The sequence below is a fragment of the Amia ocellicauda genome, chromosome 14 (assembly GCF_036373705.1).
Source record: "Amia ocellicauda isolate fAmiCal2 chromosome 14, fAmiCal2.hap1, whole genome shotgun sequence".
Taxonomy (NCBI): Eukaryota; Metazoa; Chordata; class Actinopteri; order Amiiformes; family Amiidae; genus Amia; species Amia ocellicauda.
Genome location: NC_089863.1, coordinates 21,120,316 through 21,181,263, shown reverse-complemented (window position 1 = coordinate 21,181,263; position 60,948 = coordinate 21,120,316). Strand labels below are relative to the sequence as shown.

At 44.2% G+C, this 60,948-nt stretch overlaps 6 protein-coding genes and 8 non-coding genes across 14 annotated transcripts; 10 read left to right on the top strand and 4 right to left on the bottom strand.

Annotated features, from left to right (window-relative positions):
• Window positions 1-5,090: 5,090 nt before the first annotated feature.
• trnag-ccc (transfer RNA glycine (anticodon CCC)) lies at window positions 5,091-5,161 on the bottom strand. The gene has a single exon. It is a non-coding gene; the product is annotated as a tRNA-Gly (tRNA).
• A 1,363-nt stretch (window positions 5,162-6,524) lies between these two features.
• Window positions 6,525-6,596, top strand: trnaa-ugc (transfer RNA alanine (anticodon UGC)). The gene has a single exon. It is a non-coding gene; the product is annotated as a tRNA-Ala (tRNA).
• Window positions 6,597-8,941: 2,345 nt separating this feature from the next.
• On the top strand, window positions 8,942-9,819 carry LOC136767342 (uncharacterized). The gene is made up of 2 exons (XM_066721110.1): window positions 8,942-9,520; window positions 9,667-9,819. The coding sequence occupies exons 1-2, from the start codon at window positions 9,059-9,061 to the stop codon at window positions 9,817-9,819; spliced, it is 615 nt and encodes a 204-aa protein (XP_066577207.1). The 5' UTR covers window positions 8,942-9,058.
• A 183-nt stretch (window positions 9,820-10,002) lies between these two features.
• LOC136767341 (zona pellucida sperm-binding protein 3-like) lies at window positions 10,003-11,678 on the top strand. Its single transcript, XM_066721109.1, has 7 exons — window positions 10,003-10,156; window positions 10,236-10,410; window positions 10,491-10,605; window positions 10,759-10,856; window positions 10,940-11,013; window positions 11,165-11,541; window positions 11,619-11,678. The coding sequence occupies exons 1-6, from the start codon at window positions 10,090-10,092 to the stop codon at window positions 11,524-11,526; spliced, it is 891 nt and encodes a 296-aa protein (XP_066577206.1). The 5' UTR covers window positions 10,003-10,089; the 3' UTR covers window positions 11,527-11,541; window positions 11,619-11,678.
• A 3,394-nt stretch (window positions 11,679-15,072) lies between these two features.
• trnag-ccc (transfer RNA glycine (anticodon CCC)) lies at window positions 15,073-15,143 on the bottom strand. The gene has a single exon. It is a non-coding gene; the product is annotated as a tRNA-Gly (tRNA).
• Window positions 15,144-16,513: 1,370 nt separating this feature from the next.
• trnaa-cgc (transfer RNA alanine (anticodon CGC)) lies at window positions 16,514-16,585 on the top strand. Its single transcript has one exon. It is a non-coding gene; the product is annotated as a tRNA-Ala (tRNA).
• Window positions 16,586-20,524: 3,939 nt separating this feature from the next.
• On the top strand, window positions 20,525-22,203 carry LOC136767910 (zona pellucida sperm-binding protein 3-like). The gene is made up of 7 exons (XM_066721984.1): window positions 20,525-20,680; window positions 20,760-20,934; window positions 21,015-21,129; window positions 21,283-21,380; window positions 21,465-21,538; window positions 21,690-22,066; window positions 22,144-22,203. The coding sequence occupies exons 1-6, from the start codon at window positions 20,614-20,616 to the stop codon at window positions 22,049-22,051; spliced, it is 891 nt and encodes a 296-aa protein (XP_066578081.1). The 5' UTR covers window positions 20,525-20,613; the 3' UTR covers window positions 22,052-22,066; window positions 22,144-22,203.
• Window positions 22,204-25,597: 3,394 nt separating this feature from the next.
• On the bottom strand, window positions 25,598-25,668 carry trnag-ccc (transfer RNA glycine (anticodon CCC)). Its single transcript has one exon. It is a non-coding gene; the product is annotated as a tRNA-Gly (tRNA).
• Window positions 25,669-29,377: 3,709 nt separating this feature from the next.
• On the top strand, window positions 29,378-32,031 carry LOC136767829 (zona pellucida sperm-binding protein 3). The gene is made up of 9 exons (XM_066721860.1): window positions 29,378-29,958; window positions 30,105-30,220; window positions 30,461-30,594; window positions 30,674-30,848; window positions 30,929-31,043; window positions 31,197-31,294; window positions 31,382-31,455; window positions 31,607-31,896; window positions 31,974-32,031. The coding sequence occupies exons 1-8, from the start codon at window positions 29,497-29,499 to the stop codon at window positions 31,879-31,881; spliced, it is 1,449 nt and encodes a 482-aa protein (XP_066577957.1). The 5' UTR covers window positions 29,378-29,496; the 3' UTR covers window positions 31,882-31,896; window positions 31,974-32,031.
• Window positions 32,032-34,201: 2,170 nt separating this feature from the next.
• Window positions 34,202-34,273, top strand: trnaa-cgc (transfer RNA alanine (anticodon CGC)). Its single transcript has one exon. It is a non-coding gene; the product is annotated as a tRNA-Ala (tRNA).
• Window positions 34,274-44,112: 9,839 nt separating this feature from the next.
• LOC136767915 (zona pellucida sperm-binding protein 3) lies at window positions 44,113-45,589 on the top strand. The gene is made up of 6 exons (XM_066721994.1): window positions 44,113-44,311; window positions 44,392-44,506; window positions 44,660-44,757; window positions 44,845-44,918; window positions 45,070-45,452; window positions 45,530-45,589. Exons 1-5 carry the CDS (start codon window positions 44,187-44,189, stop codon window positions 45,435-45,437), a joined length of 780 nt encoding a protein of 259 aa, XP_066578091.1. The 5' UTR covers window positions 44,113-44,186; the 3' UTR covers window positions 45,438-45,452; window positions 45,530-45,589.
• Window positions 45,590-48,985: 3,396 nt separating this feature from the next.
• trnag-ccc (transfer RNA glycine (anticodon CCC)) lies at window positions 48,986-49,056 on the bottom strand. The gene has a single exon. It is a non-coding gene; the product is annotated as a tRNA-Gly (tRNA).
• Window positions 49,057-50,427: 1,371 nt separating this feature from the next.
• On the top strand, window positions 50,428-50,499 carry trnaa-ugc (transfer RNA alanine (anticodon UGC)). Its single transcript has one exon. It is a non-coding gene; the product is annotated as a tRNA-Ala (tRNA).
• A 3,026-nt stretch (window positions 50,500-53,525) lies between these two features.
• Window positions 53,526-56,273, top strand: LOC136767339 (zona pellucida sperm-binding protein 3-like). Its single transcript, XM_066721108.1, has 9 exons — window positions 53,526-54,116; window positions 54,255-54,370; window positions 54,611-54,744; window positions 54,816-54,999; window positions 55,078-55,192; window positions 55,346-55,443; window positions 55,535-55,608; window positions 55,760-56,136; window positions 56,214-56,273. Exons 1-8 carry the CDS (start codon window positions 53,655-53,657, stop codon window positions 56,083-56,085), a joined length of 1,509 nt encoding a protein of 502 aa, XP_066577205.1. The 5' UTR covers window positions 53,526-53,654; the 3' UTR covers window positions 56,086-56,136; window positions 56,214-56,273.
• Window positions 56,274-60,948: the final 4,675 nt, after the last annotated feature.

The following is a 60,948-nucleotide window of genomic DNA, read 5'->3' as shown; positions in this document are numbered from 1 at the left end:
ATAGAATCCAAAATAACCTTTAGTGTGGAATATTGAAGCTGCAGTAACCATACATAGATTGTAACATGAAATACTACCAATAATGATACAAATTAAGGAGGAGCTGACAATACAGATAAATTGTTCATGAAACAGACTTCCTTTACTTCTGTAGCACGTATTGCAGTAAACATATCGTCCTCTGACAAAACAAACGCCCTGACAAGCTCATTGAGCAAGCGATGCTCACGAGGGGCATTTCATCCACGTTAAGTAAATCAACAGGGTTCCAGCAATTAACGCCTTTTCCAAATGAATTCCAGACAATGCAGCTGCCCTTAGCTTTAACAATGGCTTGATTAGGTGGAATTTGTGAAACAATGAATTTAAACTGCAATTTGAAAGCTAAAGGTGCTTCAACTTATGTGAACAACATAATACAAAAATGACAGACCTAGCCCTCTAATTCACTGGCTATAACAAACACATTAATAAATGTATCCAGGCATTACACACAACATACAAGCAGCAGATACCACTAGGGATGATTCAGCTGGATGTGTTAATTGAGAGATCGCAATAGCAGCTGTTTGTTATTTACGTCTAGCCCTATATAGAGCAGGAGCAGAGCCCTAGCGATTATCACTTTCTGGGCTAGTGTGTCTGTTAGTGAACTGGGGGTTTAGTGGGCATTGCAGAGGCATTGCAGAGGCATTGCAGAGGCATTGCAGAGGCATTGCAGAGGCATTGCAGAGGCATTGCAGAGGCATTGCAGAGGCATTGCAGAGGCATTGCAGAGGCATTGCAGAGGCATTGCAGAGGCATTGCAGAGGCATTGCAGAGGCATTGCAGAGGCATTGCAGAGGCATTGCAGAGGCATTGCAGAGGCATTGCAGAGGCATTGCAGAGGCATTGCAGAGGCATTGCAGAGGCATTGCAGAGGCATTGCAGAGGCATTGCAGAGGCATTGCACTCTGTGTAGGAGTATTATTCCCTACACCGATCTTTGCCGGCCGTGACAATGAGACTTCAAAGGAATCCTCCGACATCAATACGCTGTCCAAGCACTACCGCATTCTCCCCATGTTCATCCAGGCGTCGGCTCCTCTGGTAGACCCAAAGAAACTCCGGCCGGCCACTGGCAGCGAGCCCATGCCGGATGACCTGAGGCGCATCCTGTTCCCCGGTGACAACCTGCGGAAAGGCATGCATCCCAAGAAGGTCCAGAACCGAGGCGTTGCAGTGTGGGGAGACTACAGTAAGATGTATGTGGCAGTGCATAAGAACATCAACGGTTTCAGGTGCAGGACTTCGGAGCTCATGCTGGGGAGCTGTGCCGTCAGTAAGACCACTGAGCACTACTACTACTTCATCTACGGGCTGAACGAGTGTGGGAACAATCGATCGGTAAGTAGCCGGGTGGATTCAGAGCTTGCACTGTTCCATGCTATGTGTTTTCTGGGAAGTAATGATAGCTGTGATGCTGGTTCCTGTATCTTCATGATGGCTCCTCCCTCTTCCATGGTGTCCAACTTAATCCTGTAGATCATTAATGGCCGACTGGTGTACTCCAACACTCTGCGCTACTCCCCGCCAACTTCTTCACACCCAGTAATCCGGGGCGTGTCCTTCACTGTGCCCATCCAGCTTGTCTACAACCGGTATGGATTTGCTTCCAAAACTCTACATAGCATTTGACCCTTTTCTAACCTGGATCCCAACTGCACCAGACCTGGTGCACAAAACCATGCTGTGTGTATTCCGTGATCTCCCTCAGTCCAGCTGATGTCCACAACTTGCACGAAGAACTAGTGCCTATGAGGCTTCATCTGAGGTGTAGAGCAGTAATTGGAGGCAACTGGCTGCCTCCTTCCTGATCTGCTCTGCTGTACTGCCTTTGCAGGTTCCACTATTCCTACAAGATTGGCTACCAGCCCGCATTCCCCCAGCATGGCAGCACCCTTCCAGGCATGGACAAATCTGCCTTCTTTAGAGAGCTGAAGAACAGACATGGCTACATCCTGGTCACCACCAATGGTACGGTATCTGTAACTTTGCTGGCTGCTTGTGGAGGGGTGTGTGTGCATGGATGTATAACCCTGCCCTGCTTCCACAGAGCAGTGGATCAGACTCTCCCCAAAGAACATCTACTACCTGGGTCAGCCCATGTACTTCCAGGCCACAGGCTACTTTGCCACTGAAGGGCAGCGGCTGTTCATCCAGTCCTGCTATGCCACGGCCATTGCTGAGCCAAGATCGATAGGAAGCTTTTTCCCGAGGATGTGGGAGAACCTTTTTATAGTGATTTGAAGCCAATCCCTGTATGTTGTCTGCTCCCCTACAGCATGGGATGACTGAGCTGTACATGCACTGCACCATGACTGTGGCAGAACATGTGACTCCAGGTACCAAATCCTGCACCTACAACCGAAAAGCTAAAAGGTACCTCTATTGCAGCAGCCTGCTGCTCTGGGCAGCCTGTGAGGGGGAAAAACAGGCCCGTGACCCTCTCCTCTTGTGAACAGGTGGGAGGAGCTGTATGGGAACCATGCTGTGTGTGTGTGCTGTGACTCCAGGTGTTCTGGGGACCGGGCAGAAGGTGGGTATACTGGTGCTATGAATCTTGGCTCCGTTCTTTGACTTGCAAGTGCGTCGACTTGCAGTCCCTCTATACCCACGTGTCCTATAGACTAAGAACACGCACCATCCGTAACTCCTCAATCCTCTTTCCTTGTCTGTATTGACACCAGCTCAGAGGAGTGGCCTAGTGACCAGTCACCTGCTGCCCTTGGAGCATCCTGGTGCTAAAATGAACTCTGTGGAAGGATCCCATAGATCAGGGGAAGAAGGGAGCCCCATCCTGGAACCGCATGCTGAAGGAGAAGCTAGGCAAGTGGACTCTCACCCAGAGGAATCTGCAGCGGTAGAGGTGCATTCCTGGGATGTCTCTGGAGAGGGACCCGTGGCATCGGAAGACTATGCAGCTGAACTGTTTAAAGGTGAGGGGGAGTCTTGGGCGAGCTTTCAGGATGAGGATGAGGATGATGAGCGAGAGGAGTTCCATAGAGAGGAGATGGAGGAGGAGGATGAGGATGAACGATTCCCAGTGTAATGGGATGGCTGGCAGGTAAGGGTCTTCCTCTCCTAGTGCTCCACTGCTCTGTTGCCCAGGCTACAGTGCTCATCTGCTCCTTCTCTCCCCAGGTCCCGGAGGAATTCCAGTGTCTGCTTGTTGCAATGGAACCAATAAACCTTCAAAATGCATCTGGGTCTCCTCTCTTTATTCCAATCCACTGCTACCAGTAATTCTGACATGAGGTCCCTATTCTGAAGGCCCCGTCAAAGGGGTGCAGTGGCCTATGATGACATGAGCTGAATCCAGCTTATTGTAGACTGCATGCGTCATGGTTCCACCTGCATCTCTTGACGCCTGTTCTGGTATTCCAACTGATGGAGGGTCTACAAACCATGATGCTTGACTAATTGAAGTCCGCCTATCGCCAACCACTCTGAAGATCAAAATAATCCTGCAGCCCACAACCCCAGCCAGTACTTTAAGAGGGACAATATCACCCAGACAGCTTAGAAAGAAAGGAAGGCCGATTGCTGTCAGTATTTGTTTGTAGCTGCGTTCCTGGTGGCGGTTAGCATTCTTTACCTGCCCTGGATTCTTTCACATGATTCACTCTGCAGAGAGTGGCTGTCAAAATGGTGTCCAAACATTTAATGCTCTCTCTAGTTTGACCCTTAATAGACAAGGGGGATGAATTGGATTAAATGAAATCTAAACCCTGCTGTGTCAAATGAGAGAAATGCATCAGGCAAGCACAAATCTATAGGGTGCCAACTGTAACCCCTGAGTCCTTTTGCTTCAGAGTGTCCTTTTTCACAGCCTCCGTGTATTTTTTTTTTACCCACATTTCTATATAATGAACTGCTAAATCTCAATGTTTGGAGAAATAATTTTGACTGAATGCTTAGTTTGCAAAGCCCATATTTTGGATGTATCTACACTGTTCACTTTGAAATAAATATTTAACCTGATCGAGGAGACCCCCGAAATAAATCTATAGCTTTGCCCCATCGTGCCTGTTTTGGTGTCCATTTAATAACAAAGTTATCCAAGGATCCTATCCAGTGTGGTATTGAATGTTCCCACATTCTCAGCTTCATCCACATCACTGTGGAGTTTGTTCCAGATTTGTGCCAAAAATGTCGGGGTGGGAAATTCTTTCAACATTGATTTCTTTGTGTAGTGTTGTTTTCAGCACAGTCCTCAAATCCTGTTGTCCTTGTTGCCACAACAGGTAAGTGTGTGTTCCTGGGTGGTAAAAGATCCCTTGTCAGAAGTGGGATGCAAAGCCAAGCCTCCAGAAGAGACTGTGACCTGAACACAGTGCCCAAGACCACACGGCTATCCTGACTTGCTTTGCCGTTTTCAAATTGAGCCATTCCCCATGTCTTTGGAAAAATGAACTTTTCAATGACTGTGTTCTGCCAGGGCTTCTTTCACTTTGACATCTGGGATCATGATACCATTTCACAATTGGCCGAACTAGCTAATTTGGGACCGCATTAAACTGAAGAGCCAAAAGTCCCTGGTTTGATCCTTAGTGTTGGCATTTTACAAGGAATTTCATCAGAAAGCACAAACAACCCTTATATTGCACAGGTGTGCAGATCAGTGTGGTAGAATTCAAAAGGAAAGGAAATGTTGCTGTGCCTTAGGTAGCTCCCACTCGTGAATAGTTACAGGAATTGTCCCGTCCGCTCTTGATCTTGAAACGGCCACATATGAACTCCTGTGAAATAACAAGATATGGATTACTACCCCTTCTCTGCTGCAGCAGAATATGACTACATATTGTGCAGATGATTGTGTCAATCGTTTCCAAAAGAGGGCTTGCGTTTGTCACCAATGTGCCTCGATTTATTTCTGAAATATAACTCCCAGAAAGCATTGTCTTTGTGTTTTTGAAATTGAATAACTTCAAAAGAAAGAAATGATCCAGTCAATTGATAAAAAAAGTCTAGCCGCTGCATTCTGTAATGAAAACAAAAATTAGATGACAATTACAATCAAAGCAAGAAAGAGAGCGTGCTGTGTTAGATGCGCCAGCCGGGAATCCAACCCGAGTCACAAGAATGGGAATCTTGTATGATACCACTACACCACTGGCGCTGCCGGGGAGCTCTGGCTTGTGTCCTTGAAGCAAATTCACAAGACGTCTAGAAAGCGTCCCATGGGGCAAGATGATGTCTTAATGATTATCCTTATTAGTCTGTTGTCGATCTTCTTAATACGTACCTAGCCAATCACTACATCACAGGGGCATGGTTGGCATTTGTGGGAAATATGTCAAAACTGAAGGATAGTAATGGGATTGGTAGCAGCCGATATTATTCATATTTTATGAACAACTAGACGGTGTTGCAGGCTGTTGTTTTTGTGGATGGTTTGCTGGTCTGTTGTATAACTGCCCTGCAGAGACAATCAGTATGAAGGCGAACACGATTTCGTTACCGTGTGCCCATTTAGAAGTTCAATGAATGTATACATAAATATAGCAGATCTGGGTTTTCCTCTGATACATTAAGGACTGGTTTCATAAATGCGTCCATAAGTCCATAAACACCACGAGTGCAACGTGCACACTTTAGTTCAGTTATAACCTGCTCTATTGTAGCTGCTGTTACTGTACGATTCATCGTGAAATGTGTGTATTTTGTATCAACTGCAACTTGCCCTGGTTAAGGACGCCTACGGTGTATATTACAAATATTACAAAAATTGTTGTTTGCAGTTACAAATCTGTAGTAAGAGTAATAAGTTAAGGGAGTCAAGTTGAGCCATTTAAAATACTAATCTACTAATGATGATTACAATAACAACAACAATAATAATAAAATAGCAAATATTTATTTTAGTGTTGCACATGGAAACGTTTTCTTACGGTATTGTAATGCTTGTCTGAATATAATGTTTGCCTATAGACGTTAAGCTATTCCTAATATCTCTTAAGAGAAACATGTATTTATTACGCTGTCTCCAATCATCTAAAGCATACAGAATAAAACAGCAACAAAAGTCCTTTCCACACCAGGCTCTATCGCTCGTAGTGTTGCTTTCTGTCACTGTCTTTAAAACGAGACACAAACCAAACCCACAATCGCTCCGCTCCTCCCACATCAGGGCGTGGACTTCCGACACTGGCCTGGTTTTCGTGTGGCGCTTTATTAGAACAACAAGAGATAACAGTATGTTTCTGTCTTTATTCGACCGCATGTGTGGGTGTAACTTTGTAATTGTTTAGTGAGGTCCCGCAACGTTTGGGGTGAAATGCAAAGTAATCTAATAGTAAAGTAACGAATTACTTTGCCACAGGGAGTAATAAGTATTAAGTTACTGTTTATATGAGTAAAGAGTACAATGTAATATATTATTTTCTGTGAGTAATGACCAAACACTGCTATTTTCTGTTTCTTTTGGCTTGTTAGTTTGTTGTTGACAGAGATTCAAAGTGTGAGAGAAGCAGGCTGGCAGTGGGGATGTAGCTCAGTGGTAGAGCGTATGCTTTGCATGTATGAGGTCCCGAGTTCAATCCTCGGCATCTCCAGGCTGTCTTTTAATGGAGTCCGTGCACTATGTCATTGGATGCACATAGCAAGTACCGAACAAATCGGGAGCCCGTGATTCATCAGTCACACTAGCGTGGGCCTTTTCGGCACTCTCTCCCAGCATTCGTCCGAGAAACACCGTGTGTATGCATTTATTGTGAGAAGTGGAGCTACTAAGCTACTAAAAAAGAAGTGTTAACCAAGCACCCAACGATGCGTTTTCTCCCACTGAATTGTGCACCTCGAAAGTTTACCAAATGCAGACTCCTTAGCAATGCATTGCCCCCCACAGGACACCGACTTATATGTTGACCCTCCCTCTCTCCATAATCAATCCATCAGCTAGGAACGGACCTAAATTCATGATGAAATTACACGTGCAATCAAAGCAAGAGAGAGAGCATGCTGTGTCAGTTGCACAAGAAGAAGAAGACGAAGAAGAAGAAGAATACTTTCATCAGTATTCACCCGAGCCTTTCATCAACCGCCCTTAGGCCAGAGACCTCGTGTGGCAAGGGTAGCGCGTCTGACTCCAGATCAGAAGGCTGTGTGTTCAAATGATGATGCTGTGGGAAGCATCACCTGAAAGGGAACATGAGCCAGATAAGCAAATGCTCTAGGGGTGGGTTGTACTAACGGGATCCGATCTTGATCTTGATCTCAATTGTGTTGTACTAAACGGATCAGGACTCAATCTGAGCTCAGATCCGAGCTCAAAAATGATCGTGCTTTTGAGCAGGATCAGAGCTTTATCCGACTTTTTAACATGCAGGAAGTCTGTAGACTTCATCTAGTTCGCCGGCATCCAACACGCACACCGCAGCTATTTAAAGACAGGCAAAAGCCTTTAGAGGTTTCTTGGGAGGAAGACGTATGATTGCTGTATAGATTAGCAGCATGAAACATACTTAACCTCACAGACATAGTTGATCCTGTTTGAGGACCTACATCGAAGCGCAGTCATACCTTACCAAAACGTTTGGAGCTGCGTTCACCGTTGAGATATTTTGCAACTGGCAGGTTTCAGCAAATACTAGGTAACATTGTCGATGTAGTCAAGTCTGGTTCAGCACAGATAAACAATGAAGATGTGACTTACAGTTTTACAAAGATTTGCACTTTCAAATAAACAGTATCATGTTGAACTGTACATTCTTTTGTGTCTTCATGGTGAGGTGTAGTTTGTGTGCAATTAGGGATGTATTTATTTACATTTCTGTAAAAAAGTATGTTAAAGCTGCAGCAACCCCGTTGCGAACTACTGTAGCAACTCCACAGCTGTGCAACGCTTTGAGAAGCGCCCCTACACGCCATACCTGTAAGACATATCTTAAAACTCACCTTTATACAAAAGCTTTTAAGGATCTCTCTTACTCTTAGTTTGCAAATTTTATTAAATACTCTTGCATTGCTACTGTTGTGTTGCCTGTTTGATTTTGTATGTTCTGACTGTTTGACTTGTAGCGCTATTTGATATGAGAAAAGCGCGTTATGAATACAATTGATTGGCTAGTTATTATTATATAATTTGTGTAGCTAAAGAAACGCACAACAGTGCAAGAAACTGCAAAGGTTGTGTACTTTGTGAGGTTTGAACGGATCTAATGTGCCCTGTCCTTGACGGACAACTTTTCGGATGATGGAATACAAATGATCGTGTGGGATCCTGTGGCAATGATAAGCAGACTGACATTAACATGCATTGGGAAACGTAGTGAACAGCTAAGCTTATTTCATTTATAAAGTCATCAGCAATAGCACAGCATAGTTTTGTCAAAGGTTTATGATACTACCAATAATAATAATGATTAAGGAGGAGCTGACAATACAGATGAATTGCTCATGAAACAGACTTCCTTTACTTCTGTAGCACGTATTGCAGTAAACATATCGTCCTCTGACAAAACAAACGCCCTGACAAGCTCATTGAGCAAGCGATGCTCACGAGGGGCATTTCAACCACGTTAAGTAAATCAAGAGGGTTCCAGCAATTAACGCCTTTTCCAAATGAATTCCAGACAATGCAGCTGCCCTTAGCTTTAACAATGGCTTGATTAGGTGGAATTTGTGAAACAATGAATTTAAACTGCAATATGAAAGCTATAGGCACTTCAACTTATGTGAACAACATAATACAAAAATGACAGACCTAGCCCTCTAATTCACTGGATATAACAAACACATTAATAAATGTATCCAGGCATTACACACAACATACAAGCAGCAGATACCACTAGGGATGATTCAGCTGGAGGTGTTAATTGAGAGATCGCAATAGCAGCTGTTTGTTATTTACTTCTAGCCCTATATAGAGCAGGAGCCGTGCCCTAATGATTATCACTTTCTGGGCTAGTGTGTCTGTGAGTGAACTGGGGGTTTAGTGGTTATTGCAGAGGCATTGCAGATCTGTTGTTTAATCCTCTCTTTCCAGTGGCTTTGTCACGTGCTTGTTCTGTGTGAAATGAAGCTGTTCTGCATTGCTCTCTGCCTCTGTGTAGGAGTATTATTACCTACACCGATCTTTGCCGGCCGTGACAATGAGACTTCAAAGGAATCCTCCGACATCAATACGCTGTCCAAGCACTACCGCATTCTCCCCATGTTCATCCAGGCGTCGGCTCCTCTGGTAGACCCAAAGAAACTCCGGCCGGCCACTGGCAGCGAGCCCATGCCGGATGACCTGAGGCGCATCCTGTTCCCCGGTGACAACCTACGGAAAGGCGTGCATCCCAAGAAGGTCCAGAACCGAGGCGTTGCAGTGTGGGGAGACTACAGTAAGATGTACGTGGCAGTGCATAAGAACATCAACGGTTTCAGGTGCAGGCCTTCGGTGCTCATGCTGGGGAGCTGTGCCGTCAGTAAGACCACTGAGCACTACTACTACTTCATCTACGGGCTGAACGAGTGTGGGAACAATCGATCGGTAAGTAGCCGTGTGGATTCGCAGCTTGCACTGTTCCATGCTACGTGTTTTCTGGGAAGTAATGATAACTGGATAGCTGTGATGCTGGTTCCTGTATCTTCATAATGGCTCCTCCCTCTTCCATGGTGTCCAACTTAATCCTGTAGATCATTAATGGCCGACTGGTGTACTCCAACACTCTGCGCTACTCCCCGCCAACTTCTTCACACCCAGTAATCCGGGGCGTGTCCTTCACTGTGCCCATCCAGCTTGTCTACAACCGGTATGGATTTGCTTCCAGAACTCTACATAGCCTTTGACCCTCTTCTAACCTGGATCCCAACTGCACCAGACCTGGTGCACAAAACCATGCTGTGTGTTCTGTGATCTCCCTCAGTCCAGCTGATGTCCACAACTTGCACTAAGAACTAGTGCCTATGAGGCTTCATCTGAGGTGTAGAGCAGTAATTGGAGGCAACTGGCTGCCTCCTTCCTGATCTGCTCTGCTGTATTGCCTTTGCAGGTTCCACTATTCCTACAAGATTGGCTACCAGCCCACATTCCCCCAGCATGGCAGCACCCTTCCAGGCATGGACAAATCTGCCTTCTTCAGAGAGCTGAAGAACAGACATGGCTACATCCTGGTCACCACCAATGGTACGGTATCTGTAACTTTGCTGGCTGCTTGTGGAGGGGTGTGTGTGCATGGATGTATAACCCTGCCCTGCTTCCACAGAGCAGTGGATCAGACTCTCCCCAAAGAACATCTACTACCTGGGTCAGCCCATGTACTTCCAGGCCACAGGCTACTTTGCCACTGAAGGGCAGCGGCTGTTCATCCAGTCCTGCTATGCCACGGCCTCTCCAGATCGGCACTCCAAGCCCAGGTTCACCGTGATTGACAACTTTGGGTAAGGCCTTATTCTCGGTGGCTTAACTAGCTTTCACCCCGTCTTCCAGTCAAGATGCCAACGTCTCTGCTTGCCCACAGGTGCCTGGTAGACAGCAAGGCTGATGGGTGCCAGTCCAGGTTCGTGCCGTACACGAGGAAGGACGTTCTCCGCTTCACCATCGACGCCTTCCTGTTTCAGAAGACTCTGTCCGAGGTATCCAATGCATGCTGCTATGATGGAGCCCACTGTGTCACTTTTCCACCATTGCTGAGCCAAGATCGATAGGAAGCCTTTTCCCTAGGATGTGGGAGAACCTTTTTATAGTGATTTGAAGCCAATCCCTGTATGTTGTCTGCTCCCCTACAGCATGGGATGACTGAGCTGTACATGCACTGCACCATGACTGTGGCAGAACATGTGACTCCAGGTGCCAAATCCTGCACCTACAACCGAAAAGCTAAAAGGTACCTCTATTGCAGCAGCCTGCTGCTCTGGGCAGCCTGTGATGGGGAAAAACAGGCCTGTGACCCTCTCCTCTTGTGAACAGGTGGGAGGAGCTGTATGGGAATCATGCTGTGTGTGTGTGCTGTGACTCCAGGTGTTCTGGGGACCGGGCAGAAGGTGGGTATGCTGGTGCTATGAATCTTGGCTCCGTTCTTTGACTTGCAAGTGCGTCGACTTGCAGTCCCTCTATACCCACGTGTCCTATAGACTAAGAACACGCACCATCCGTAACTCCTCAATCCTCATTCCTTGTCTGTATTGACACCAGCTCCGAGGAGTGGCCTAGTGACCAGTCACCTGCTGCCCTTGGAGCATCCTGGTGCTAAAATGAACTCTGTGGAAGGATCCCATAGATCAGGGGAAGAAGGGAGCCCCATCCTGGAACCGCATGCTGAAGGAGAAGCTAGGCAAGTGGACTCTCACCCAGAGGAATCTGCAGCGGTAGAGGTGCATTCCTGGGATGTCTCTGAAGAGGGACCCGTGGCATCGGAAGACTATGCAGCTGAACTGTTTAAAGGTGAGGGGGAGTCTTGGGCGAGCTTTCACGATGAGGATGAGGATGATGAGCGAGAGGAGTTCCATAGGGAGGAGACGGAGGATGAGGATGAGGATGAACGATTCCCAGTGTAATGGGATGGCTGGCAGGTAAGGGTCTTCCTCTCCTAGTGCTCCACTGCTCTGTTGCCCAGGCTACAGTGCTCATCTGCTCCTTCTCTCCCCAGGTCCCGGAGGAATTCCAGTGTCTGCTTGTTGCAATGGAACCAATAAACCTTCAAAATGCATCTGGGTCTCCTCTCTTTATTCCAATCCACTGCTACCAGTACTTCTGACATGAGGTCCCTATTCTGAGGGCCCCGTCAAAGGGGTGCAGTGGCCTATGATGACATGGGCTGAATCCAGCTTATTGTAGACTGCATGCATCATGGTTCCACCTGCATCACTTGATGCCTGTAGCGTAAGGTACACTTATAAATTTCAATGAAAGAAGTGAATTTATAGTATCACCTTATCACGAATCCTGGAATCTTGTAGAACTCAATTTCTGTAATACTTGGACGCAGACACCAATTCCAAAGATATAAATTGTCAAATTTATTCAAAACAAAGACTAAATGTAGCACTACACTAATTATACAAAAGGGAAAAACTAATTAAAATTCAACTCTAGATCAACAAATCAAAGACAAATCGTTTCCGTGACCAAACCAAAGACCATGGCATCGCATATGATAACACACAAATCGTTAAACAAAAAAGGTTCTAAACACATTGACTACAATACCGGTTAGTAAGACGAAGGTGAGTCTCTCGTTAGTATTATTAGTCAGACATTAAATAACTACGCAGGTTAGTATTTATGTCCGGTAACTTCTCGTTATATATATATATGTCTCATTTACGTTTAGGTGCCGAGAAAGATCCTATCATTACTTGTTACCACAATTTCCCTTAACTGATTATTATTCAATGATTAAGGATAGGCAAGGCCACCAATAATCTAAGGTCTATTAACTTGTGTCAATTTCAGACTAAACGGTTAAACAGGAATGAGAAGATATTTCTCGGCGTTGACAGATTTTATTTCTAAAATTATCAACAAAACAGTTTAATGCAACACACATTTATATTTAAGAAAACTAAATGATATTACACATTCTAGGGTTATGAATCACAGATTAACATTTCTAATTGATTTCTCAAATGTCATGAATCATGAACGCCAAACTGTTAAACTTATCTGAACTTCGTCGCAGAGAGGCCTCTCTGGCTTCGGGCTCAGATAACAGCACACGGCACGAGGTCCGTGTGTTTTGGAACAAAGGCAGTCCGGTTCGGCTTTGTCCAAGAACTTCCACTCAGTCAATGCAAGTGGAAGTAGGGGTTTCGCGAAAGTAGAGTAGTTTCCAAACAGATTTTCCACTGGTTTGAAGGCTCCAAGGTTGTGCACAAAATCTTCTTGGCAAGCACGGTCTCTCACCATACTTATTTGAAGACAAAATCTTTGAGGAAAGCAGGGCCCTGTTTGTTCCAAGGGTCAAGTTTCTTAAGACTCAAATAGCTATTTAAATGACTGACACTTTCGTATACAGTCGACTTAGTCAATTGTCCAGCTGTAAAACTCCACTGATCAGGTGGGCACAGGCGGGCAGCGCAGTCTGTAAAGTTCTTTATTTAATAAAGTCCTTTAAAGAATTCTTCGTACGGCTCAATCTCCTTCTCCCAGTTTAACTCTTCTGTTGCCGGCAAAGACTTGGTTGGTTTCTGGTTCCGGTTCTGGCAACAGAGCTACAGGTTGAGCTGTGGCAGCGAGTTACTGGTTCAGGTGAGAGAGAGAGAGAGAGAGAGAGAGAAAGAATGTCCGCTGTTCCTTATAGTCTGTCAGATCAATAGGTGGTTGGTCCCTGAGTTCTTGAGATTGGATTTCAGTTTCAGCCCCCAGTGTCCTATTGGAGGGGGGCTTGATTTATGACTGATGTCAATCCATGCCATCTTTTGGAAATGCCGGTTGGCCCGGGTTCGTAGCTCTATGTCGGGATTTCGGCTCTCATCCACTTCAAAGAGTTTTTATCACCTACAGGCCCCTTTCTCCAGACATTTCACAGCAGGACTCTAAACCATTCGGCCCATTCTCGGTGCCATCCTCCCCAAAACTGTCACTTTGATGCAAACCAGTTCCAAGCTGATGAGCTAAGGAAATCTGATAACTTTGGGGGGGGAGAGGTCTTCTTTAGATCAGTGCTTCAGCTCAGAGCCCAAATGCTCTTATCCAAATACACCCAACATAACGCTACACACCTGTTCTGGTATTCCAACTGATGGAGGGTCTACAAACCATGATGCTTGACTAATTGAAGTCCGCCTATTGCCAACCACTCTGAAGATCAAAATAATCCAGCAGCCCACAACCCCAGCCAGTACTTTAAGAGGGACAATATCACCCAGACAGCTTAGAAAGAAAGGAAGGCCGATTGCTGTCAGTATTTGTTTGTAGCTGCTTTCCTGGTGGCGGTTAGCATTCTTTACCTGCCCTGGATTCATTCACATGATTCACTCTGCAGAGAGTGGCTGTCAAAATGGTGTCCAAACATTTAATGCTCTCTCTAGTTTGACCCTTAATAGACAAGGGGGATGAATTGGATTAAATGAAATCTAAACCCTGCTGTGTCAAGTGAGAGAAATGCATCAGGCAAGCGCAAATCTATAGGGTGCCAACTGTAACCCCTGAGTCCTTTTGCTTCAGAGTGTCCTTTTTCACAGCCTCCGTGTATTTTTTTTACCCACATTTCTATATAATGAAATGCTAAATCTCAATGTTTGGAGAAATAATTTTGACTGAATGCTTAGTTTGCAAAGCCCATATTTTGGATGTATCTACACTGTTCACTTTGAAATAAATATTTAACCTGATCGAGGAGACCCCCGAAATAAATCTATAGCTTTGCCCCATCGTGCCTGTTTTGGTGTCCATTTAATAACAAAGTGATCCAAGGATCCTATCCAGTGTGGTTTTGAATGTTCCCACATTTTCAGCTTCATCCACATCACTGGGGAGTTTGTTCCAGATTTGTGCCAAAAATGTCGGGGTGGGAAATTCTTTCAACATTGATTTCTTTGTGTAGTGTTGTTTTCAGCACAGTCCTCAAATCCTGTTGTCCTTGTTGCCACAACAGGTAAGTGTGTGTTCCTGGGTGGTAAAAGATCCCTTGTCAGAAGTGGGATGCAAAGCCAAGCCTCCAGAGGAATTTCATCAGAAAGCACAAACAACCCTTATATTGCACAGGTGTGCAGATCAGTGTGGTAGAATTCAAAAGGAAAGGTAGCTCCCACTCGTGAATAGTTACAGGAATTGTCCCGTCCGCTCTTGATCTTGAAACGGGCACATATGAACTCCTGTGAAATAACAAGAGATGGATTACTACCCCTTCTCTGCTGCAGCAGAATTTACTACCTATTGTGCAGATCAGGGCTTGCGTTTGTCACCAATGTGCCTCGATTTATTTCTGAAATATAACTCCCAGAAAGCATTGTCTTTGTGTTTTTGAAATTGAATAACCTCAAAAGAAAGAAATGATCGAGTCAATTGATAAAAAAAAGTCTAGCCGCTGCATTCTGTAATGAAAAAATAATTAGATGACAATTACAATCAAAGCAAGAAAGAGAGCGGGCTGTGTTAGATGCGCCAGCCGGGAATCGAACCCGAGTCACAAGAATGGGAATCTTGTATGATACCACTACACCACTGGCGCTGCTGGGGAAGCTCTGGCTTGTGTCCTTGAAGCAAATTCACAAGACGTCTAGAAAACGTCCCATGGGGCAAGATGATGTCTTAATGATTATCCTTATTAGTCTGTTGTCGATCTGCTTAATACGTACCTAGCTAATCACTACATCACAGGGGCATGGTTGGCATTTGTGGAAAATATATCTTCATGATAGTGCATCGGAATATTCAAAACTGAAGGATAGTAATGGGATTGGTAGCAGCCGATATTATTAATATTTTATGAACAACTAGGAGGTGTTGCAGGCTGTTGTTTTTGTGGATGGTTTGCTGGTCTGTTGTATAACTGCCCTGCAGAGACAATCAGTATGAAGGCGAACACGATTTCGTTAACGTGAGCCCATTTACAAGTTCAATGAATGAATACATAAATATAGCAGATCTGGGTTTTCCTCTGATACATTAAGGACTGGTTTCATAAATGCGTCCATAAGTCCATAAACACCACGAGTGCAACGTGCACACTTTAGTTCAGATATAACCTGCTCTATTGTAGCTGCTGTTACTGTACGATTCATCGTGAAATGTGTGTATTTTGTATCAGCTGTAACTTGCCCTGGTTAAGGACGCCTACGGTGTATATTACAAATATTACAAAAATTGTTGTTTGCAGTTACAAATCTGTAGTAAGAGTAATAAGTTAAGGGAGTCAAGTTGAGCCATTTAAAATAATAATCTACTAATGATGATTACAATAACAACAACAATAATAATAAAATAGCAAATATTTATTTTAGTGTTGCACATGGAAACGTTTTCTTACGGTAGTGTAATGCTTGTCTGAATATAATGTTGTCTATAGACGTTAAGCTATTCCTAATATCTCTTAAGAGAAACGTATTTATTACGCTGTCTCCAATCATCTGAAGCATACAGAATAAAATAGCAACAAAAGTCCTTTCCACACCAGGCTCTATCGCTCGTAGAGTTGCTTAAAACGAGACACAAACCAAACCCACAATAGCTCCGCTCCTCCCACATCAGGGCGTGGACTTCCGACACTGGCCTGGTTTTCGTGTGGCGCTTTATTAGATCAGCAAGAGATAACAGTATGTTTCTGTCTTCATTCGACCGCATGTGTGGGTGTAACTTTGTAATTGTTTAATGAGGTCCCGCAACGATTGGGGTGAAATGCAAAGTAATCTAATAGTAAAGTAACTACTTACTTTGCCCAGGGAGTAATAAGTATTAAGTTACTGTTTATATGAGTAAAGAGTACAATGTAATATATTATTTTCTGTGAGTAATGACCAAACACTGCTCTTTTCTTTCTCTTTTGGCTTGTTAGTTTGTTGTTGACAGAGATTCAAAGTGTGAGAGAAGCAGGCTGGCAGTGGGGATGTAGCTCAGTGGTAGAGCGTATGCTTCGCATGTATGAGGTCCTGAGTTCAATCCTCAGCATCTCCAGGCTGTCTTTTAATGGAGTCCGTGTACTATGTCATTGGATGCACATAGCAAATACCGAAGAAATCAGGATCCCGTGATTCATCGGTCACACTAGCGTGAACCTTTTCGGCACTCTCTCCCAGCATTCGTCCGAGAAACACTGTGTGTATGCATTTATTGTGAGAAGTGGAGCTACTATGCTACTAAAAAAGAAGTGTTAACCAAGCACCCAACGATGCGTTTTCTCCCACTGAATTGTGCACCTCGAAAGTCTACCAAATGCAGACTCCTTAGCAAAGCATTGTCCCCCACAGGACACCGACTTATATGTTGACCCTCCCTCTCTCCATAATCAATCCATCAGCTAGGAATGGACCTAAATTCATGATGAAATTACATGTGCAATCAAAGCAAGATAGAGAGCATGCTGTGTCAGTTGCACAAGAAGAAGAAGACGAAGAAGAAGAAGAATACTTTCACCAGTATTCACCCGAGCGTTTCATCAACCGCCCTTAGGCCAGAGACCTCGTGTGGCAAGGGTAGCGCGTCTGACTCCAGATCAGAAGGCTGTGTGTTCAAATGACGTCGGGGTCAGTGTTTTGTACACCAGCAGTCACCAGTAACACAAAGGTTGCATGAGTAATTGCACAGCTGGCACTGTAAAGTGAAAATGCACACTCTTGTTGATTTTGCAAAAAGCATTTAAAGTAGCATGAAATGGTACACTTGCCAGCTGAGAATAGACAGAGAAGCGAGTGTCTTTTGTATTGGCTGGGAATCAAACCGAGGTGAACTGATCAGAAGGCAGCTATGCTAACCACTATACCACAAACACTTATATATAAGGTCCACACAATATGTGATTCCAGTCGAACTTGATTCCAGCATGGCAAAGTGGCAGGCAATTTGTTGTCCATATTGCAATCAGTCAAACATTTGGGAAGGCCGATTTTGGGAATCTCCACTTTCCTGTTCATGAGTGCGGAATGAAATTGTCCATTAGCAGCTTTCCAGATCTTTTTCGAAAAGGATCAAAAAACAAAAGGGTTTCAATGCATCACCCTCTGGGTTATAAGCCCAGCTGGCTTGCACTGTGCCACTCTGCTCTTAACACACACATCCACCTGTTACCGTCACAGCCAGTCCTATATTGCAATCAATACAAGTTTGCAAAGCCCTGCGTTATTTCCACTTTCCTGTTCAAGACTGCACACCAAGCTTCTCCATGCACTGGAGCAGCTTTCCAGGTTTCAGTGCCTTCACATTTCACCCTGTATGTGCTGTGGGAAGCATCACCTGAAAGGGAACATGAGCCAGAGAAGCAAATGCTCTAGGGGTGGGTTGTACTAACGGGATCAGATCTTGATCTTGATCTCAATTGTGTTGTACTAAACGGATCAGGACGCAATCTGAGCTCAGATCCGAGCTCAAAAATGATCGTGCTTTTGAGCAGGATCAGAGCTTTATCTGACTTTTTAACATTCAGGAAGTCTGTAGACTTCATCTAGTTCGCCGGCATCCAAGACGCACACCGCAGCTATTTAAAGACAGGCAAAAGCCTTTAGAGGTTTCTTGGGAGGAAGACGTATGATTGCTGTATAGATTAGCAGCATGAAACATACTTAACCTCACAGACATAGTTGATCCTGTTTGAGGACCTACATCGAAGCGCAGTCATACCTTACCAAAACGTTTGGAGCTGCGTTCACCGTTGAGATATTTTGCAACTGGCAGGTTTCAGTAAATACTAGGTAACATTGTCGATGTAGTCAAGTCTGGTTCAGCACAGATAAACAATGAAGATGTGACTTACAGTTTTACAAAGATTTGCACTTTCAAATAAACAGTATCATGTTGAACTGTACATTCTTTTGTGTCTTCATGGTGAGGTGTAGTTTGTGTGCAATTAGGGATGTATTTATTTACATTTCTGTAAAAAAGTATGTTAAAGCTTCAGCAACCCCGTTGCAAACTACTGTAGCAACTCCACGGCTGTGCAACGCTTTGAGAAGCGCCCCTACACGCCATACCTGTAAGACATTTCTTAAAACTCAGCTTTATACAAAAGCTTTTAAGGATCTCTCTTACTCTTAGTTTGCAAATTTTATTAAATACTCTTGCGTTGCTACTGTTGTGTTGCCTGTTTGATTTTGTATGTTCTGACTGTTTGACTTGTAGCGCTATTTGATATGAGAAAAGTGCATTATGAATACAATTGATTGGCTAGTTATTATTATATAATTTGTGTAGCTAAAGGAACGCACAACAGTGCAAGAAACTGCAAAGGTTGTGTACTTTGTGAGGTTTGAACGGATCTAATATGCCCTGTCCTTGACGGACAACTTTTCGGATGATGGAATACAAATGATCGTGTGGGATCCTGTGGCAATGATAAGCAGACTGACATTATCATGCATTGGGAAACGTAGTGAACAGCTAAGCTTATTTCATTTATAAAGTCATCAGCAATAGCACAGCATAGTTTTGTCAAAGGTTTATGATACTACCAATAATAATAAAGAATAAGGAGGAGCTGACAATACAGCAATTAACACCTTTTCCAAATGAATTCCAGACAATGCAGCTGCCCTTAGCTTTAACAATGGCTTGATTAGGTGGAATTTGTGAAACAATGAATTTAAACTGCAATTTGAAAGCTATAGGCACTTCAACTTATGTGAACAACATAATACAAAAATGACAGACCTAGCCCTCTAATTCACTGGATATAACAAACACATTAATAAATGTATCCAGGCATTACACACAACATACAAGCAGCAGATACCAATAGGGATGATTCAGCTGGATGTGTTAATTGAGAGATCGCAATAGCAGCTGTTTGTTATTTACGTCTAGCCCTATATAGAGCAGGAGCCGTGCCCTAATGATTATCACTTTCTGGGCTAGTGTGTCTGTGAGTGAACTGGGGGTTTAGTGGTTATTGCAGTGGCATTGCAGATCTGTTGTTTAATCCTCTCTTTCCAGTGGCTTTGTCACGTGCTTGTTCTGTGTGCAATGAAGCTGTTCTGCATTGCTCTCTGCCTCTGTGTAGGAGTATTATTACCTACACCGATCTTTGCCGGCCGTGACAATGAGACTTCAAAGGAATCCTCCGACATCGATACGCTGTCCAAGCACTACCGCATTCTCCCCATGTTCATCCAGGCGTCGGCTCCTCTGGTAGACCCAAAGAAACTCCGGCCGGCCACTGGCAGCGAGCCCATGCCGGATGACCTGAGGCGCATCCTGTTCCCCGGTGACCACCTACGGAAAGGCGTGCATCCCAAGAAGGTCCAGAACCGAGGCGTTGCAGTGTGGGGAGACTACAGTAAGATGTACGTGGCAGTGCATAAGAACATCAACGGTTTCAGGTGCAGGCCTTCGGAGCTCATGCTGGGGAGCTGTGCCGTCAGTAAGACCACTGAGCACTACTACTACTTCATCTACGGGCTGAACGAGTGTGGGAACAATCGATCAGTAAGTAGCCGTGTGGATTCGCAGCTTGCACTGTTCCATGCTACGTGTTTTCTGGGAAGTAATGATAACTGGATAGCTGTGATGCTGGTTCCTGTATCTTCATAATGGCTCCTCCCTCTTCCATGGTGTCCAACTTAATCCTGTAGATCATTAATGGCCGACTGGTGTACTCCAACACTCTGCGCTACTCCCCGCCAACTTCTTCACACCCAGTAATCCGGGGCGTGTCCTTCACTGTGCCCATCCAGCTTGTCTACAACCGGTATGGATTTGCTTCCAGAACTCTACATAGCCTTTGACCCTCTTCTAACCTGGATCCCAACTGCACCAGACCTGGTGCACAAAACCATGCTGTGTGTTCTGTGATCTCCCTCAGTCCAGCTGATGTCCACAACTTGCACTAAGAACTAGTGCCTATGAGGCTTCATCTGAGGTGTAGAGCAGTAATTGGAGGCAACTGGCTGCCTCCTTCCTGATCTGCTCTGCTGTACTGCCTTTGCAGGTTCCACTATTCCTACAAGATTGGCTACCAGCCCACATTCCCCCAGCATGGCAGCACCCTTCCAGGCATGGACAAATCTGCCTTCTTCAGAGAGCTGAAGAACAGACATGGCTACATCCTGGTCACCACCAATGGTAGGGTATCTGTAACTTTGCTGGCTGCTTGTGGAGGGGTGTGTGTGCATGGATGTATAACCCTGCCCTGCTTCCACAGAGCAGTGGATCAGACTCTCCCCAAAGAACATCTACTACCTGGGTCAGCCCATGTACTTCCAGGCCACAGGCTACTTTGCCACTGAAGGGCAGCGGCTGTTCATCCAGTCCTGCTATGCCACGGCCTCTCCAGATCGGCACTCCAAGCCCAGGTTCACCGTGATTGACAACTTTGGGTAAGGCCTTATTCTCGGTGGCTTAACTAGCTTTCACCCCATCTTCCGGTCAAGATGTCAACGTCTCTGCTTGCCCACAGGTGCCTGGTAGACAGCAAGGCTGATGGGTGCCAGTCCAGGTTCGTGCCGTACACGAGGAAGGACGTTCTCCGCTTCACCATCGACGCCTTCCTTTTTCAGAAGACCCTGTCCGAGGTATCCAATGCATGCTGCTATGATGGAGCCCACTGTGTCACTTTTCCACCATTGCTGAGCCAAGATCGATAGGAAGCCTTTTCCCGAGGATGTGGGAGAACCTTTTAATAGTGATTTGAAGCCAATCCCTGTATGTTGTCTGCTCCCCTACAGCATGGGATGACTGAGCTGTACATGCACTGCACCATGACTGTGGCAGAACATGTGACTCCAGGCGCCAAATCCTGCACCTACAACCGAAAAGCTAAAAGGTACCTCTATTGCAGCAGCCTGCTGCTCTGGGCAGCCTGTGAGGGGGGAAAAACAGGCCCGTGACCCTCTCCTCTTGTGAACAGGTGGGAGGAGCTGTATGGGAACCATGCTGTGTGTGTGTGCTGTGACTCCAGGTGTTCTGGGGACCGGGCAGAAGGTGGGTATACTGGTGCTATGAATCTTGGCTCCGTTCTTTGACTTGCAAGTGCGTCGACTTGCAGTCCCTCTATACCCACGTGTCCTATAGACTAAGAACACGCACCATCCGTAACTCCTCAATCCTCTTTCCTTGTCTGTATTGACACCAGCTCAGAGGAGTGGCCTAGTGACCAGTCACCTGCTGCCCTTGGAGCATCCTGGTGCTAAAATGAACTCTGTGGAAGGATCCCATAGATCAGGGGAAGAAGGGAGCCCCATCCTGGAACCACATGCTGAAGGAGAAGCTAGGCAAGTGGACTCTCACCCAGAGGAATCTGCAGCGGTAGAGGTGCATTCCTGGGATGTCTCTGAAGAGGGACCCGTGGCATCGGAAGACTATGCAGCTGAACTGTTTAAAGGTGAGGGGGAGTCTTGGGCGAGCTTTCAGGATGAGGATGAGGATGATGAGCGAGAGGAGTTCCATAGAGAGGAGATGGAGGAGGAGGATGAGGATGAACGATTCCCAGTGTAATGGGATGGCTGGCAGGTAAGGGTCTTCCTCTCCTAGTGCTCCACTGCTCTGTTGCCCAGGCTACAGTGCTCATCTGCTCCTTCTCTCCCCAGGTCCCGGAGGAATTCCAGTGTCTGCTTGTTGCAATGGAACCAATAAACCTTCAAAATGCATCTGGGTCTCCTCTCTTTATTCCAATCCACTGCTACCAGTACTTCTGACATGAGGTCCCTATTCTGAGGGCCCCGTCAAAGGGGTGCAGTGGCCTATGATGACATGGGCTGAATCCAGCTTATTGTAGACTGCATGCATCATGGTTCCACCTGCATCACTTGATGCCTGTAGCGTAAGGTACACTTATAAATTTCAATGAAAGAAGTGAATTTATAGTATCACCTTATCACGAATCCTGGAATCTTGTAGAACTCAATTTCTGTAATACTTGGACGCAGACACCAATTCCAAAGATATAAATTGTCAAATTTATTCAAAACAAAGACTAAATGTAGCACTACACTAATTATACAAAAGGGAAAAACTAATTAAAATTCAACTCTAGATCAACAAATCAAAGACAAATCGTTTCCGTGACCAAACCAAAGACCATGGCATCGCATATGATAACACACAAATCGTTAAACAAAAAAGGTTATAAACACATTGACTACAATACCGGTTAGTAAGACGAAGGTGAGTCTCTCGTTAGTATTATTAGTCAGACATTAAATAACTACGCAGGTTAGTATTTATGTCCGGTAACTTCTCGTTATATATATATATGTCTCATTTACGTTTAGGTGCCGAGAAAGATCCTATCATTACTTGTTACCACAATTTCCCTTAACTGATTATTATTCAATGATTAAGGATAGGCAAGGCCACCAATAATCTAAGGTCTATTAACTTGTGTCAATTTCAGACTAAACGGTTAAACAGGAATGAGAAGATATTTCTCGGCGTTGACAGATTTTATTTCTAAAATTATCAACAAAACAGTTTAATGCAACACACATTTATATTTAAGAAAACTAAATGATATTACACATTCTAGGGTTATGAATCACAGATTAACATTTCTAATTGATTTCTCAAATGTCATGAATCATGAACGCCAAACTGTTAAACTTATCTGAACTTCGTCGCAGAGAGGCCTCTCTGGCTTCGGGCTCAGATAACAGCACACGGCACGAGGTCCGTGTGTTTTGGAACAAAGGCAGTCCGGTTCGGCTTTGTCCAAGAACTTCCACTCAGTCAATGCAAGTGGAAGTAGGGGTTTCGCGAAAGTAGAGTAGTTTCCAAACAGATTTTCCACTGGTTTGAAGGCTCCAAGGTTGTGCACAAAATCTTCTTGGCAAGCACGGTCTCTCACCATACTTATTTGAAGACAAAATCTTTGAGGAAAGCAGGGCCCTGTTTGTTCCAAGGGTCAAGTTTCTTAAGACTCAAATAGCTATTTAAATGACTGACACTTTCGTATACAGTCGACTTAGTCAATTGTCCAGCTGTAAAACTCCACTGATCAGGTGGGCACAGGCGGGCAGCGCAGTCTGTAAAGTTCTTTATTTAATAAAGTCCTTTAAAGAATTCTTCGTACGGCTCAATCTCCTTCTCCCAGTTTAACTCTTCTGTTGCCGGCAAAGACTTGGTTGGTTTCTGGTTCCGGTTCTGGCAACAGAGCTACAGGTTGAGCTGTGGCAGCGAGTTACTGGTTCAGGTGAGAGAGAGAGAGAGAGAGAGAGAGAAAGAATGTCCGCTGTTCCTTATAGTCTGTCAGATCAATAGGTGGTTGGTCCCTGAGTTCTTGAGATTGGATTTCAGTTTCAGCCCCCAGTGTCCTATTGGAGGGGGGCTTGATTTATGACTGATGTCAATCCATGCCATCTTTTGGAAATGCCGGTTGGCCCGGGTTCGTAGCTCTATGTCGGGATTTCGGCTCTCATCCACTTCAAAGAGTTTTTATCACCTACAGGCCCCTTTCTCCAGACATTTCACAGCAGGACTCTAAACCATTCGGCCCATTCTCGGTGCCATCCTCCCCAAAACTGTCACTTTGATGCAAACCAGTTCCAAGCTGATGAGCTAAGGAAATCTGATAACTTTGGGGGGGGAGAGGTCTTCTTTAGATCAGTGCTTCAGCTCAGAGCCCAAATGCTCTTATCCAAATACACCCAACATAACGCTACACACCTGTTCTGGTATTCCAACTGATGGAGGGTCTACAAACCATGATGCTTGACTAATTGAAGTCCGCCTATTGCCAACCACTCTGAAGATCAAAATAATCCAGCAGCCCACAACCCCAGCCAGTACTTTAAGAGGGACAATATCACCCAGACAGCTTAGAAAGAAAGGAAGGCCGATTGCTGTCAGTATTTGTTTGTAGCTGCTTTCCTGGTGGCGGTTAGCATTCTTTACCTGCCCTGGATTCATTCACATGATTCACTCTGCAGAGAGTGGCTGTCAAAATGGTGTCCAAACATTTAATGCTCTCTCTAGTTTGACCCTTAATAGACAAGGGGGATGAATTGGATTAAATGAAATCTAAACCCTGCTGTGTCAAGTGAGAGAAATGCATCAGGCAAGCGCAAATCTATAGGGTGCCAACTGTAACCCCTGAGTCCTTTTGCTTCAGAGTGTCCTTTTTCACAGCCTCCGTGTATTTTTTTTACCCACATTTCTATATAATGAAATGCTAAATCTCAATGTTTGGAGAAATAATTTTGACTGAATGCTTAGTTTGCAAAGCCCATATTTTGGATGTATCTACACTGTTCACTTTGAAATAAATATTTAACCTGATCGAGGAGACCCCCGAAATAAATCTATAGCTTTGCCCCATCGTGCCTGTTTTGGTGTCCATTTAATAACAAAGTGATCCAAGGATCCTATCCAGTGTGGTTTTGAATGTTCCCACATTTTCAGCTTCATCCACATCACTGGGGAGTTTGTTCCAGATTTGTGCCAAAAATGTCGGGGTGGGAAATTCTTTCAACATTGATTTCTTTGTGTAGTGTTGTTTTCAGCACAGTCCTCAAATCCTGTTGTCCTTGTTGCCACAACAGGTAAGTGTGTGTTCCTGGGTGGTAAAAGATCCCTTGTCAGAAGTGGGATGCAAAGCCAAGCCTCCAGAGGAATTTCATCAGAAAGCACAAACAACCCTTATATTGCACAGGTGTGCAGATCAGTGTGGTAGAATTCAAAAGGAAAGGTAGCTCCCACTCGTGAATAGTTACAGGAATTGTCCCGTCCGCTCTTGATCTTGAAACGGGCACATATGAACTCCTGTGAAATAACAAGAGATGGATTACTACCCCTTCTCTGCTGCAGCAGAATTTACTACCTATTGTGCAGATCAGGGCTTGCGTTTGTCACCAATGTGCCTCGATTTATTTCTGAAATATAACTCCCAGAAAGCATTGTCTTTGTGTTTTTGAAATTGAATAACCTCAAAAGAAAGAAATGATCGAGTCAATTGATAAAAAAAAGTCTAGCCGCTGCATTCTGTAATGAAAAAATAATTAGATGACAATTACAATCAAAGCAAGAAAGAGAGCGGGCTGTGTTAGATGCGCCAGCCGGGAATCAAACCCGAGTCACAAGAATGGGAATCTTGTATGATACCACTACACCACTGGCGCTGCTGGGGAAGCTCTGGCTTGTGTCCTTGAAGCAAATTCACAAGACGTCTAGAAAACGTCCCATGGGGCAAGATGATGTCTTAATGATTATCCTTATTAGTCTGTTGTCGATCTGCTTAATACGTACCTAGCTAATCACTACATCACAGGGGCATGGTTGGCATTTGTGGAAAATATATCTTCATGATAGTGCATCGGAATATTCAAAACTGAAGGATAGTAATGGGATTGGTAGCAGCCGATATTATTAATATTTTATGAACAACTAGGCGGTGTTGCAGGCTGTTGTTTTTGTGGATGGTTTGCTGGTCTGTTGTATAACTGCCCTGCAGAGACAATCAGTATGAAGGCGAACACGATTTCGTTAACGTGTGCCCATTTACAAGTTCAATGAATGAATACATAAATACAGCAGATCTGGGTTTCCCTCTAAAACATTAAGGACTGGTTTCATAAATGCGTCCATAAGTCCATAAACACCACGAGTGCAACGTGCACACTTTAGTTCAGATATAACCTGCTCTATTGTAGCTGCTGTTAGTGTACGATTCATTGTGAAATGTGTGTATTTTGTATCAACTGCAACTTGCCCTGGTTAAGGACGCCTACGGTGTATATTACAAATATTACAAAAATTGTTGTTTGCAGTTACAAATCTGTAGTAAGAGTAATAAGTTAAGGGAGTCAAGTTGAGCCATTTAAAATACTAATCTACTAATGATGATTACAATAACAACAACAATAATAAAATAGCAAATATTTATTTTAGTGTTGCACATGGAAACGTTCTCTTACGGTAGTGTAATGCTTGTCTGAATATAATGTTGTCTATAGACGTTAAGCTATTCCTAATATCTCTTAAGAGAAACGTATTTATTACGCTGTCTCCAATCATCTAAAGCATACAGAATAAAATAGCAACAAAAGTCCTTTCCACACCAGGCTCTATCGCTCGTAGAGTTGCTTAAAACGAGACACAAACCAAACCCACAATTGCTCCGCTCCTCCCACAACAGGGCGTGGACTTCCGACACTGGCCTGGTTTTTGTGTGGCGCTTTATTAGAACAACAAGAGATAACAGTATGTTTCTGTCTTCATTCGACCGCATGTGTGGGTGTAACTTTGTAATTGTTTAATGAGGTCCCGCAACGTTTGGGGTGAAATGCAAAGTAATCTAATAGTAAAGTAACTACTGACTTTGCCCAGGGAGTAATAAGTATTAAGTTACTGTTTATATGAGTAAAGAGTACAATGTAATATATTATTTTCTGTGAGTAATGACCAAACACTGCTCTTTTCTTTCTCTTTTGGCTTGTTAGTTTGTTGTTGACAGAGATTCAAAGTGTGAGAAAAGCAGGCTGGCCAGGCTGTCTTTTAATGGAGTCCGTGCACTATGTCATTGGATGCACATAGCAAATACCGAAGAAATCAGGATCCCGTGATTCATCGGTCACACTTGCGTGAACCTTTTCGGCACTCTCTCCCAGCATTCGTCCGAGAAACACTGTGTGTATGCATTTATTGTCAGAAGTGGAGCTACTATGCTACTAAAAAAGAAGTGTTAACCAAGCACCCAACGATGCGTTTTCTCCCACTGAATTGTGCACCTCGAAAGTCTACCAAATGCAGACTCCTTAGCAAAGCATTGTCCCCCACAGGACACCGACTTATATGTTGACCCTCCCTCTCTCCATAATCAATCCATCAGCTAGGAACGGACCTAAATTCATGATGAAATTACATGTGCAATCAAAGCAAGATAGAGAGCATGCTGTGTCAGTTGTACAAGAAGAAGAAGACGAAGAAGAAGAAGAATACTTTCACCAGTATTCACCCGAGCGTTTCATCAACCGCCCTTAGGCCAGAGACCTCGTGTGGCAAGGGTAGCGCGTCTGACTCCAGATCAGAAGGCTGTGTGTTCAAATGATGATGCTGTGGGAAGCATCACCTGAAAGGGAACATGAGCCAGATAAGCAAATGCTCTAGGGGTGGGTTGTACTAACGGGATCCGATCTTGATCTTGATCTCAATTGTGTTGTACTAAACGGATCAGGACTCAATCTGAGCTCAGATCCGAGCTCAAAAATGATCGTGCTTTTGAGCAGGATCAGAGCTTTATCCGACTTTTTAACATGCAGGAAGTCTGTAGACTTCATCTAGTTCGCCGGCATCCAACACGCACACCGCAGCTATTTAAAGACAGGCAAAAGCCTTTAGAGGTTTCTTGGGAGGAAGACGTATGATTGCTGTATAGATTAGCAGCATGAAACATACTTAACCTCACAGACATAGTTGATCCTGTTTGAGGACCTACATCGAAGCGCAGTCATACCTTACCAAAACGTTTGGAGCTGCGTTCACCGTTGAGATATTTTGCAACTGGCAGGTTTCAGCAAATACTAGGTAACATTGTCGATGTAGTCAAGTCTGGTTCAGCACAGATAAACAATGAAGATGTGACTTACAGTTTTACAAAGATTTGCACTTTCAAATAAACAGTATCATGTTGAACTGTACATTCTTTTGTGTCTTCATGGTGAGGTGTAGTTTGTGTGCAATTAGGGATGTATTTATTTACATTTCTGTAAAAAAGTATGTTAAAGCTGCAGCAACCCCGTTGCGAACTACTGTAGCAACTCCACAGCTGTGCAACGCTTTGAGAAGCGCCCCTACACGCCATACCTGTAAGACATATCTTAAAACTCACCTTTATACAAAAGCTTTTAAGGATCTCTCTTACTCTTAGTTTGCAAATTTTATTAAATACTCTTGCATTGCTACTGTTGTGTTGCCTGTTTGATTTTGTATGTTCTGACTGTTTGACTTGTAGCGCTATTTGATATGAGAAAAGCGCGTTATGAATACAATTGATTGGCTAGTTATTATTATATAATTTGTGTAGCTAAAGAAACGCACAACAGTGCAAGAAACTGCAAAGGTTGTGTACTTTGTGAGGTTTGAACGGATCTAATGTGCCCTGTCCTTGACGGACAACTTTTCGGATGATGGAATACAAATGATCGTGTGGGATCCTGTGGCAATGATAAGCAGACTGACATTATCATGCATTGGGAAACGTAGTGAACAGCTAAGCTTATTTCATTTATAAAGTCATCAGCAATAGCACAGCATAGTTTTGTCAAAGGTTTATGATACTACCAATAATAATAATGATTAAGGAGGAGCTGACAATACAGATGAATTGCTCATGAAACAGACTTCCTTTACTTCTGTAGCACGTATTGCAGTAAACATATCGTCCTCTGACAAAACAAACGCCCTGACAAGCTCATTGAGCAAGCGATGCTCACGAGGGGCATTTCAACCACGTTAAGTAAATCAAGAGGGTTCCAGCAATTAACGCCTTTTCCAAATGAATTCCAGACAATGCAGCTGCCCTTAGCTTTAACAATGGCTTGATTAGGTGGAATTTGTGAAACAATGAATTTAAACTGCAATATGAAAGCTATAGGCACTTCAACTTATGTGAACAACATAATACAAAAATGACAGACCTAGCCCTCTAATTCACTGGATATAACAAACACATTAATAAATGTATCCAGGCATTACACACAACATACAAGCAGCAGATACCACTAGGGATGATTCAGCTGGAGGTGTTAATTGAGAGATCGCAATAGCAGCTGTTTGTTATTTACTTCTAGCCCTATATAGAGCAGGAGCCGTGCCCTAATGATTATCACTTTCTGGGCTAGTGTGTCTGTGAGTGAACTGGGGGTTTAGTGGTTATTGCAGAGGCATTGCAGATCTGTTGTTTAATCCTCTCTTTCCAGTGGCTTTGTCACGTGCTTGTTCTGTGTGCAATGAAGCTGTTCTGCATTGCTCTCTGCCTCTGTGTAGGAGTATTATTACCTACACCGATCTTTGCCGGCCGTGACAATGAGAATTCAAAGCAATCCTCCGACATCAATACGCTGTCCAAGCACTACCGCATTCTCCCCATGTTCATCCAGGCGTCGGCTCCTCTGGTAGACCCAAAGAAACTCCGGCCGGCCACTGGCAGCGAGCCCATGCCGGATGACCTGAGGCGCATCCTGTTCCCCGGTGACAACCTACGGAAAGGCGTGCATCCCAAGAAGGTCCAGAACCGAGGCGTTGCAGTGTGGGGAGACTACAGTAAGATGTACGTGGCAGTGCATAAGAACATCAACGGTTTCAGGTGCAGGCCTTCGGAGCTCATGCTGGGGAGCTGTGCCGTCAGTAAGACCACTGAGCACTACTACTACTTCATCTACGGGCTGAACGAGTGTGGGAACAATCGATCGGTAAGTAGCCGTGTGGATTCGCAGCTTGCACTGTTTCATGCTACGTGTTTTCTGGGAAGTAATGATAACTGGATAGCTGTGATGCTGGTTCCTGTATCTTCATAATGGCTCCTCCCTCTTCCATGGTGTTCAACTTAATCCTGTAGATCATTAATGGCCGACTGGCGTACTCCAACACTCTGCGCTACTCCCCGCCAACTTCTTCACACCCAGTAATCCGGGGCGTGTCCTTCACTGTGCCCATCCAGCTTGTCTACAACCGGTATGGATTTGCTTCCAGAACTCTACATAGCATTTGACCCTCTTCTAACCTGGATCCCAACTGCACCAGACCTGGTGCACAAAACCATGCTGTGTGTTCTGTGATCTCCCTCAGTCCAGCTGATGTCCACAACTTGCACTAAGAACTAGTGCCTATGAGGCTTCATCTGAGGTGTAGAGCAGTAATTGGAGGCAACTGGCTGCCTCCTTCCTGATCTGCTCTGCTGTACTGCCTTTGCAGGTTCCACTATTCCTACAAGATTGGCTACCAGCCCACATTCCCCCAGCATGGCAGCACCCTTCCAGGCATGGACAAATCTGCCTTCTTCAGAGAGCTGAAGAACAGACATGGCTACATCCTGGTCACCACCAATGGTACGGTATCTGTAACTTTGCTGGCTGCTTGTGGAGGGGTGTGTGTGCATGGATGTATAACCCTGCCCTGCTTCCACAGAGCAATGGATCAGACTCTCCCCAAAGAACATCTACTACCTGGGTCAGCCCATGTACTTCCAGGCCACGGGCTACTTTGCCACTGAAGGGCAGCGGCTGTTCATCCAGTCCTGCTATGCCACGGCCTCTCCAGATCGGCACTCCAAGCCCAGGTTCACCGTGATTGACAACTTTGGGTAAGGCCTTATTCTCGGTGGCTTAACTAGCTTTCACCCCGTCAACTGGTCAAGATGCCAGCGTCTCTGCTTGCCCACAGGTGCCTGGTAGACAGCAAGGCTGATGGGTGCCAGTCCAGGTTCGTGCCGTACACGAGGAAGGACGTTCTCCGCTTCACCATCGACGCCTTCCTGTTTCAGAAGACCCTGTCCGAGGTATCCAATGCATGCTGCTATGATGGAGCCCACTGTGTCACTTTTCCACCATTGCTGAGCCAAGATCGATGGGAAGCCTTTTCCCGAGGATGTGGGAGAACCTTTTTATAGTGATTTGAAGCCAATCCCTGTATGTTGTCTGCTCCCCTACAGCATGGGATGACTGAGCTGTACATGCACTGCACCATGACTGTGGCAGAACATGTGACTCCAGGCGCCAAATCCTGCACCTACAACCGAAAAGCTAAAAGGTACCTCTATTGCAGCAGCCTGCTGCTCTGGGCAGCCTGTGAGGGGGGGAAAAACAGGCCCGTGACCCTCTCCTCTCTTGTGAACAGGTGGGAGGAGCTGTATGGGAACCATGCTGTGTGTGCGTGCTGTGACTCCAGGTGTTCCGGGGACCGGGCAGAAGGTGGGTATACTGGTGCTATGAATCTTGGCTCCGTTCTTTGACTTGCAAGTGCGTCGACTTGCAGTCCCTCTATACCCACGTGTCCTATAGACTAAGAACACGCACCATCCGTAACTCCTCAATCCTCTTTCCTTGTCTGTATTGACACCAGCTCAGAGGAGTGGCCTAGTGACCAGTCACCTGCTGCCCTTGGAGCATCCTGGTGCTAAAATGAACTCTGTGGAAGGATCCCATAGATATGGGGAAGAAGGGAGCCCCATCCTGGAACCGCATGCTGAAGGAGAAGCTAGGCAAGTGGACTCTCACCCAGAGGAATCTGCAGCGGTAGAGGTGCATTCCTGGGATGTCTCTGAAGAGGGACCCGTGGCATCGGATGACTTCCATATGGAGGAGACGGAGGAGGAGGATGAACGATTCCCAGTGTAACAGGATGGCTGGCAGGTAAGGGTCTTCCTCTCCTAGTGTTCCACTGCTTTGTTTCCCAGGCTACAGTGCTCATCTGCTCCTTCTCTCCCCAGGTCCGAGAGGAATTAGTGTCTGCTTGTGGCAATGGAACCAATAAACAGTCAAAATGCATCTGGGTCTCCTCTCTTTATTCCAATCCACAGCTACCAGTACTTCTGGCCAACACTGACATGAGGTCCGTATTCTGAGGCCCTGTCAAAGGTGTGCAGTGGCCTATGGTGACATGGGCTGAGTCCAGCTTATTGTAGACTGTATGCAGCCCAGGGTTCCACCTGCATCTCTTGACACCTGTTCTGATATTTCAGACTTGCTGCAGTTGCTGGTATTCCAACTGATGGAGGTTATGGGGACCTTTTTCTACAAACCGTAATGCCTGACTAATTGGAGTCCACCTATACCCAACCTCTCTGATGCTAAGACAATTGGGCAGTCCACAACCCCAGCCAGTTCTTTCACACCAGTATCCTAATATTAGGGCTGTCAATCGATTAAAACATTTTGATCGTATGATTGTCATGAGTTAACGCATGATTAATTGCATATTTTTATCTGTTCTAAATGTACCTTAAATTAATACTTTGAGTTTTTAATACTCTAATCAACATGGGCATGGACAAATATGGATGCTTTATGCAAATCTGTTATTAGTGAAACCATACTCCACATAGAGCATGAAGACTAGACCTGTTTCAAAGGTCATAGATGTTTTTCAAATAACTTGTTCATGCCTATTAGACACATGAACAAAATAACATAGAAATACCAGGTTCCCATTACTACTTTCTTTGCAGTGAGCAATTTACTTACATAAGCCTGTTTACATTTAGTTATTTAGCCACCCATTTAGTTATCGCTGTGGTGAGTCTATTGCTTGTGGAGTTGTCCCTCCATCTCTGCTGCAAATGATCTAGTGTGCTCTGCCTTTGGTGAGGTGGAGGAGAGCTCTCTGCACCAGTTGTATGCTTTGCCATCAAGTGATATTTTAAACTTGACGTGCGGCGGTGATAATTCATATCGACAAACAATGCAGACCACTTCAGACATCGTTTAGTATGTGAATTTTCCGTTCAGAAGACTTTTTTTTTTTTTTTCTCTGATGCTGCATCCTTTCCTGTCTTACGGCTCGCTATGGCTGCATCTCCATTTCTCCAACTACGGGCTAGGCTACAGGTCAAAATGCGCGCTGCATTAATCGTGCGTTAATAAAATTAGTGTGGTTAAAATTAATCTCCTTCATTGTTTTTGCTTGAGGTGGAACTGCATCATGTATGACCCAAAAATGGTAGCAGAGCAGCACAGAGGTGTGAATCTAGAGTGATCCAACCAATAAATAAGCTTATGTCAAATATGTCAAAACTGAAGGATAGTAATCGGATTGGTAGCAGCCGATATTATTCATATTTTATGAACAACTGAACTGTGTTGCAGGCTGTTGTTTTTGTGGATGGTTTGCTGGTCTGTTGTATAACAGCCCTGCAGAGACAATCAGTATGAAGGTGAACACGATTTCGTTAATGTGTGCCCATTTACAAGTTCAATGAATGTATACATAAATACAGCAGATCTGGGTTTTCCTCTGAAACATTAAGGACTGGTTTCATAAATGCGTCTATAAGTTCATAAACGCCACGAGTGCAACGTGCACACTTTATTTCAGTTATAACCTGCTCTATTGTAGCTGCTGTTACTGTACGATTCATCGTGATACGTGTGTGTTTTATTTCAGCTGTAACTTGCCCTAGTTAAGGACGTCTACGGCGTAATTTAAAAATATTACAGAAATTGTCGTTTGCAGTTACAAATCTGTAGTAAGAGTAATAAGTTAAGGGAGTCAAGTTGAGCCATTTAAAATACAAATCTACTAATGATGATTACAATAATAACAACAATAATAATAAAATAGCAAATATTTATTTTAGTGCTGCTCCGCTCCTCCCACAACAGGGCGTGGACTTCCGACACTGGCCTGGTTTTCCTGTGGCGCTTTATTAGAACAACAAGAGATAACAGTGTGTTTCTGTCTTTATTCGACCGCATGTGTGGGTGTAACTTTGTAATTGTTTTGTGAGGTCCCGGAACGTTTGGGGTGAAATGCAAAGTAATCTAATAGTAAAGTAACTAATTTATTTGCCCAGGGAGTAATAAGTAAAGTATCTTGTTACTGTTTATATGAGTAAAGAATACAATGTAATATGACCAAACACTGCTCTTTTCTTTCTCTTTTGGCGTGTTAGTTTGTTGTTGACAGAGATTCAAAGTGTGAGAGAAGCAGGCTGGCAGTGGGGATGTAGCTCAATGGTAGAGCGTATGCTTCGCATGTATGAGGTCCTGAGTTCAATCCTCAGCATCTCCAGGCTGTCTTTTAATGGAGTCCGTGCACTATGTCATTGGATGCACATAGCAAATACCGAAGAAATCAGGATCCCGTGATTCATCGGTCACACTAGTGTGGGCCTTTTCGGCACTCTCTCCCAGCATTCGTCCGAGAAACACCGTGTGTATGTATTCATTGTGAGAAGTGAAGCTACTAAGCTACTAAAAAAGAAGTGTTAACCAAGCACCCAACGATGCGTTTTCTCCCACTGAATTGTGCACCTCGAAAGTCTACCAAATGCAGACTCCTTAGCAAAGCATTGCCCCCCACAGGACACCGACTTATATGTTGACCCTCCCTCTCTCCATAATCAATCCATCAGCTAGGAACGGACCTAAATTCATGATGAAATTACACGTGCAATCAAAGCAAGACAGAGAGCACGCTGTGTCGGTTGCGCAAGAAGAAGAAGAAGAAGAAGAAGAAGACGAAGAATACATTCACCAGTATTCACCCGAGCGCCTTAGGCCAGAGACCTCGTGTGGCAAGGGTAGCGTGTCTGACTCCAGATCAGAAGGCTGTGTGTTCAAATGACGTCGGGGTCAGTGTTTTGTACACCAGCAGTCACCAGTAACACAAAGGTTGCATGAGTAATTGCACAGCTGACAGTGTAAAGTGAAAAAGCACACTCTTGTTGATTTTGCAAAAAGGGTTTGAAGTAGCATGAAAGTGAGTAGATAGTAGGGTCCTATGGGCGCGGCCTATTGTGTTATGACGTATGACCTAACCTTATTAATATTCCTACGTCATAATTGGGGGGCGTGATTTTAGGTAGCGTTATTTCCTTAATTATTCCTACGTCATATCCGTCAGAAAGTGTACACCCATAAAACCCTGAACAACAAGGCCACCCATAACCTGTTGTTCTTGTTGTTCTTGTTGGTCAACTGTAGAGTGTGAATGGGTCAGATCCTCCTTTAGTGGTTGGGGGTCTTTTTTAAATATACATGTAATGGTTTAGGAAATCTAAACCGTTATAAGATCAACAAGTTCTGTTGTCTGTAATGGGGCCCAGGTCTTATCAATGCCAGTTTTGAATAGGGTGTTTATCATATCCACACTGTCTCTTTCTCTGTCTTTGTCTGTCTCTCTCGCCCAATCATTTTATAAGATCAACAAGGTTTGTTGTCTGTAATGGTCCCAGGTCCTAACAATGCCTGTTTTGCATAGGGTACTTATGCTATCGACACTGTCTCTGTCTCTGTCTCTCCCCACCAATCTCTGGAAACATCTGAGGATGTTCAGTTTGTTTAAGACAAATTTAATTAAAAATTAAATTAAAAAAGCGTGTGTGTGTGTGTGTGTCTGTATAGGTTAATTGTTTTTGTAAAAAAAAAAAAAAAAGCTGTGGTTATATTTTATTTTATATTAGCTCTCTCACATAATGTGTTCATTCGTTTTACTTAAATACATTCTAGGGTCTTAAAGCTCGTAAGAGTTAGACTTAAGATAATGGTGTGCTTTTAATGTATTTTAGCTGTCTCAATACCTAATGATAAAGCATCGTTTAAAAACAACTGATCACTCAATGCTAAATAGCTCACATCACTCAAGGCTAAATCGCTCACACTGCGGGAGGGGGTCAGACAACAGTAGGTATGACGTGTGATATCAAAACATTCAGAATACTTTTAACCTATATAATTTATAAGCTTTGTAAAATAAACCCAAATATCTCTTTTGCGGTGATAAATGCTGTTCTGAGCAGTTTGTGACTTGTTTAATACCAAACAAAGCAGAGCTATTTAAAAAAAAAATCACTGTAAAAACTATTAGAGTGATGGTTATTTTAGATCTTTATAGTTATTTTCTTGGTTCAGGTTGTTTTTTAGCTCTTATAAAGGTGTGACATATTCTTAGTGGTTGTTGACTATAGGTCTATATGATTTAAAAATGTTTTTTGAGAGCCAAAAAGGTTCTAATAAAAGTTTAGAGTTGAGAGGAGAGAGATCGGCTCCATCTTGGTTTCTATTTGAAATTTGATGTAGTGCCATTTTATTGGTTGGTTTTGATATGTTAATTTGTAACGCAAAGTCCAGACCAGAACAAAGCCTTACAAGCATATGGACAGCAGTATAAGTATGAAGGTCAGGTCTTCAGCTCGGCAGACTCATACTGACCTTTCGATTTAAGACTAAAGATCAACAATGGCCGGAAACAACATCAGCGACCTCGATTTAAATGATTTGTTATGTAAGTCTTCAGATTAATTTCATTTACATGTATTGTAAATAAGGCTATAGCATCTGTTTTAAGCTCTGTAAATTATTTTTCAGCCAGTCAACAGGAGTTAATTCCCAACGCCGAGGAGATCATCTGGAACAACGCCGGTAAGCTTTTTGTGTTTGCGCTCATGGGTTCTTATGTATGGGTGTGTGTGTGCGTGTGTGTGGGTGTGTGGTTTTGAAGCGGATCATTAGAGTTTTGAAAACGTTTTAATATATATTAATGCTGGTCTCTTTAATTACACAGAAACTATCGAAAGGCCCTTGGTTAATGTCTCTGAGGATCGACCAAGAGAAGTGGTTGCCCCTAGACGGACTGTCTGCCGACTGGGTAAGAGCTAAACCCCCGTTTGTTTGTATCGCATTTCTGTAAGATGTTTGAGTTCAGTTTTGTTAATTTTAAAAAATTATCCTTTCTAACAGTATTAAGAAACGTGGTTCGAGACAACGAAAGGCCTTCCACATCGAGGGCTTGTTTCGTTTTACCTTCAAGAACCGTAACCTTTCAAGAATCTGAAAGGCCGTCAGCCCCGGTATCTGATAGCTGTGAGTATATATCTGAAGCCTGTAAATAAGAGGTTAAAGCTTTTTATAAAGCGGCGTGGTTAAAGGTTAAACATGTCTCTTACCTTCACAGCGGTGCAAAAAGCTAAACCAGCCGAAAAACATAAGAAACGATTATTCTGTGGAGGTAAGTAAGATCTTTCAAACTTTAATGTTTTTAAAAGGTATTTGTTTGTCCTGCGGAGGGTTGAGGGTTAATGTTTAAGGGATGTGAGCCTGTTTCCTGTAGGGCGGGGGGTTCTGGGAAAGACCTGTAGAAGGCCGAACACGTCTAGGCTTGTTTCTGGGTAATGTGTTTAGAAATGACCGATTGCCGTACCGTCTGGTTAGGAAGTTAAACCGACCGAAAGGGTTTAGTAATATGTTTGGCATATCTACCGCTATTATACTTCGGTTTTAAAGTGGTTGTTGGAAAAGGATTGATTGTGTTCATTGTATTTAATATTTAAACAGATCGTGAAAACGCTTGTGAAACAGGAAGTCCCGGGATCAGGAAGCGTTTACACTTGGAAGGTTCGTTTAAAAATGAAATGTTGCTGTGTGTGTGTGTGTGTATATAAATGTGTTTTATTAATAATATTACAGTTTTTAAAGAAGCATTTAAGAAACAACTTATTTACTTATCTTATCTGTAACTGTAAAATATTCGTCAGAAAATGTTTGTTCATAACCATTGGCAAAAGTACTCCGTAGCTTTGAAACGCGAACCACATCACCGATGTTGAACTTATAAGTAGTTTTTCCCTTCTTAATAAATGGTCCGTATACATTTTTATAGACCTTAAAAGAATTACTTTGATCAACATCTATAGGCTTCATTTTAATACTGGTGTGATACCCTTGGTTGTAAGCCTCGATAAAATCCTGAACTTTATCAAAATACTTGAACGTGTTGACCGCTGTAAAATATTTCCACATTTTGGTCTTTATGGTGCGGTTAAACCTCTCCACCACCGATGCCTTAAGCTCATTACCGGTGGTGAAATTATGTATTTTGTGTCTCTTCAGTAGATTCTGAAATTCTCTGTTGAGAAACTCTTTTCCTTCATCAGTCTGCAGTTTTTTAGGACATCGACCCTGGGACAATATATCCTCAAAGGCCCTTGTCACCGCCCGACCTGTTTTATTATGTAGAATGCGAGCCCAGGCATGTTTCGATAACACGTCGATACACATCAACATAAATTTGTGACCATTGTTATGTTTTGATAAATTTGACATATCGACTAGATCCATTTGCCATTGTCAGTTGTCAGTTGCATATACGCGGTTTCTTTTAAAGTTAATCCTGAGAGGTTTATGTAAGGTATAGGCGTCTTGTTCCCGTAACCATTCTGAAACAACCACATCATTAGCCTTCACTCCTGCCTCCGTGAGTCCTCTTTGAAAACCCTTCTTACCCGCCAAACCCCCAATCTTTGCTGGGTTGTAGTATAATTCCTGCATTTGGGGAGCTTGCCGAGTCATTCTGTCAAATAACAACACAGACCCACACTATGCGCAAAGTTTTCATACAAGGTTTTTTATTCAACTTCAGGAGAGCAGATACCCCCTTTTAGACATTTGAGAAAAGTATAACATACACAACAATTTTTTCTACGGTCCAGACAAAAATAAATCAGATGATTGGTTACTTGATCTATATCAACAAATACCTGTTTCTTTATCTTGTAGGCACACACCTCAGTTACATATGTAAATAAAACAACAATATGGCCTATTTTAAAAGTAAACAGAGGTGTATTAAACATGCTCAGTAAAAGGTCATACAGATGTTGATGAAATGGCCTAATATAATTCTTGGCCCCCTTGAGCGTTTCATCCCAGTGTTCGTACCCCCCGGTCTTTGTTACAGCCGCCATTAACTTTTCCAGGTTTGAAAGCTGGTCCTCATCGATGGTTAAATCTGTAGAGAAAAGGCTCGCGTTGGCTACTTTTTTGTCAAGCACATGGTGTAATAGAGCTCTCAGGTTAGCTGTAGAGTGTTGATGACAGAACCAGTTGCAGAAGCAGTCCAGAACATTCCCCATATTCAAAGTCCCTTAGTTCAGGTCAGAGGCTGAATCAGTGGCATAGATGTCGAATTCTTCGTCGCTGTCCCCAGCTTTAACTTCTTTACGGAAGAAATAAGCTTTTAGCTTGCCAGCGGTTTTTCTACTCGGCTCATCCAGGTCATTGAGCAGCTGCCCAAGTTTCTCTATTATAAACGGCTCCTTTTTCAGCTCCAGCAAATCTCATCTATGATTTTCTGGACTTGCACCGGGGTGACATGTAGGTGGGAGTAAGACAGCGCCTTGATTAGCGCAGGTTTCAGCCACAGTTTGTTCAGTCTTCTGTAAAACACGTCAAAATAGAACTGGAAATAGTAGCGGTCTGGTTCAAACAAGCTCGGAACTCAGAATATACACATGGGTGCTTTTAACCACTCTGCTTACTTGGTCACGTACCCCGGGCATAAATCCAACGTCTTCATCACGCCCCCGGGACAGTTCGATGCTCATTGGGTCGCCTGGTGGTTTGTGGGGTGTTTCTACATCCATTGGACCGACCCCCTCCTGAGACGCACAGCCGGTAGACAGTTCAGCAAAATCGAGGCCCTCCATGAGCTCCAGAGGCTGGGGCTCACCGAGACTCATTTGGACATCCATCGCACAGCATGCTGTTTCGTCCTGAGGGACCCGCAGTCAGAGGGTTCCGGAGTGTATAGAAAATCTGGGGAATAGAACCAGGGGAGATCCCGGGTTTGAAGAGGTCTGTAGAGCCTGTCGACGTCCACAGCTTTCAGGTAAGATATTCTCTTTAATTTTAAACCATGAATGAAGTGTTGTGCCTTTTATCCCATCTCTTCACTACGTCACAACAGACAGCCCTCTAAGAAGAGAGTAGCCCCTGAGCCGCCAGACCCCCTCCAAACCCCCACAGGTCATCTGTTTTATCATCGTCGTCGTCCTTCAAGGGGGATATATAATCCATAATCCAGCATATTCTCCTTCTAACAGAATCCAGTTGCGAACATTTGGTCAAGATGTCAAAACCGTTATTTATACAGGTTATGATCTTTTTCAAGAACGGCCAGTCCAAGTCGTCAAACATGATATCGGTAACCTGTTTTTCTGGCTCCTCCACAAACCCTTCAATAGGGTTTGTAATCAGGGTACTGCTAAACAAAACCTTGCGATCGGTAGTTATCGATAGACTCTTCACCACTCTACCGTAAATCTGCAAGCTTTCCCATTCATAAAACCCTTAGTTGGAGAGCCCATTTCACATTCTCTTGGACCCTCTTGCAAGCCTTCTAGAGTCTTATCCACAAGACCCAGATCTCTCCAGGCCATCACCTTCAACCAGTCCTCATAAGAGTATTCAATTACCGTCTCCAAAGGTTCCAACGTACCCTCCTTCTCTCCCAAAGCAAGTGCCAGCTAAGAATGGACAGAGAAGCAAGTGTCTTTTGCATTGGCTGGGAATCAAACCTAGATCAACTGATCAGAAGGCAGCTATGCTAACCACTATACCACAAACACGTATGTATAAGGGCCACACAATATGTGATTCCAGTCGAACTTGATTCCAGCATGGCAAAGTGGCAGGCAATTTGTTGTCCATATTACAATCAGTCAAACATTTGGGAAGGCCTATTTTGGGAATCTCCACTTTCCTGTTCATGAGTGCGGAATGAAATTGTCCATTAGCAGCTTTCCAGATCTTTTTCGAAAAGGATCAAAAAACAGAAGTGTTTCAATGCATCTCCTTCTGGGTTATAAGCCCAGCTGGCTTGTACTGTGCCACTCTGCTCTTTACACACACATCCACCTGTTACCGTCACAGCCACTCCTATATTGCAATCAATTCAAGTTTGCAAAGCCCTGCGTTATTTCCACTTTCCTGTTCAAGACTGCACACCAAGCTTCTCCATGCGCTGGAGCAGCTTTCCAGGTTTCAGTGCCTTCACATTTCACCCTGTATGTGCTGTGGGAAGCATCACCTGAAAGGGAACAGGAGCCAGATAAGCAAATGCTCTAGGGGTGGGTTGTACTAACGGGATCCGATCTTGATCTTGATCTCAATTGTGTTGTACTAAACGGATCAGGACTCAATCTGAGCTCAGATCTGAGCTCAAAAATGATCGTGCTTTTGAGCAGGATCAGAGCTTTATCCGACTTTTTAACATTCAGGAAGTCTGTAGACTTCATCTAGTTCGCCGGCATCCAACACGCACACCGCAGCTATTTAAAGACAGGCAAAAGCCTTTAGAGGTTTCTTGGGAGGAAGACGTATGATTGCTGTATAGATTAGCAGCATGAAACATACTTAACCTCACAGACACAGTTGATCCTGTTTGAGGACCTACATCGAAGCGCAGTCATACCTTACCAAAACTTTTGGACCTGCGTTCACCGTTGAGATATTTTGCAACTGGCAGGTTTCAGCACATACTAGGTAACATTGTCGATGTAGTCAAGTCTGGTTCAGCACAGATAAACAATGAAGATGTGACTTACATTCTTTACAAAGATTTGCACTTTCAAATAAACAGTATCATTCTGCTTTTGTGCCTTTATGGTGACATGTAGTTTGTGTGCGATTAGGGTTGTATTTATTTACATTTCTTTAAAAAGTATGTAAAAGCTCCAGGAACCCCGTTGCAAACTACTGTAGCAACTCCACGGCTGTGCAATGCTTTAAGAAGCGCCCCTACACGCCATACCTGTAAGACATTTCTTAAAACTCACCTTTATACAAAAGCTTTTAAGGATCTCTCTTACTCTTAGTTTGCAAATTGTATTAAATACTCTTGCGTTGCTACTGTTGTGTTGCCTGTTTGATTTTGTATGTTCTGACTGTTTGACTTGTAGCGCTATTTGATATGAGAAAAGTGCATTATGAATACAATTGATTGGCTAGTTATTATTATATAATTTGTGTAGCTAAAGAAACGCACAACAGTGCAAGAAACTGCAAAGGTTGTGTACTTTGTGAGGTTTGAACGGATCTAATGTTCCCTGTCCTTGACGGACAACTTTTCGGATGATGGAATACAAATGATCGTGTGGGATCCTGTGGCAATGATAAGCAGACTGACATTAACATGCATTGGGAAACGTAGTGAACAGCTAAGCTTATTTCATTTATAAAGTCATCAGCAATAGCACAGCATAGTTTTGTCAAAGGTTTATGATACTACCAATAATAATAATGATTAAGGAGGAGCTGACAATACAGATTAATTGCTCATGAAACAGACTTCCTTTACTTCTGTAGCACGTATTGCAGTAAACATATCGTCCTCTGACAACACAAACGCCCTGACAAGCTCGTTGAGCAAGCGATGCTCACAAGGGGCATTTCATCCACGTTAAGTAAATCAAGAGGGTTCCAGCAATTAACGCCTTTTCCAAATGAATTCCAGACAATGCAGCTGCCCTTAGCTTTAACAATGGCTTGATTAGGTGGAATTTGTGAAACAATGAATTTAAACTGCAATTTGAAAGCTATAGGCGCTTCAACTTATGTGAACAACATAATACAAAAATGACAGACCTAGCCCTCTAATTCACTGGATATAACAAACACATTAATAAATGTAACCAGGAATTACACACAACATTAATAAATGTAACCAGGCATTACACACAACATACAAACAGCAGATACCAATAGGGATGATTCAGCTGGATGTGTTAATTGAGAGATCACAATAGCAGCTGTTTGTTATTTACGTCTAGCCCTATATAGAGCAGGAGCCGTGCCCTAGTGATTATCACTTTCTGGGCTAGTGTGTCTGTGAGTGAACGGGGATTTAGTGGTTATTGCAGAGGCATTGCAGATCTGTTGTTTAATCCTCTCTTTCCAGTGGCTTTGTCACGTGCTTGTTCTGTGTGCAATGAAGCTGTTCTGCATTGCTCTCTGCCTCTGTGTAGGAGTATTATTCCCTACACCGATCTTTGCCGGCCGTGACAATGAGACTTCAAAGGAATCCTCCGACATCGATACGCTGTCCAAGCACTACCGCATTCTCCCCATGTTCATCCAGGCGTCGGCTCCTCTGGTAGAACCAAAGAAACTCCGGCCGGCCACTGGCAGCGAGCCCATGCCGGATGACCTGAGGCGCATCCTGTTCCCCGGTGACAACCTACGGAAAGGCGTGCATCCCAAGAAGGTCCAGAACCGAGGCGTTGCAGTGTGGGGAGACTACAGTAAGATGTACGTGGCAGTGCATAAGAACATCAACGGTTTCAGGTGCAGGCCTTCGGAGCTCATGCTGGGGAGCTGTGCCGTCAGTAAGACCACTGAGCACTACTACTACTTCATCTACGGGCTGAACGAGTGTGGGAACAATCGATCGGTAAGTAGCCGTGTGGATTCGCAGCTTGCACTGTTCCATGCTATGTGTTTTCTGGGAAGTAGTGATAGCTGTGATGCTGGTTCCTGTATCTTCATAATGGCTCCTCCCTCTTCCATGGTGTCCAACTTAATCCTGTAGATCATTAATGGCCGACTGGTGTACTCCAACACTCTGCGCTACTCCCCGCCAACTTCTTCACACCCAGTAATCCGGGGCGTGTCCTTCACTGTGCCCATCCAGCTTGTCTACAACCGGTATGGATTTGCTTCCAGAACTCTACATAGCATTTGACCCTCTTCTAACCTGGATCCCAACTGCACCAGACCTGGTGCACAAAACCATGCTGTGTGTTCTGTGATCTCCCTCAGTCCAGCTGATGTCCACAACTTGCACTAAGAACTAGTGCCTATGAGGCTTCATCTGAGGTGTAGAGCAGTAATTGGAGGCAACTGGCTGCCTCCTTCCTGATCTGCTCTGCTGTACTGCCTTTGCAGGTTCCACTATTCCTATAAGATTGGCTACCAGCCCACATTCCCCCAGCATGGCAGCACCCTTCCAGGCATGGACAAATCTGCCTTTTTCAGAGAGCTGAAGAACAGACATGGCTACATCCTGGTCACCACCAATGGTACGGTATCTGTAACTTTGCTGGCTGCTTGTGGAGGGGTGTGTGTGCATGGATGTATAACCCTGCCCTGCTTCCACAGAGCAGTGGATCAGACTCTCCCCAAAGAACATCTACTACCTGGGTCAGCCCATGTACTTCCAGGCCACAGGCTACTTTGCCACTGAAGGGCAGCGGCTGTTCATCCAGTCCTGCTATGCCACGGCCTCTCCAGATCGGCACTCCAAGCCCAGGTTCACCGTGATTGACAACTTTGGGTAAGGCCTTATTCTCGGTGGCTTAACTAGCTTTCACCCCGTCTTCTGGTCAAGATGCCAACGTCTCTGCTTGCCCACAGGTGCCTGGTAGACAGCAAGGCTGATGGGTGCCAGTCCAGGTTCGTGCCGTACACGAGGAAGGACGTTCTCCGCTTCACCATCGACGCCTTCCTGTTTCAGAAGACCCTGTCCGAGGTATCCAATGCATGCTGCTATGATGGAGCCCACTGTGTCACTTTTCCACCATTGCTGAGCCAAGATCGATGGGAAGCCTTTTCCCGAGGATGTGGGAGAACCTTTTTATAGTGATTTGAAGCCAATCCCTGTATGTTGTCTGCTCCCCTACAGCATGGGATGACTGAGCTGTACATGCACTGCACCATGACTGTGGCAGAACATGTGACTCCAGGCGCCAAATCCTGCACCTACAACCGAAAAGCTCAAAGGTACCTCTATTGCAGCAGCCTGCTGCTCTGGGCAGCCTGTGAGGGGGGGAAAAACAGGCCCGTGACCCTCTCCTCTCTTGTGAACAGGTGGGAGGAGCTGTATGGGAACCATGCTGTGTGTGTGTGCTGTGACTCCAGGTGTTCTGGGGACCGGGCAGAAGGTGGGTATACTGGTGCTATGAATCTTGGCTCCGTTCTTTGACTTGCAAGTGCGTCGACTTGCAGTCCCTCTATACCCACGTGTCCTATAGACTAAGAACACGTACCATCCGTAACTCCTCAATCCTCTTTCCTTGTCTGTATTGACACCAGCTCAGAGGAGTGGCCTAGTGACCAGTCACCTGCTGCCCTTGGAGCATCCTGGTGCTAAAATGGACTCGGCGGAAGGAGCCCATAGATCAGGGGAAGAAGGGAGCCCCATCCTGGAACCGCATGCTGAAGGAGAAGCTAGGCAAGTGGACTCTCACCCAGAGGAATCTGCAGCGGTAGAGGTGCATTCCTGGGATGTCTCTGAAGAGGGACCCGTGGCATCGGAAGACTATGCAGCTGAACTGTTTAAAGGTGAGGGGGAGTCTTGGGCGAGCTTTCAGGAGGAGGATGAGGATGATGAGCGAGAGGAGTTCCATAGGGAGGAGACAGAGGAGGAGGATGAGGATGAGGATGAACGATTCCCAGTGTAATGGGATGGCTGGCAGGTAAGGGTCTTCCTCTCCTAGTGCTCCACTGCTCTGTTGCCCAGGCTGCAGTGCTCATCTGCTCCTTCTCTCCCCAGGTCCCGGAGGAATTCCAGTGTCTGCTTGTTGCAATGGAACCAATAAACCTTCAAAATGCATCTGGGTCTCCTCTCTTTATTCCAATCCACTGCTACCAGTACTTCTGACATGAGGTCCCTATTCTGAGGGCCCCGTCAAAGGGGTGCAGTGGCCTATGATGACATGGGCTGAATCCAGCTTATTGTAGACTGCATGCATCATGGTTCCACCTGCATCACTTGATGCCTGTAGTGTAAGGTACACTTATAAATTTCAATGAAAGAAGGTGATACTATAAATTCACTTATCACGAATCCTGGAATCTTGTAGAACTCAATTTCTGTAATACTTGGATGCAGACACCAATTCCAAAGATATAAATTGTCAAATTTATTCAAAACAAAGACTAAATGTAGCACTACACTAATTATACAAAAGGGAAAAACTAATTAAAATTCAACTCTAGATCAACAAATCAAAGACAAATCGTTTCCGTGACCAAACCAAAGACCATGGCATCGCATATGATAACACACAAATCGTTAAACAAAAAAGGTTATAAACACATTGACTACAATACCGGTTAGTAAGACGAAGGTGAGTCTCTCGTTAGTATTATTAGTCAGACATTAAATAACTACGCAGGTTAGAAGTTATGTCCGGTAACTTCTCATTATATATATATATATATATATGTCTCATTTACGTTTAGGTGCCGAGAAAGATCCTATCATTACTTGTTACCACAATTTCCCTTAACTGATTATTATTCAATGATTAAGGATAGGCAGGGCCACCAATAATCTAAGGTCTATTAACTTGTGTCAATTTCAGACTAAACGGTTAAACAGGAATGAGAAGATATTTCTCGGTGTTGACAGATTTTATTTCTAAAATTATCAACAAAACCGTTTAATGCAACACACATTTATATTTAAGAAAACTAAATGATATTACACATTCTAGAGTTATGAATCACAGAATAACATTTCTAATTGATTTCTCAAATGTCATGAATCATGAACGCCAAACTGTTAAACTTATCTGAACTTCGTCGCAGAGAGGCCTCTCTGGCTTCAGGCTCAGATAACAGTACATGTCACGAGGTCCGTGTGTTTTGGAACAAAGGCAGTCCGGTTCGGCTTTGTCCAAGAACTTCCACTCAGTCAATGCAACTGGAAGTTGGGGTTTCGCGAAAGTAGAGTCGTTTCCAAAAAGATTTTCCACTGGTTTGAAGGCTCCAAGGTTGTGCACAAAATCTTCTTGGCAAGCAGGGTCTCTCACCATACTTATTTGAAGACAAAATCTTTGAGGAAAGCAGGGCCCTGCTTGTTCCAAGGGTCAAGTTTCTTAAGACTCAAATAGCTATTTAAATGACTGACACTTTCGTATACAGTCGACTTAGTCAATTGTCCAGCTGTAAAACTCCACTGATCAGGTGGGCACAGGCGGGCAGCGCAGTCTGTAAAGTTCTTTATTTAATAAAGTCCTTTAAAGAATTCTTCGTACGGCTCAATCTCCTTCTCCCAGTTTAACTCTTCTGTTGCCGGCAAAGACTTGGTTGGTTTCTGGTTCCGGTTCTGGCAACAGAGCTACAGGTTGAGCTGTGGCAGCGAGTTACTGGTTCAGGTGAGAGAGAGAGAGAGAGAAAGAATGTCAGCTGTTCCTTATAGTCTGTCAGATCAATAGGTGGTTGGTCCCTGAGTTCTTGAGATTGGATTTCAGTTTCAGCCCCCAGTGTCCTATTGGAGGGGGGCTTGATTTATGACTGATGTCAATCCATGCCATCTTTTGGAAATGCCGGTTGGCCTGGGTTCGTAGCTCTATGTCGGGATTTCGACTCTCATCCACTTCAAAGAGTTTTTATCACCTACAGGCCCCTTTCTCCAGACATTTCACAGCAGGACTCTAAACCATTCGGCCCATTCTCGGTGCCATCCTCCCCAAAACTGTCACTTTGATGCAAACCAGTTCCAAGCTGATGAGCTAAGGAAATCTGATAACTTTGGGGGGGGAGAGGTCTTCTTTAGATCAGTGCTTCAGCTCAGAGCCCAAATGCTCTTATCCAAATACACCCAACATAACGCTACACACCTGTTCTGGTATTCCAACTGATGGAGGGTCTACAAACCATGATGCTTGACTAATTGAAGTCCGCCTATTGCCAACCACTCTGAAGATCAAAATAATCCTGCAGCCCACAACCCCAGCCAGTACTTTAAGAGGGACAATATCACCCAGACAGCTTAGAAAGAAAGGAAGGCCGATTGCTGTCAGTATTTGTTTGTAGCTGCTTTCCTGGTGGCGGTTAGCATTCTTTACCTGCCCTGGATTCATTCACATGATTCACTCTGCAGAGAGTGGCTGTCAAAATGGTGTCCAAACATTTAATGCTATCTCTAGTTTGACCCTTAATAGACAAGGGGGATGAATTGGATTAAATGAAATCTAAACCCTGCTGTGTCAAGTGAGAGAAATGCATCAGGCAAGCGCAAATCTATAGGGTGCCAACTGTAACCCCTGAGTCCTTTTGCTTCAGAGTGTCCTTTTTCACAGCCTCCGTGTATTTTTTTTACCCACATTTCTATATAATGAAATGCTAAATCTCAATGTTTGGAGAAATAATTTTGACTGAATGCTTAGTTTGCAAAGCCCATATTTTGGATGTATCTACACTGTTCACTTTGAAATAAATATTTAACCTGATCGAGGAGACCCCCGAAATAAATCTATAGCTTTGCCCCATCGTGCCTGTTTTGGTGTCCATTTAATAACAAAGTGATCCAAGGATCCTATCCAGTGTGGTTTTGAATGTTCCCACATTTTCAGCTTCATCCACATCACTGGGGAGTTTGTTCCAGATTTGTGCCAAAAATGTCGGGGTGGGAAATTCTTTCAACATTGATTTCTTTGTGTAGTGTTGTTTTCAGCACAGTCCTCAAATCCTGTTGTCCTTGTTGCCACAACAGGTAAGTGTGTGTTCCTGGGTGGTAAAAGATCCCTTGTCAGAAGTGGGATGCAAAGCCAAGCCTCCAGAGGAATTTCATCAGAAAGCACAAACAACCCTTATATTGCACAGGTGTGCAGATCAGTGTGGTAGAATTCAAAAGGAAAGGTAGCTCCCACTCGTGAATAGTTACAGGAATTGTCCCGTCCGCTCTTGATCTTGAAACAGGCACATATGAACTCCTGTGAAATAACAAGAGATGGATTACTACCCCTTCTCTGCTGCAGCAGAATTTTACTACCTATTGTGCAGATCAGGGCTTGCGTTTGTCACCAATGTGCCTCGATTTATTTCTGAAATATAACTCCCAGAAAGCATTGTCTTTGTGTTTTTGAAATTGAATAACCTCAAAAGAAAGAAATGATCCAGTCAATTGATAAAAAAAAAGTCTAGCCGCTGCATTCTGTAATGAAAAAAAAATTAGATGACAATTACAATCAAAGCAAGAAAGAAAGTGGGCTGTGTTAGATGCGCCAGCCGGGAATCAAACCCGAGTCACAAGAATGGGAATCTTGTATGATACCACTACACCACTGGCGCTGCTGGGGAAGCTCTGGCTTGTGTCCTTGAAGCAAATTCACAAGACGTCTAGAAAACGTCCCATGGGGCAAGATGATGTCTTAATGATTATCCTTATTAGTCTGTTGTCGATCTGCTTAATACGTACCTAGCCAATCACTACATCACAGGGGCATGGTTGGCATTTGTGGAAAATATATCTTCATGATAGTGCATCCGAATATTCAAAACTGAAGGATAGTAATGGGATTGGTAGCAGCCGATATTATTAATATTTTATGAACAACTAGGCGGTGTTGCAGGCTGTTGTTTTTGTGGATGGTTTGCTGGTCTGTTGTATAACAGCCCTGCAGAGACAATCAGTATGAAGGCGAACACGATTTCGTTACCGTGAGCCCATTTACAAGTTCAATGAATGAATACATAAATACAGCAGATCTGGGTTTCCCTCTAAAACATTAAGGACTGGTTTCATAAATGCGTCCATAAGTCCATAAACACCACGAGTGCAACGTGCACACTTTAGTTCAGATATAACCTGCTCTATTGTAGCTGCTGTTAGTGTACGATTCATTGTGAAATGTGTGTATTTTGTATCAACTGCAACTTGCCCTGGTTAAGGACGCCTACGGTGTATATTACAAATATTACAAAAATTGTTGTTTGCAGTTACAAATCTGTAGTAAGAGTAATAAGTTAAGGGAGTCAAGTTGAGCCATTTAAAATACTAATCTACTAATGATGATTACAATAACAACAACAATAATAATAAAATAGCAAATATTTATTTTAGTGTTGCACATGGAAACGTTCTCTTACGGTAGTGTAATGCTTGTCTGAATATAATGTTTGCCTATAGACGTTAAGCTATTCCTAATATCTCTTAAGAGAAACGTATTTATTACGCTGTCTCCAATCATCTAAAGCATACAGAATAAAATAGCAACAAAAGTCCTTTCCACACCAGGCTCTATCGCTCGTAGAGTTGCTTAAAACGAGACACAAACCAAACCCACAATTGCTCCGCTCCTCCCACAACAGGGCGTGGACTTCCGACACTGGCCTGGTTTTCGTGTGGCGCTTTATTAGAACAACAAGAGATAACAGTATGTTTCTGTCTTTATTCGACCGCATGTGTGGGTGTAACTTTGTAATTGTTTAGTGAGGTCCCGCAACGTTTGGGGTGAAATGCAAAGTAATCTAATAGTAAAGTAACTACTTACTTTGCCCAGGGAGTAATAAGTATTAAGTTACTGTTTATATGAGTAAAGAGTACAATGTAATATATTATTTTCTGTGAGTAATGACCAAACACTGCTCTTTTCTTTCTCTTTTGGCTTGTTAGTCTGTTGTTGACAGAGATTCAAAGTGTGAGAGAAGTAGGCTGGCAGTGGGGATGTAGCTCAGTGGTAGAGCGCATGCTTTGCATGTATGAGGTCCTGAGTTCAATCCTCAGTATCTCCAGGCTGTCTTTTAATGGAGTCCGTGTACTATGTCATTGGATGCACATAGCAAATACCGAAGAAATCAGGATCCCGTGATTCATCGGTCACACTAGCGTGAACCTTTTCGGCACTCTCTCCCAGCATTCGTCCGAGAAACACTGTGTGTATGCATTTATTGTGAGAAGTGGAGCTACTATGCTACTAAAAAAGAAGTGTTAACCAAGCACCCAACGATGCGTTTTCTCCCACTGAATTGTGCACCTCGAAAGTCTACCAAATGCAGACTCCTTAGCAAAGCATTGTCCCCCACAGGACACCGACTTATATGTTGACCCTCCCTCTCTCCATAATCAATCCATCAGCTAGGAACGGACCTAAATTCATGATGAAATTACATGTGCAATCAAAGCAAGATAGAGAGCATGCTGTGTCAGTTGCACAAGAAGAAGAAGACGAAGAAGAAGAAGAATACTTTCACTAGTATTCACCCGAGCGTTTCATCAACCGCCCTTAGGCCAGAGACCTCGTGTGGCAAGGGTAGCGTGTCTGACTCCAGATCAGAAGGCTGTGTGTTCAAATGACGTCGGGGTCAGTGTTTTGTACACCAGCAGTCACCAGTAACACAAAGGTTGCATGAGTAATTGCACAGCTGGCACTGTAAAGTGAAAATGCACACTCTTGTTGATTTTGCAAAAAGCATTTAAAGTAGCATGAAAGCATACGCTTGCCAGCTGAGAATAGACAGAGAAGCAAGTGTCTTTTGTATTGGCTGGGAATCAACCCTAGATCAACTGATCAGAAGGCAGCTATGCTAACCACTGTACCACAAACACTTATATATAAGGTCCACACAATATGTGATTCCAGTCGAACTTGATTCCAGCATGGCAAAGTGGCAGGCAATTTGTTGTCCATATTGCAATCAGTCAAACATTTGGGAAGGCCGATTTTGGGAATCTCCACTTTCCTGTTCATGAGTGCGGAATGAAATTGTCCATTAGCAGCTTTCCAGATCTTTTTCGAAAAGGATCAAAAAACAAAAGGGTTTCAATGCATCACCCTCTGGGTTATAAGCCCAGCTAGCTTGCACTGTGCCACTCTGCTCTTAACACACACATCCACCTGTTACCGTCACAGCCAGTCCTATATTGCAATCAATACAAGTTTGCAAAGCCCTGCGTTATTTCCACTTTCCTGTTCAAGACTGCACACCAAGCTTCTCCATGCACTGGAGCAGCTTTCCAGGTTTCAGTGCCTTCACATTTCACCCTGTATGTGCTGTGGGAAGCATCACCTGAAAGGGAACATGAGCCAGAGAAGCAAATGCTCTAGGGGTGGGTTGTACTAACGGGATCCAATCTTGATCTTGATCTCAATTGTGTTGTACTAAACGGATCAGGACTCAATCTGAGCTCAGATCCGAGCTCAAAAATGATTGTGCTTTTGAGCAGGATCAGAGCTTTATCCGACTTTTTAACATGCAGGAAGTCTGTAGACTTCATCTAGTTCGCCGGCATCCAACACGCACACCGCAGCTATTTAAAGACAGGCAAAAGCCTTTAGAGGTTTCTTGGGAGGAAGACGTATGATTGCTGTATAGATTAGCAGCATGAAACATACTTAACCTCACAGACATAGTTGATCCTGTTTGAGGACCTACATCGAAGCGCAGTCATACCTTACCAAAACGTTTGGAGCTGCATTCACCGTTGAGATATTTTGCAACTGGCAGGTTTCAGCAAATACTAGGTAACATTGTCGATGTAGTCAAGTCTGGTTCAGCACAGATAAAAAATGAAGATGTGACTTACAGTCTATACAAAGATTTGCACTTTCAAATAAACAGTATCATGTTGAACTGTACATTCTTTTGTGTCTTCATGGTGAGGTGTAGTTTGTGTGCAATTAGGGATGTATTTATTTACATTTCTGTAAAAAAGTATGTTAAAGCTTCAGCAACCCCGTTGCAAACTACTGTAGCAACTCCACGGCTGTGCAACGCTTTGAGAAGCGCCCCTACACGCCATACCTGTAAGACATTTCTTAAAACTCACCTTTATACAAAAGCTTTTAAGGATCTCTCTTACGCTTAGTTTGCAAATTGTATTAAATACTCTTGCCTTGCTACTGTTGTGTTGCCTGTTTGATTTTGTATGTTCTGACTGTTTGACTTGTAGCGCTATTTGATATGAGAAAAGTGCATTATGAATACAATTGATTGGCTAGTTATTATTATATAATTTGTGTAGCTAAAGGAACGCACAACAGTGCAAGAAACTGCAAAGGTTGTGTACTTTGTGAGGTTTGAACGGATCTAATGTGCCCTGTCCTTGACGGACAACTTTTCGGATGATGGAATACAAATGATCGTGTGGGATCCTGTGGCAATGATAAGCAGACTGACATTATCATGCATTGGGAAACGTAGTGAACAGCTAAGCTTATTTCATTTATAAAGTCATCAGCAATAGCACAGCATAGTTTTGTCAAAGGTTTATGATACTACCAATAATAATAATGATTAAGGAGGAGCTGACAATACAGATAAATTGTTCATGAAACAGACTTCCTTTACTTCTGTAGCACGTATTGCAGTAAACATATCGTCCTCTGACGAAACAAACGCCCTGACAAGCTCGTTGAGCAAGAGATGCTCACGAGGGGCATTTCAACCACGTTAAGTAAATCAACAGGGTTCCAGCAATTAACGCCTTTTCCAAATGAATTCCAGACAATGCAGCTGCCCTTAGCTTTAACAATGGCTTGATTAGGTGGAATTTGTGAAACAATGAATTTAAACTGCAATTTGAAAGCTATAGGCACTTCAACTTATGTGAACAACATAATACAAAAATGACAGACCTAGCCCTCTAATTCACTGGATATAACAAACACATTAATAAATGTATCCAGGCATTACACACAACATACAAGCAGCAGATACCACTAGGGATGATTCAGCTGGATGTGTTAATTGAGAGATCGCAATAGCAGCTGTTTGTTATTTACGTCTAGCCCTATATAGAGCAGGAGCCGTGCCCTAATGATTATCACTTTCTGGGCTAGTGTGTCTGTGAGTGAACTGGGGGTTTAGTGGTTATTGCAGAGGCATTGCAGATCTGTTGTTTAATCCTCTCTTTCCAGTGGCTTTGTCACGTGCTTGTTCTGTGTGCAATGAAGCTGTTCTGCATTGCTCTCTGCCTCTGTGTAGGAGTATTATTACCTACACCGATCTTTGCCGGCCGTGACAATGAGACTTCAAAGGAATCCTCCGACATCGATACGCTGTCCAAGCACTACCGCATTCTCCCCATGTTCATCCAGGCGTCGGCTCCTCTGGTAGACCCAAAGAAACTCCGGCCGGCCACTGGCAGCGAGCCCATTCCGGATGACCTGAGGCGCATCCTGTTCCCCGGTGACAACCTACGGAAAGGCGTGCATCCCAAGAAGGTCCAGAACCGAGGCGTTGCAGTGTGGGGAGACTACAGTAAGATGTACGTGGCAGTGCATAAGAACATCAACGGTTTCAGGTGCAGGCCTTCGGAGCTCATGCTGGGGAGCTGTGCCGTCAGTAAGACCACTGAGCACTACTACTACTTCATCTACGGGCTGAACGAGTGTGGGAACAATCGATCGGTAAGTAGCCGTGTGGATTCGCAGCTTGCACTGTTCCATGCTATGTGTTTTCTGGGAAGTAGTGATAGCTGTGATGCTGGTTCCTGTATCTTCATAATTGCTCCTCCCTCTTCCATGGTGTCCAACTTAATCCTGTAGATCATTAATGGCCGACTGGTGTACTCCAACACTCTGCGCTACTCCCCGCCAACTTCTTCACACCCAGTAATCCGGGGCGTGTCCTTCACTGTGCCCATCCAGCTTGTCTACAACCGGTATGGATTTGCTTCCAGAACTCTACATAGCATTTGACCCACTTCTAACCTAGATCCCAACTGCACCAGACGTGGTGCACAAAACCATGCTGTGTGTTCTGTGATCCCCCTCAGTCCAGCTGATGTCCACAACTTGCACTAAGAACTAGTGCCTATGAGGCTTCATCTGAGGTGTAGAGCAGTAATTGGAGGCAACTGGCTGCCTCCTTCCTGATCTGCTCTGCTGTACTGCCTTTGCAGGTTCCACTATTCCTACAAGATTGGCTACCAGCCCACATTCCCCCAGCATGGCAGCACCCTTCCAGGCATGGACAAATCTGCCTTCTTCAGAGCGCTGAAGAACAGACATGGCTACATCCTGGTCACCACCAATGGTACGGTATCTGTAACTTTGCTGGCTGCTTGTGTGGGGGGTGTGTGTGCATGGATGCATAACCCTGCCCTGCTTCCACAGAGCAGTGGATCAGACTCTCCCCAAAGAACATCTACTACCTGGGTCAGCCCATGTACTTCCAGGCCACAGGCTACTTTGCCACTGAAGGGCAGCGGCTGTTCATCCAGTCCTGCTATGCCACGGCCTCTCCGGATCGGCACTCCAAGCCCAGGTTCACCGTGATTGACAACTTTGGGTAAGGCCTTATTCTCGGTGGCTTAACTAGCTTTCACCCCGTCAACTGGTTAAGATGCCAACGTCTGCTTGCCCACAGGTGCCTGGTAGACAGCAAGGCTGATGGGTGCCAGTCTAGGTTCGTGCCGTACACGAGGAAGGACGTTCTCCGCTTCACCATCGACGCCTTCCTGTTTCAGAAGACCCTGTCCGAGGTATCCAATGCATGCTGCTATGATGGAGCCCACTGTGTCACTTTTCCACCATTGCTGAGCCAAGATCGATGGGAAGCCTTTTCCCGAGGATGTGGGAGAACCTTTTTATAGTGATTTGAAGCCAATCCCTGTATGTTGTCTGCTCCCCTACAGCATGGGATGACTGAGCTGTACATGCACTGCACCATGACTGTGGCAGAACATGTGACTCCAGGCGCCAAATCCTGCACCTACAACCGAAAAGCTAAAAGGTACCTCTATTGCAGCAGCCTGCTGCTCTGGGCAGCCTGTGGGGGTGGGGGGTGGGGGAACGGGCCTGTGACCCTCTCCTCTTGTGAACAGGTGGGAGGAGCTGTATGGGAACCATGCTGTGTGTGCGTGCTGTGACTCCAGGTGTTCTGGGGACCGGGCAGAAGGTGGGTATACTGGTGCTATGAATCTTGGCTCCGTTCTTTGACTTGCAAGTGCGTTGACTTGCAGTCCCTCTATACCCACGCATCCTATAGACTAAGAATACGCACAATCCGTAACTCCACAATCCTTCTTCCGTGTCTGTATTTCCACCAGGTCAGAGGAGTGGCCTAGTGACCAGTCACCTGCTGCCCTTGGAGCATCCTGGTGCTAAAATGGACTCGGCGGAAGGAGCCCGTTGGTCAGGGGAAAAAGCGGTTCCAGGATTGGGGTCCCATGCTGAAGGAGAAGCTAGACAAGTGGACTCTCAGCCAGAGGAGTCTGCAGCAGTTGACAGTCCGGCAGCGGTAGAGGTGGATTCCTGGGATGCCTGGGATGTCTCTGAAGAGGGAACCGTGGCATCGGAGGACTATGCAGCTGAACTGTTTAAAGGTGAGGAGTCGTCTTGGGCGAGCTTTCAGGATGAGGATGAAGATGAGTGAGAGGAGACGGAGGAGGATGAACAATTCCCAGTGTAACGGGATGGCTGACAGGTAAGGGTCTTCCTCTCCTAGTGCTCCACTGCTCTGTTGCCCAGGCTACAGTGCTCATGTGCTCCTTCTCTCCCCAGGTCCCTGAGGAATTCCAGTGTCTGCTTGTTGCAATGGAACCAATAAACCTTCAAAATGCTTCTGGGTCTCCTCTCTTTATTCCAATGCACAGCTACCAGTACTTCTGACATGAGGTCCCTATTCTAAGGCCCTGTCAAAGGGGTGCAGTGGCCTACGGTGACATGGGCTGAGTCCAGCTTATTGTAGACTGTATGCGGCACAGGGTTCCACCTGCATCTCTTGACACCTGTTCCGATATTTCAGATTTGCTGCAGTTGCTGGTATTCCAACTGATGGAGGTTATGGGGATCTTTTTCTACAAATCTTAGTGCTTGACTAATTTGGAGTCCACCTATAGCCAACCTCTCTGATGCTCAAAACAATCGGGCAGTCCACAACCCCAGCCAGTACTTTCACACCGGTATTCTTTATATTCTATGCATTCGCACAGTTTCAAATCCTGCTCATGGTGAAGCATCTCCTTCAATGTTCTTGCTTGAGGTAAAGCTGTAGTTTAGAGATGGCCCAGGCATGGTTTCAGAGCAGCACGGAGGTGTGACTCTAGAGCAGGGGTTTTGAAGACTCTGTATAGGAAAGTTGAAGAAAGTGTTTTGTGATAATTATATAATGTTATATGAATACTAGCATTAGAAGTAGCTTGTATGCAGGCTAAGCAAAAGGTCAACAAGATTAATTTGTTAGAAACTCCTGTCCGTAATAAAAGATCACACAGTGCCGAAATAGCCTACAGCTGTTTTGTTGAAAATCTGTTTGTGACTTAATTGTTTCTCCAGATAGGCAGGAATTGTTTCTGTTAACGAGTGATTGACACTAGGTAAATGAGCGTGGGATCGCATCTTCCTAGTGCACATCAAAGACCGACATCTGCTTTTTGGATCCATCACCTCTTCACGGGAAGACAGATCGTAAACAGACCTGGACTTGTACCTTCTGAATGGATGTACGACCATAAGATTTCACGTCACTTTACTATAAAGCTGCACTCATGTTTGTAAACCATAAGTCCTCACTGAAGCACTTTCCTGATATGGGTCTTCCGAGCGGCTTCATTAAAGCTCTATTTGCTTTATCTTGACGACTTCTCCACTTATTTCTGAGATGGTTCTACAGGTTTTCAAACCGGTCCTGCAACAAAAACCAGCAGGGCAGGGGCTACTCCAGGACTGGTTTGAAAACCCCTGGTCTAGAGTGAGTCTTGGAAAATATCAGAGACCACTTAAATAAAGGAAGGCTGATATCTGTCCATATTTGTTTGTAGCTGCATTTCTGGTGCCCTTTAGCATTCTTGACCTGGTCTAGATTCTTCACATGATTCATTCTGCATAGGCTTGCTGTCAAACTGGTCTTAAAATATTAACACACTCTGTAGTTTGACACTGCTGGTAGATGAGGGTTATGAATAAATTTAAATGAAATAAATGACACTTTGTCAAATGAGGATTACATCATGCAAAAGAAACTGTGGCGTGCCAACTGTATAACCGTGCACTTTTTTTTTTTTTTCTTCAAATTTAGTAAATCCTTTGCAGTTTACTATGGGCTCAAATTAGCGCCATAAGTATCACATTCAAAAAAATAAAAATATTGTAAACAAAAAATTGATGATCAAAAATCAAATGCAAAATGTATATAATTGTAAACAAAAAAATGTATCGAAAGCAAAAAAACAACTTGAAAGCAAAAGTTAAATCGCGAGCAAAACTCTGACGCAATCGCCTGCAATCCCCTTCTTTGCTTGTGATGCTGCAATTTTTGCTTTTGCTGCAAGTTTCTTTGCTTTTGATTTATTTTATTTCCTTTACGAGTTTTGGCATATTTTGTCGTGAGGGCATGAATTAGAGGGAGCCGTGGATCCTGGGTCTCCATTGGTCCAGCAGGTTTGAGTGACAGTTCTTCCAGACCCAATCAGTGAGCAGGTGTGCTGGTCTGACAGTCACTCTGCAACACATCTGACTTCACACTGACTGACCCTCACTGAGCAGTGCAGCTACATGGCTTCGGAATTTAATTATAAACAAAGCATGCTTTTAATAAAAGTTGTGGACAATTGCTTTCTACATACTACATGTGTTTATTTCATACAGCCTTTATTCGCATCTTTATCAATGGCGCCAATAATTTTGTAGGTGACTGTGCATATATATATATAGTGTGTATGTGTGCGTTTCTTACCTAAACATAAACTGGGGCATCACATGCTCTTAATGAATACGATGCCCCTCCATTTGCCTCTTGCTAAATGATGTGAGCTACATCAGTCTGGCGCTGTGTTATCTGAGCAGCTGAATTAAAGTGCTTGTGCAGGTTACATTAATATGAACATGATATTAAACATGTTACTGTGCATGTAGCAGGTGGATCCTGTGTTTTGTTTCAGTGCTGTATGTATGGGCTCAAATGGTGGTGGGATCCAGTGATTGTCCAGACAGTCCACACAGAGATCACCAAACCAGCCCACCTGCTCACTGATTGGGTTAGGAAGAACCGTCACTCAAACCTACTGGACCAATGGAGACCCAGGATCCATGCCTCCCTGTAAATCCCGCCCTCATGACTAAACAGCGCCAAAATAAAAAATCAAAAGCAAAGAAACTGCAGCATCGCAAGAAAAGACAGGGACTGCAGGTGAGTTTTGCTCTCGATTTAAAATTTTTTGCTTTCAAGGTCTTTTTTTGCTTTCGATACATGTTTTTGTTTACAATGCTATACATTTTTGATCTCAACATAAATTTTTTCACATTTTTTTTGTTTACAATAAAATAAAATTTAATGCGATACTTATGGTGCTAATTTGAGCCCATAGTTTACCCACACTTTTATTTACTTGAATGCAAAGTGTGTTTTGAAAAATAAATTAGTTTGACTTAATATTTAGCTAAATCCAAAATATGGGCTTTGCAAATTAAACATTAAACTTAAGTAAATATTTAACTTAATCTCCGAGTCCCAAAATAAATGTATAGCTCTGAAGAACATAAAGTTTACAAATGAGAGGAGGCCATTCAACCCATCCTCGTTTGGTGTCCATTAATAACGGAGTGATTCAAGGATCCTAGCCAGTCTAGTTTTGAATGTTCCCACATTTTCAGCTTCAACCACATTGCCGGTCCGACCACTCATGATCAGTCCGGCCGACGTTGGCTCGACGCTGCTGTGCTATCTGGGTAAGTGATCCAAAGATCCTATCCAGTCTAGTATTGAATGTTCCAGCTTCAACCACATCGCTGGGGAGTTTGTTCCAGATTGTGATGACTCTAGGTATGAAGAAGTGTCTCCTGTTTTCTGTCTTGAATGCCTTGAAGCCCGATTTCCACTTGGGTCCGTGTGTCCCAGCACATGTGGGAAAGCTCCTCTGGCATGATGTGGTCAATGCCTTTCATGGTTTTGAGGACTTCAAGTCCCCCACGTAGTCTTCTCTGTTCCAGGATGAAAAGGTTCAGTTCCCTCAGTTGAATAAGTTTGTGTGCTCTCCTCTGAACTGCCTCTAGAGCAGCGATATCTTTCTTGAAGTGTGGAGCCCAGAACTGCACACAGTATCCAGATGAGCTCTAACTAGTGCATTGTACAGTCTGAACATCACTGCCCTTGTTCTCAATTCTGCAATACAACCTAACACTGTTTGCCTTTTTTTATTGCTTCCCCACATTGTTTGGATGCAGAAAGTGAGGAATCCACGTAGACTCCTAGGTCTTTCTCATACGTTACTACTTCCAGTTCTATTCCAAGAGATGAGTTTCTTTTCTCTAAGTTTTTTCTGTAGGTGATGTTTTACATTTCTGAATTTTGAATCCACAAGGGTTTTATTTAAAGGCTATGGTTTCTCTTTTCCCATTGCTTTCTTTATGTAGAAGTGTATGTGATGTGCTGCTTGTTTTCCTTTTCTAGCTTTTTTTATTGTTTGATATAAGGGCAGAGAATTCCTTAAGTTCATCTTAATGTAGCGCTAGAGGGCGGCTGCTCTAGCATTAGCAGAAGGGGACTGATGCATGCTGGGAGCGGCCCTTCACAGGAAATGCACCCTGGTGGACAGGACTGAGGGGGGTTGGCCAACTTGTAATTGGTTGTGTGGATGTTATTACGTGTGTGAGTTGTCTTGTGCATCCCTTACCCGTCTGGTGCTAGGGGCGGAGGCCTGTGGCAACAGACCGCTGGGATGGGAGAGACCAGCCCCCTCCCCAGCAATAAGAACAGCATCGGGCAGGGTCTTTCCAATTGTCTCCTCAGTCACACACAGGGCCTCTGCTCTGCTACCTGCTCATTGGGCCTCGGCTGCGAAGGAACAAGGGAGAACTCCCAGCACCACGAGCTCTGGGCCCAGTGGGGTTCCACCAGCCTTTCCAAGTGGTGGGAACCAAGTCGCCCCCCTCACAGGCTTCATAGAGGCAAATGGTTGAGGTTTTGGGTGCAAGTGCTAACTAGGTGAGGGAGAAGAGAGAAGTGGGGAAGAGGCAGGTTTCTTTACATGATTGCTATGGAGTGGGTATTTGCTCTCACCGCCTTTATGGCTTTAACACACATAACTATTAATGTGAGAAGCATTGCTGAGAGGTAAAAGACGGACGATGTTTTAAACTCTCTGGCTGGTATGATGGCAGATATCATCTGCCTACAGGAGAGCGGCATCCTGTTCCAAAAAAGAATACAAAGAACTCCAGGACAGCTGGACCCTTGGTGAGTCTTTCTGGTCCGGGTCCAACATGTCCCGAGCGGACACGTTGCCATATACCTGAAGAA

What these genes read in the sequence shown, in the direction of transcription:
- LOC136767342 (XM_066721110.1), top strand. Translation starts at nt 9,059, where the DNA reads ATGAAGCTGTTCTGCATTGCTCTCTGCCTCTGTGTAGGAGTATTATTA. An exon ending in AGTGTGGGAACAATCGATCG is followed by an intron (nt 9,521 to 9,666) that starts GTAAGTAGCCGT and finishes TTAATCCTGTAG; the next exon opens with ATCATTAATGGCCGACTGGT.
- LOC136767341 (XM_066721109.1), top strand. Translation starts at nt 10,090, where the DNA reads ATGGACAAATCTGCCTTCTTCAGAGAGCTGAAGAACAGACATGGCTAC. An exon ending in CATCCTGGTCACCACCAATG is followed by an intron (nt 10,157 to 10,235) that starts GTACGGTATCTG and finishes CTGCTTCCACAG; the next exon opens with AGCAGTGGATCAGACTCTCC. An exon ending in TACAACCGAAAAGCTAAAAG is followed by an intron (nt 10,857 to 10,939) that starts GTACCTCTATTG and finishes TCTTGTGAACAG; the next exon opens with GTGGGAGGAGCTGTATGGGA.
- LOC136767910 (XM_066721984.1), top strand. Translation starts at nt 20,614, where the DNA reads ATGGACAAATCTGCCTTCTTCAGAGAGCTGAAGAACAGACATGGCTAC. An exon ending in CATCCTGGTCACCACCAATG is followed by an intron (nt 20,681 to 20,759) that starts GTAGGGTATCTG and finishes CTGCTTCCACAG; the next exon opens with AGCAGTGGATCAGACTCTCC. An exon ending in TTCAGAAGACCCTGTCCGAG is followed by an intron (nt 21,130 to 21,282) that starts GTATCCAATGCA and finishes GCTCCCCTACAG; the next exon opens with CATGGGATGACTGAGCTGTA.
- LOC136767829 (XM_066721860.1), top strand. Translation starts at nt 29,497, where the DNA reads ATGAAGCTGTTCTGCATTGCTCTCTGCCTCTGTGTAGGAGTATTATTA. An exon ending in AGTGTGGGAACAATCGATCG is followed by an intron (nt 29,959 to 30,104) that starts GTAAGTAGCCGT and finishes TTAATCCTGTAG; the next exon opens with ATCATTAATGGCCGACTGGC. An exon ending in TTCCGGGGACCGGGCAGAAG is followed by an intron (nt 31,456 to 31,606) that starts GTGGGTATACTG and finishes TATTGACACCAG; the next exon opens with CTCAGAGGAGTGGCCTAGTG.
- LOC136767915 (XM_066721994.1), top strand. Translation starts at nt 44,187, where the DNA reads ATGTACTTCCAGGCCACAGGCTACTTTGCCACTGAAGGGCAGCGGCTG. An exon ending in TTCAGAAGACCCTGTCCGAG is followed by an intron (nt 44,507 to 44,659) that starts GTATCCAATGCA and finishes GCTCCCCTACAG; the next exon opens with CATGGGATGACTGAGCTGTA. An exon ending in TACAACCGAAAAGCTCAAAG is followed by an intron (nt 44,758 to 44,844) that starts GTACCTCTATTG and finishes TCTTGTGAACAG; the next exon opens with GTGGGAGGAGCTGTATGGGA.
- LOC136767339 (XM_066721108.1), top strand. Translation starts at nt 53,655, where the DNA reads ATGAAGCTGTTCTGCATTGCTCTCTGCCTCTGTGTAGGAGTATTATTA. An exon ending in ATCCAGCTTGTCTACAACCG is followed by an intron (nt 54,371 to 54,610) that starts GTATGGATTTGC and finishes CTGCCTTTGCAG; the next exon opens with GTTCCACTATTCCTACAAGA. An exon ending in ACCGTGATTGACAACTTTGG is followed by an intron (nt 55,000 to 55,077) that starts GTAAGGCCTTAT and finishes GCTTGCCCACAG; the next exon opens with GTGCCTGGTAGACAGCAAGG.